Source organism: Sturnus vulgaris, chromosome 24 (genome assembly GCF_052056855.1).
Source record: "Sturnus vulgaris isolate bStuVul1 chromosome 24, bStuVul1.hap1, whole genome shotgun sequence".
NCBI lineage: Eukaryota > Metazoa > Chordata > Aves > Passeriformes > Sturnidae > Sturnus > Sturnus vulgaris.
In genome coordinates, this window is record NC_142266.1 from 6555472 (window position 1) to 6612686 (window position 57215).

Below are 57215 nucleotides of genomic sequence, written 5' to 3' on the forward strand. Positions count from 1 at the left end.
CTGGGGGCTGCTAAGTGCTGCGGTGTCACCGCGCTGGGTGACACCTCTGGGAGCTGCCAGCCCCGGAGGGGCAAAGTTTGTCCAGCCCCCGGGGGCTGCTCCGACAAAGAAATGCTTCCCTGGTATTCCCATTTCTCTCCTGGAATCGTCCCTGATATTCCCATTCCTCTCCTGGAATCATTCCTGATATTCCCATTCCCCCCTGGAGCCTCAGGACATCCCAGGACCTGCACACCCCAAAGCTCTGTGGGTTCTCTCCTTTCCCCGAGCTCTTGCTCTGAAATCCAAACCCGCTCTGGCAGCGTTCTAGAATAGAGAATTCTCCCTTTCTGATGGAAAAATCTTGAATATTGGGTTGGAAATGCCCCGGAGCAGCCTGGCCCAGGAACCTCCAGGCTTTTCTCCAAGAGAAAACCCAAGGGCGGCTTTTCCTCTCCACCCCAGAACCTGCCGGGCCACAGATCCAGAGGCTGCTCCGATCCCCAGCACCCCAAATCGCCCCTTTGTGCTGCTTCGCTTTTCCCAGGGATCCGTCACACGAGGATTTGGGGATTTTTGGGGATATTTCAGCATCACAGCAGCTCCGAGGAGCAGCAGCAGTTTCCCCTCCCCGGTGTTTGGCAGCAGCCCGGGAGCGGGGCCAGCCCTTCCAGCTCCTCCGTGCTCCCATCGCCGCTCGCTGCTCTTTTATCTTCTCCCTTTTATTTTTTGTCCTCCAGATCCAGATCCCCCCCATCCCCACCCTCATCCTAATCCTCATCGTCTCCCATCCTCATCCCAATCTCCATTCCCATCCTCATCCTCTCCCGTCCCGCTCGCTCTCTCCCCGTCCTGGTGTTAATTAACGCAAAATTTCCCCCCTAATTATCCCCTTCAAGGACCCTCCGTGGTGCCCAAAGCAGAATTCTCAGCACGGAGCCCCCCATCCCCAGCAGAGATTCCCAAATCCCGTTTGCTCACGGCCCGATCTCTGCCTTTATTTCATGGGAATTTCCGTGGGTAAATGACAGCTCAGCCCAAAATGCCCAAAAAACCCCAAATCCAGGGACCAGGACCCCCCCACACACATCAGGGACCCTTAAACCCCCAGCCTGGATCGTCTTTAATCCCATTTTCATCCCTGCAGCCCCGAATCCAGGTGGCACCAGCGCGTTCCACAGGTGACAAAACCCGGCCCTGCTGCGGGCCCGGGGCTGGAGGACACAGAGGGACACAGAGGGACACAGAGGGACACAGAGGGACACAGAGGGACACACTCTGGCAGAGCCACCGAGCTGAGCTGACACCTCCCTGCTTGCTGGAATAACTCTGGAAGAACTCCGGAATAACAACATTGGAATAACCCTGGAAGAACTCCGGAATATCTCTGGAATAACCCGGTAATAACCCTGAAATAACTTTGGAATATCTCTGGAATAACAACTCTGGAATAACCCTGGAATAATTCTGGGATAACTCTGGAATAAGCGCCCCGCGGGGCAGGATTGGGGACAGGGACAGGCGGCTCCTCCCTTTGTGACCCCCGGCATGGGAAAACGGAGCCACATTTTTGGGGAGGGGGAACAGGCGGGGAAATGTCGCAGCCAGGGGTGAGGACACAAAGAACAAATCCTTGAGCTGGGTTTGGGAAGGGAAGAGGCAAAACGAGCCGGGCTGAGCATCCCGAGGGGTAAAAAATCCCAAACCCAGCAGCATCCAGGATGAGCATCCAGGGCCATCTGGGCTGCGGAGGCTCCAGGATGGAGCCGCTTCCCCCTCTCCGCCCCCCGGGCTAATTTTACCCGGCCTGGCCGGTTCTCGTTACCCCCCCGCCGTGCTCCAGGCACGCAGCATTTTTGCAAAGTTAACAGGGTAGCAGAAATATCCTTGTTTTGTTGGTTTTTTTTTTTTTTTTTTTTTTTTTTTTTGCCTTTGGCCACTCCAAAGTTGCGCTTCCAAAGTTGGGAAAAAATTACGAAGTAGCAAGAGGCGAGGAGATGGCGGGGGGGAGGTGGGGAAATAAAATAAAATAAAGTAAAAAAAAGAACGGCCCTACCCAAAGCCAAGTAATAGCGATTAGACAAAAGCATAAATAAACTCTGGGCTCTGGGGGGGGAGTTGATCGTGCTCCAGAGTGGAAGAAGGGAAAAAAAAATTCAAAATGTGAAAAACTGGAGTTTGTGTATTAAAAGAAAAAAAAAAAAAAAAAAAGAAAAAGAAAAATAAATAAACCCAACCAAAACAAGGGAAATGTGCCCAGGCAGTGACGCCAGCCCAGCCCCGGCCGGGGGTCCTGTCCCACAGCAGGGGCCTGGTTTGGGGCAAAAATCCACAATTCACAATTTCCTTCTTCTTGGCATTGCTGGGGTGGGAGCACGGCCCCAGCCCGGGCACGATGAGCTCAGGGGGGGTCAGGGTGACATCTGGGAGAGATGGAAAGGGACAGAAGGGAGGGCAGGGCAAGGGGAGGTGCTGGCCCGGCAAGGGGCCAAGGGCCCGGGGGCTCGAGGGCTCCAGGAGCTGCCCCAGCCCTGCTCGAGGGGTGAATAAAAACATCCAGGAGCGCCTGAGCTCGCAGCATCCTTCCCGAATTTCTGCGTTTTTCACACCGAGCTCGCAGCATCCTTCCCGAATTTCCGCATTTTTCACATCCCGAGGGCCCAGCGGGAACCTGGAACCGCAGCAGAAGGAACCGGGACCAGCGAGGTTTTTACCCCGAGGGACAAAGGGCGAGGGATGGGAGCCCAAAACACGAATCCCTGGAGCCATCCCAGCCCCGGGGACAGCCCAAGGTGGGAGCGGGGAGGAAACGGCCCCAGGCGAGGGGGAGGAAGCTGCGGGTCCTGGCGAACACATGGCCCCGGAGCGAAAGCCAAATGCAGAAGGAAGCAGAAGGTGACAGCGGAGATACCGTGACTAACGGGATCTTCCAGCGCCGCGGAGGAACTGGCGGGGCCTGGGGGATGTGCTGGGAGCTCGGCGTGGCCCCCGATAGCATCAAATGGCACCCAGGTGGTTCCGAGGGTGACAGATAAAGGAACGCGTTTGCAGAAGTGACACCCGCCAGTTCTCGGCCAGGCCAGCGTGGTTTCTCACCTCAGGTCCCAGAGAACATTCCCCAAACGCATCCTCCAAGATTTCCTAACCCCGGGGCAGGCAGAGCCTTGGTGGTATCCCCACACCTCGAAATTCCCAAAATTTCCCCTCTCAGCCCTGCACTCGGGTGCCTTTTCCCCACACTGAAACACCCAAACCCTTTCCCATTGAGAATGATTTCCTTTGCTATTCCCATGGGGGAATTATTTCCTTTGCTATTCCCATGGGGGAATTATTTCCTTTGCTGCCTTCCCCAGCTCCCACAAACCAGGGGGACAAAGGGGCTCCCAAAACAAATCACGAGCATCCCAAAATTCCCCACCCAGCACCCGGGGGGGGATTCTGGGTGAGGGATACTCGGGCCAGGAGCATCTCCCATGGGACAAGCGGGCTCAGAGCAGCTTTAAACTCCAAATTCCCCCTGGAATTTGAGAGCAGCTCCCGGCTCTGCTCCTCCCCGAGCAGCCCCAGCTTGCTCGCAGCCCTTCTCCGCTCCTTTCACCAAAGTCTCACCATATTAAGCAGCTGAACTGCATCATCCGAGGAGTGTCAAATTGGTTTTAAATGGTTCTAATTATAACCAGGAAGTTTTAAAGCGTGTGGGTGGAAAGGAACGCAGCAGATTAATTTAATAGCAGTTACCACGGCACAATGGTGCTTCAATTAAGAGTTCTTTCTGACTGGGATTTGTTGGGCTCGGGGTTTTTTGTGTTTTTTTCTTTTCCCTGTTAATAATAAATGTCACAAATGAGAATAGACATATTACTTCATCAGATGCTTTGGCATATCTCGTCGCGGAGAGCCTTTTGTGCAGAAATAGTAGCTGAAAGGGTAATTTTATAGGGCTTAGCACTCACTTAACACTTTAGGGGCCAAAACCGGGTCTCAGCAGAAACCCAGGAAGCTGCACCTGCTTCCCTGGCGGCTCAGCCCCTTCTGCAGAGCCCCAGAGAGCCGGGAAATGGTGTTTGAGGCACGAACTCGGCCCGAGCATCCTGCCCGTGCGGCTGGCGAGCGCATGGCGAGAGAGATTCGGGCTCCGGCAGCTCCGAGCGCCGACCCCGCCCGGCCGGGGCTGCCCCGGGGGGCTCGGGGGGAGCGGGACCCGCCCGGGGCTCCCCGCGGCCACGGGAAGGAGGCTCCGAGCCTTTGAACAGCGCGGGGGTTCCGCGGCTCCAGGTGTCCCTGCCAAGACCCCTTTGGGGTCCCCGCAGCCTCCCCGAGGCCGGGATGGCCCCAAAAAAAGGAGCAGCACAACCCCAGAGCTCCCCTTGGAGCTCCCCTCATTAACGCCCGGCGTTAATTGTCCCGTACCTGGAATGCAGCCGGGATCTCCTTTTTCCTTCCCTCTGCTCCTGGAAGTTTTTCTCCGGCTGCCGGTGCTGCGGAGAGAACGCGCCCAAATCGCCTCGGTCGGGGCTTTTTGTCTAGTCGGGGTTGTTTAGTCTGGTTTTTTTTTTTTTAGTCGGGGTTATTTTGTCGGGTTTTTAAAGTCGAGGTTATTCATTTAGTCGGGGTTGTTTAGTCGGGATTCGTTTTTTTAGTCTTTTAGTCGGGGCTAGTTTTTACTCGGGCTTTTTAGTCGGGGCTGGTTTTTTAGTCGGGGTCCTTTTTTCCCTTTAGGACGTTAATTCGGGTGGGTTTCGAGGGGGAGCCCGCTGGGATGGAGCAGCCCCAGGCAGGGAGGATGCAGCGGAGATAAAAACACCGAAATGCCACCAGAAAGAGCTTTAAAAATCAAACCTGTGGCTGGGAGGGGACAGGGGACACAGCCCTGCTGCTGGCACGGACACCCCGAAACCCCCGGCAGGGCACTGGGAGCACTGGGAGAAGCTGGGCCCGTCCCCCTCCAGCCACTGAACCCCAGTTTGGGGGTGCGAGTCCTTTACCAGCACCAGCTTCATTTGAATTATCACTTAATTAATGATTAAATGAAAATAAAGATGATAATGATAATTAAATGATCGTTGATGATAAATTAAAAAAAAAAAATTAATGATTTAATGATGCCTGAAGTGTGTTCCCCGTGCAAGACCCGTCCCAAATTTCCCCTCTGTGGGACAGGGACATCACCCCCTGCCCCAGAGCTTCTCTGCCCGCGGCCGAGTGCTGGAAAGCAGCAAAGCCTGAGCGATATCCCCAAAATCCGGCTCTGTCTCGGTGATTTGTGTCCGCTGCGATATCGAACCGCTGCCTGGAGGGACCCGGCTACTTAAAAACCCCGCGCAGGAGGCGAACAGGGAGATTTATTATTTTACTTTTGTGGTTTTCAGATAGTTTATGATACCGGCCTAATAACTCCCGAACCAAAATCTCCATTGATCCGGGGGAAACGTGACGTTATCCCGCATCCCCGAGCCCCAGCGCCGGCTCCGAGTCCTGCAGGGGTGGCTCCATCCTTGGGGCGCCCCCCAGGGCTGTCCCGAGCGGGGACAGGAGCAAATCCCGAGCGCCCAGGGCTCCCTCCCGGCTCTCTGTGCCCACCGTGATTGTCCCTTGTCCCTCCCTTGTCCCTCCCCCCCAGCAGGACCCCAGGTCGCAGCTCTCCCCCCGCGTTGGGGACAGTTGGTGAATTGTCGCATTCCCAGCTCTGCATCCCGGCACGGGATGGATTTTTGGGAGCTCCAGGATCCAGGACACCCCCATCCCACGGCAGGGGACGTGGCCCGAGGGGACAAAGGCACGGGGAGGTGGCGCAGCCCCGGGGTGTGTGCGATAAAAAATCCGATAATTTCCAATGCGCGGTAACGAGCGAGCTGCTCTCAGGCAGGAAACTCCGCCAGGTTCCGGCTTTTAAAAAGGGAAAAGATGAGAGCGAGCAGGAGCTGCCGGAGCTGCCGCCCTCAGCAGGCTCCGGGAGGAGCAGCCCTGCCCGGGACGGCTGGGATTGAGCAGCTTTTGGGGCTGGGGATCCCAAACCATCTTATTCCCCAGCCCATGGTGATCCCAAACCATCCCATCCCAAACCATCCCATTCCAAACCATCCCCCCAGCCCTTGGTGATCCCAAACCATCCCACTCCATTTCCTGAGCCCACTGTGGATCCCAGTCCAGCCCACCCCATTCCCCCAACCCCTTTTCCCCAATTCCAGCTCTGATCCTGTGCTGGAGCACGAGCAGGGAAGGCCTGGGCAAGGCAGCCCCTCCTGAGGGCACCAGGGACCCTCCCCGTGATTCCAGGGGGAAAATTCCAGAGGATTTCCCATTTTTCCCATCCCAGGACCCTCCCTGTGATTCCAGGGAGGATTTCCCATTTTCCCCCTGGCTGGCTGCTGGCATTAAAGACAAACCACTGGCATCCTTTGAGCTCCACGATCAGGACCTAATTCAATCCCATCGTGCTCATTGTTGGAGGGCTGAGCATTAAACTGAAACCCTAAGCCAGGCCTGCAGTCATTTGGCTGGGGAGGAATTGATTTTGGCCATCAGCACTTTCTCATTTTCGATGGAGTCCCCACGTAACCAGGTTAATTTCTGTTAATCCCATTAGCCAGGTACTTTTGGCTCTGCAGCCCAATGATTTTGTGTCTGATCTGAAAGATTGTAATTGCAACCCAGGAGGACACAAACAGGAGCCTGTGATGGAGAGGAACCAGCCTGACACACAACCAGCTTCTCTTCCACCTAAAAACCAAACCCTCTCCACGTTTCCCTTCCCTCCAAATTTCCCCGTGGTTAATGACCCACACACAAGAAGATCCGTCCCTAATTAATTTCCCAACTGTTTAAATCCCCCATTTTCTGCTGGATTAATGTTATTATTACAAGTTTGCTTGAACCCTGTGCAGGTTTTAGGCCCAGTTTTGTTTTTTTCCTGACCCAGATCAGTGCTGGTGCTTCCAAAGGGATCCCAGTGCCCCACTGGACCCAGTCCCAGCCATGTGGGAACCCTGGCACTGCCCCTTTTCCTCCCCAGCACAAAGCAGATTTTCCCCCAGGTCTGAGATTTCCCCAGGAGGGGGAAATGGGGGCTCAGAAAAGCACAGAGAAGGTGGAACTGCAGCTGCCCCTGCAGCCCTGGCAGTGCCCAGGGCCAGGCTGGCACTGGAAGGTGTGGAATGGGATGAGTTTGAAGGTCCTTCCATCCCAAATCATTCCAGGATTCTCCAATCCCGTGGTGCCATTCCCCTGCAGGCAGCCACATCTCCATGCCTTAAGTTTGGGTTTTTATATTTCCCAGATTCTGCCCTGCATTAGTAAATAACTCTGAACTTCATACAAAGTGTTCCAAGTTCTCCTCCCAGCTCGGGCACACAAAACAATCCTTGTCCAGCCCCAGAGCCAAGGATATCTGCAGCTTCAGCCCCAAAAAAGTGCAAAAAAAAACCAAATTGAGGAGAGAATCTGGGAGGATGGGACTGCAGAGCCTGGAGCTGGGATTGGACAATGAACCCCAGTGTGGAAATGGACCCAAACTGATCCAAGTGTGAAACTCCTGACTCTGGTTCCATCTTGGGTGAACCTCAGCCAGGCTCTTGTGCTGCCCAGGGTGAACCCTTTGAAGGATTTTTAATAAATACTTCTAAATATTTTTAAGAAATCCTTAGTTTATTCCTTTAACTCTGTCTATCCTCTCAAGGCATCACTGCTGCAGGTGCCCAGTGTCCCCTCAGCCATTTTTTCTACCTTTTTCCTGATTTTTTCCCCATTTTTTTGCTTCCCTCCCCTCCTATTTTTAGAGAGATTATTTTGTAATTTTGGGCACAGCAGGGAATTCTCCCAAACTCCCAAATCCCGGTGTCCAGGAGCCTCCTGCAGGGCTGCCAGTGAGCACAGGCAGGGCTGCTCTGGCTGTCAGTGCCATGGGTGTATTTTTAGGTTTTAGAATATTTGTGTTTCTCTGCTCCCCTCGGGTCGGAGCTGCCTCCATTGTCTCCTCCAGCTCTGCCTCCCCCCGCTGAGCCCAAATGAAATGAGAAATTCCACTTCCATGTAGAACAGGGGCTGGAGCTCGGAGGAACTGACTCATCTCGGGTGAATTTGGCCCTCTCGAAGGGGAACATCCTGGCCAGGGCCGGGGGAGCAGAATCCCTTATCCCCCCCAGGGCTCTCGTCAGGGATCTGCACCCTGGGGCTGGGCACGGGGAGGGGAGAGGCTCGGGAGGGTCCCAGAAAAATAAAGGTGGGGACCCCCAGCCCTGGGGACAGGGACGTGGAGGGGTTGGGTGTGCAGGGCTGGGGTTTGGGTGTGCAATTCCATGATTTGGGTGTGTAATTCCAGGTTTTGGGTGTGTAATTCCATGATTTGGGTGTGTAATTCCATGATTTGAGTGTGCAGTGCCACAGCGTGGACACAGCACCACAGAGGGTCACTCCTGTGTCCCTCAGCTCTGTGATGGTCACTCCTGTGTCCCCACAGGTCCCTCCTGTCCCCTGCCCTGCCCAGCCCAGCCCGCTCCGAGCTGTCCTCTCCTGGTGTCCCCTGTGCCACCAGCGCTGGTGCCACGTGTCCCCTCCCGTGTCCCCTGTCTCGTGTGGGGCTGTGTTCAGCTCTCCAGCCCCGCTCGCGTTTCCTGCCCCAGCTCCTCCTCATCCTCATCCTCATCCTCATCCTCATCCTCATCCTCATCCTCATCCTCATCCTCATCCTGCTGTGCTGGGGGCGCGGGGATGCAGGCAGGGATACAGGGATACAGGAATGAGGGGATTTGGGGATTCGGGGATTCAGGAATTTAGGGATGCAGGGATACAGGAATTCGGGGATTCAGGGATTCAGGGATTCGGGGATTCGGGGATTCAGGAATTCAGGTGTCCAGGGATGCTCAGCCCCGCTCCCAGCCCTGGGGATCGGATGTCCCCAGCCAGGTGGGGACCCTGCCACACCTCGGATGTTTTTTTGGGGGGACTCAAAAAATCCAGGGTGGGCACAGGTGGCACTTGTGGGGCTGGTCTGATGTGGGGACACACAGGAGTGAAGATCACAGAGCTGGGGGGACACAGGAGTGACCGTCCCTGTCCCTGTCCCAAACCCCAAACCCCAGCAGGACAATCTCCAATCTCTCCTTTCCCTCACCAGAGCCATCCAAAGCTGCTCCTCCCTGCCCCAGGCCCTGCTGTAAAAAACACACCTTATTCTTTAAATATTTTTTTAAGGTTTAATAAAGGATAAAAGGGATGACAACTCCGTTTTCTGGGGTGCCTTTCGATGTTTTTAACCCCCAGCGGGGCTGGGCAGAAAGCGGAGCTGATGGAGAGGAGCCGAGCAGGGTTTGCCTCATGGCTGGGGCTGCGATTCCCTCTGCTGGAGCCACAGCTCCGGGGAAAACCAGCTCAACATCACAATTCTCCACCTAAAGGGGCTTTGGGAGCTTTTCTTCCCAGGAAACCAAAAATCCCGAGCCCTCCTGCGTCTCCTGTGAGCACACGCAGGTTTTACACGGAGATGGAAATTTGTAAAAAATCTCCATTGAAGGCTGGGAAAAGCCGGTCCCTGCAGCAATGCCACGGAAATTTTGACTTTCTTTGCTCAGAAGTTGCGCCCAAGCTTTGGAAAGCTCTAACTTTGCCCCTGTTTTGGAACACCTGAGGGATTTTTTTTTTTTTTTTATTTTTTTTCCCGGTTTACTGAAGAAGTCCAGGATCCAGCGGGGACGGCGGCACCTCCCGCCCGCTAGGCGGCGCCTGTCAGGCCCCGCCGGAAGCCGGAAGCACCGGAAGCGCCGGAAATGCCGGAACACCGGAAGGCGGAAGCGCGGGCGGGGCGCGATGGCGGCATCGGTGTCGGCCCTCAGCAGTTTGGGGGTACCCGAGGATGATGTTGGGGTGAGGCGGGGACGCGATCGGGCGGGGCGGGGGTTCCGGATCCCTCGCGGGGCTCCTGCTGAGTGCGGGTCTTGCAGAGCGAGGAGGAGGAGGAGGAGGAAGAGGAGGCGGCAGAGCCCGGCCCGGCCGCGGCGGCGGCGGCGGAGCAGAGGAGGGAGGAGCGGCTGCGCCGGTTCCGGGAGCTGCACATGAAGCGGGTACGGGGAACGTGGGTGGGCTGGGAGATCTCCGGAGCTCCCTGATTGCTCTGGGATTGTTCGGTTCGGTTCTGTGTCCCCCCGGGGCCTCGGGGTTGTTCTCTCCCGTTGCTCGAGCGCTGCCGTGTGTGGTTCCAGTACGAGGCCTGCAAGCTCAACAGCCAGGAGGTGGTGGAGGAGGACAAGAGGCTGAAATTGCCCCCGAACTGGGAAGCTAAAAAAGCTCGGCTGGAGTGGGAGCTGCAGGTGCAGGAGAAGAAGAAGGTAAAAAAGTCCCACAGCCAAATGTCACCCCCAAATCCGTGTGTGCCAATTAACTCCTGATTGCTTCAGTCCCTGCCCTGCACGGGGGGGCTGAGCTGGGGACCTGGAACTGGGGTGGCTGCTGAGGCTTTTACTGGGATTGGGGAGTTCTCTGTGCCCTGCAGGAACTGGGATTTTACTGGGATTGGGGAGTTCTCTGTGTCCTGCAGGAATTGGGATTTTGCTGGAATTGGGAGTTGTCTGTGCCCTGCAGGAATGTGCAGCCAGGGGTGAGGACTATGAGAGGGTGAAGCTGCTGGAGATCAGCGCTGAGGATGCTGAGAGGTGGGAGAGGAAGAAGAAGAAGAAAAATCCCGACCTGGGGTTCTCAGGTAACAGCTCAGCTGCTCATCAGGAACACCTCATGCTGGTATTTTGGGTGAAAAGTGAGATCAAAGCTATGGTTTGTCCCAGTTCTGGTGCAGATGTGAAAAACAGGGCTCAGAATTTAATAAGGGATAAAAGTGACAATATCTGCCAAAAGCACACCTTTAGCTTGAAACAATTTCCTTTTACATTTTTATAGTACATGAGTTAAATGTATATTCATGAGAGTTATACCAAGAATAATTCACACCATTATCTGAATTAGTTACACATATAAAATAATTTTAACATGACATAGTTTTAATATTATTCTAAGGCCTAAGATACATTTATCACACTGATATATTTATCACATTGCTATTTATATATATAAGCTGTATGGTGCTGACAGATTTTACTACATCCAAAAGCAGTTAAAAGGAATTACAAACTGTAGAGTCAGAAATCTTTGGGGTGAAGAATCATTTGTAAAAGCCAATGCATAAAGGGAATTAGAGATTGTAAAGGCTCAGAAGTCTTTGGGGCGAGGGATAATTTGTAAAGGATGTGGAAGGCAGCACTGGAACAGGCTCAGAAATGTTTGCTGTCCGTTTTTGGTGCAGATTTCGCGGCGGCGCAGCTGCGCCAGTACCAGAGGCTGACCCGGCAGATCAAACCCGACCTGGAGCACTACGAGAAGCTCAAGGAGCAATAGTGAGTCCTCATTCCACTCCTTGGTACCCTCTGGGGGATCTCTGAGGGATCAGCAAACACTGAACACTGAAATCTTCCCCTCCTGTGCACTGGGATGGTCTTTAGTCTCATTCGGGAGGGGTCCTGGGGTAATTAATTAATTAGTTAATTAATGAGGTTCATTTCAGTGTGGGATCAGTCACTTCATGGCAGTTTGGGTTTTTTAAGCAGCCCAGTTTGCATTCAGACAGATTGAGCAGTTCATGGGGGTTCTGTGTCTTTCAGAGGCACCTGCTGGTCCCTCTCAAAATAATGGAGAGTTTGGGTTTCACATTGACATTTTTGGGTTCCTTATTGCCAATATTGACATTTATCACCTGAATCTGGGGTTTCCACAGCTGAGTGAAGTGTGACAGTGAGACTCAGGGGAAAGCAGTGAAACCACAAGGACATGAGGGCAGGACAAGGGGTGAAGGGTTCAGAGTGAAAGAGGGGAAATTCAGGTTGGATATTGGGAAGAAATTCTCCCCCCCGAGGGTGTTGAGGGCTGTGGCTGCTCCTGGATCCCTGGGAGTGTCCAGGGCCAGGCTGGACATTGGGGTTTGGAGCAGCCTGGGACAGTGGGAGATGTAGGGGTGGCACTGGGTGGGTTTTAACCCCTGTGGGGTTGTCACAAGGCCCTGCTGGGTGTGTGACTGCCCCACTGCTGTGTCCTGCAGTGGGGAAGCTCTGTACCCCACCTCAGACAGCCTCCTGCACGGCACCCACGTGCCCACCAAGGACGGCGTGGACAGGATGGTGGCAGACCTGGAGAAACAGTGAGTACAGGGCAGGGCAGGGCTGGGCTGGGGGTGCTGCAGCCCCAGGGCTCAGCCCCTGCTGCCTCCCAGGATCGAGAAAAGGGAGAAGTACAGCAGGAGGAGGCCCTACAACGACGACGCCGACATCGACTACATCAACGAGAGGAACGCCAAGTTCAACCAGAAAGCTGAGAGGTTCTACGGGAAATACACGGCAGAGATCAAACAGAACCTGGAGAGGGGCACGGCCGTGTGAGCCTGGGGGCAGAGCTCACACCAAACACAACCTGGGGGTTCTGTTCTGTGTGACCCTGGGGGCACAGCTCAAATCAAACAGCCTGGGGAGGGGCAGGGCTGTGGGAATCTGCCTGGCACAGCTCAGCTCACACACAACCAGGGGGTTCTGTTTTCTTTCAGCTCACTCCTTGCAGTTTTCAGACCATTTTTAAGAGTAATTTGTATCAAAAGTAGATTGTAGCTGTTGATGTGTTTATTGTACCAGAGGTAATTTGCATAATTAGGTTGTAAATAGCAGCAGTCAGGCTCTGCCATTCCTGCTCTAAATAAAATCTTTGGTCTAATTTGGGAGTTGGTGTCTGCTCCTCAGGTTGCTTTGCCAGCAGTGACATTCCCATGGAAGGGCAGCTCCCTGCTGTCCCTCAGCAATTCCAAAGGTGGAATTGCCCCCCCAGCCCTGCAGCTGTCCAGCCTCACCCCCAGGGACAGGATAAACTCTGGGATCCTCCTCTCCAGTCCAGGGTTTCTTAAAGAAACTTCCAGACACGGTTAGTCCAGTTGAGTTTATTTTACTAATTATTTATACAAAACTCCATTTTAACCAGTTACTCTTTGTCTTCCTGAACTCCTGGAGCAGAGGGCTGGAAGGCTCCTGCCCCACAGGGAGGCTGATTTCAAGGCAAACCAAACCCACTGAATCCTGCACTAACTCGAGTTCAGCATCCAAGGAACTGTGGCAGGAAAATCTGACACAATGCCAATTGCAGAGGGTGCCCAGGGAAGGAAGAGGCCCTGGAGGAGGCAGGATCCACCCCTGGGGAGTGCAGGGCAAACCCAGCAATGACCACATCAACACAGGCCTAGCACCTGACACAGCCAGTGCAAAACTAAACTTTATTCACTTCAGTAAACAGTTACACAATGTAAATCCAGGTGTTCAAAGAACAGCTACTCAACTATGGTTTAGAAAAAAGTTACCCACCTGCAAGTTCTAGTCCAATAAAGCAATACAAAATATTTACAAATATACACAAGATTCCCATCTGTGGCTTCTGGATCTGTGTGCTCTCTATCTGAAAGAGAAACCTAAGATTCCAAAAATTAAGACCTCAAAATAAATACTCAGTATTAACAAATCTTCAAGCCCATCAGAAATCTCCATCTCTGTGCTGAGGGGTGTGAAGTGCTGCAGGCTGACAGTGACTCCCATCAGCGTGCCCTGAACAGGGAGTTTTTGGGTGAGAAGTTCAGGAATGTTTTCTTCTCCTCCTTCTTGACAGGAACCCACTGCCCATAGGGGCTTCCCTTCCTGTCCTCGTCCCTGGGTGGAGAAACCACAGGGTCCTTAACCACAGCATGGCTCACTGGCTTCTGCAGGGCAGGCTTGGCCATTGTGTTCTGGGGGGAAAAAGAAAAAACATTTCCTGTAAGAAAAGATCCTAAAAACCCTAAGGGTTTATCTGTGCTGATCATATAATCATATAGTAATTAAATATAATTACATTATTATTATGTAATAAAATTAATTCATAATTTAAAAAATGTTTTCTCTCCAGCTCTTGGAATTCATGTTGCTTATACTGAGTATCAATCACATGCACTTAACACAAAGAAATCCCTGAATCCTAAGTTTGCATTACTGAAACATACAACTTGAGATAAGCTGTTCTAAACTAGTTCTGGTTTTAAATCGTTCGGGTTGAGGATAAAGATCATTATTTCCAAGATCTCATTTCATTAATCACAAATCATATTTCAAAGACACTGCTGAGGTGTATTTAGGGTGCTCTAGAGAGGAATCATTATCAAACACCGAATTCCTTTTGTTGTTGTTGCTGAGCTCTGATCTGGAACAGCCAGAGGGGAGGGCTCAGTGCTGGGGTTCCATCACTCACATTAGGGCTGAAGGAAATGCTCCTCTGGATTGTTGCTCTCTCCACTGCTCCCCTGGTCACGTCCTCAGCTGCACTCCCGGGTTGCTAAAGAAGAGCAGACAGAGCTGAAGGGGATCCCTGAGCCAGGGCAGCCACAGCACAGCACAGCTTTGTGTGGAGCCTTTCAATATTTCATCCAAAGTAGCTGTAAAGCTACAGCAGTGCTGAGCCCAGGGCTGCAGGCTGAGCTGTGCCCATCCCGTGGGAATGGAGGCAAGGCCAGGCCCCAGAGAGAGCTCACACAGCACTGAGGGTCACAGCACAGTGCCACAGCACAGCACTGACACCCAGGGTGGCAGCAGCTCTGCACACCCGTCCTGCACAGCTTTGGAGAACAACAATCAACTTATCTGCAAGGGATGCAGGCCTCTTCTTCTGTACTCTCTCAACATCTGCAATATATTGCATATGTTTATGAAAGGGATGCCTGGACCATTTGTGTCAAACCCTCTGCAAATTCACTTCCCTTTCCACCAGCAGCACCTGAGCCACACAGGTTTGTATTTACTGTGACTCAGGGTAACACACCACGACAGAACCAAACTAAAATTCAACTTGAAGCTGCTCGAGTTTCTCCCTCCCTTCAATTCACAGCAGCTACAGCCCACAAAGTCCCTTAATTACCACCAGATTTTCTTCCTCATGTCTGGAACCATAGTCATGATTTCTATAAGACAGAAATAAAGTATGTAAAATGCATTGTGTGCTTGGGTATGGGATTTCTGGGAAACAGTTTGTTGCACATGAAAAGCTTTTAACAGTTAAAAAAGGCAGAAAGATTTAACCTTTTTAAAAAAAAATAATAACCCCACAGTATTCACTAAGTTTGACAAGAGACTCGTGGTTTTATGTCACAAAGTCACAAACGAGTGGAATTCATGGGGAATATCCCCTCAGGAGAACAAGCCAAAGGACCAAGTCTGTCCTTCCCCAGCTGTCCCTACTGGACACTCAGGGGATCAAACATTCAGACAGGGCCTCCCTCTGTGCCTCCAGCTTAAGGCAAAGCCTCCAGGTTTCTGGAGAAGTTTTTGTTCAAAAGTTTCAACTCAAAAACACAACCTGCACAGTCTAACTAGAGCACAGCCATGCAGACACGTGTAAGAGGTGTTTACCTTGCAGGGAGAACACTCCATACTTACCTCAGCTGACTCCCGGGCCTCCTCCCGCTCCTGCTTCTCACTTTTCATCTCTTTGGCAGGAGCAGAGATCCTCAGGCTGGCTGGCAGGACGATGTTGTCTGTTCCCAGAGCTTTGGCAGCATTGGCTTTTGCAATTTCCAGGAGTTCCCTCTTGTCTAGAAGAGGAATGAAAAAAATAAAAGAAGTGCTTTGTGTTTCATTAAAATCCATGTGTACCTACTCAAGCCTAAAACCTGCAGCTGCTGCATCTATGCAAGAACCACCTGGGACTGATCTCATCACAGCCCATCCCCTGTGCCAATGATGTTCTGATAAATAATAATAGACACTAACGCTCTGATAAATAGTAAGAAATACTAATGTTCTAATAATAATAAATTATAATTAAGTACATTTTTCGAACTGCACTGAGCTTTTCTTGCAGTTGTGCTTTACACTGAAGAGAACGTGCCCAGCTCAAACAAAACCCATCCCACACCGAGGGAGCCCCCAAAACAAAACCCATCCCATACCCAGGGAGCCCCAGTACCTTTCTCGCTGAGGTGCAGCGGTGAGCGGCTGCGGGAGCGCGTGCGGGAGCGGCTCCTCCAGCCGCGGTACGCCTCGGGGTACACGGTTCTGCCGAAGCCGTAGTAGCGCCGGCCGCGGGAACGGGAGCGGCTCCGCGAGAACGAGCGGCGGTAACAGCACCGGGAGCGGGACCGGGAGCGGTACCGGGGGTGGTAGCGGTGCCGGTAGTGCCGGGGTCGGTAGCGGCTGCGGTAGCGCCGGTAACCGCGGGAGCGTGAACGGGAGCGGGAATAGGAGCGGGAGCAGCGGCGGGAGCGGCGAGCACGGGAGCGAGAGCGGGAGCGAGAGCGGCTCCAGCTGCGGGAGGAGCGGCTGGAGGAGCTGCTGGAGCTGGAGCTGCGCGAAGAGCGGCTGGAGGAGCGGCTGGACGAGCGGCTGGAGCGGCCCGGGGACTCTCTGTGCTTGGGCGAGCCCAGGCTCAGGTCGTCCATGCAATCTGTCATGTGCGCCGTTCTCCCCGCTGAGCTTCTCCCCGAGTTCTCAGCGCCCGCCTCGCCTTTGGCTGCTGCTCTGCAGTGCCCGGTCTCTGTTCCTGTGGGTGAACACGGCAGGTTCAGCATTTCCTGAGCAGCAACAATCCCAGCCCTCATCCCCCTATGCCTGCTGTAAAAACGGGATCGTATCTCCTCATCCCAAAGGAGTATCGCCCTGGAACTGCTTAGAGCCTGCCCTGGGAACAGTCTGGGATGGAATTGCTCCCCAAACTCAGCTCCTGCAGCACCTTTTCCTTGGGATGCCTTTCCCTAGAGCTCAGCGCAGCCATTCCCAGAATTAAAGACCCAAATCCATCGGATCCCACTGTCCCTTCGTGACACGCGGGCAGCATGGCCAGGGAGAATTAGACAGCCCAAAAACCCCCAGCCATCTTCCAGTAACTATCCCAGTAACAATTCCATCTTCCCGCTCTGCAATTCCCTCTCCTGCAGTCAGTCACAAAACCGGAACACAAGGTTGCATTGAAAAAATAAAGGCTTCAGTTTAAACCGTGAGTGGAATTTTGGAGGCAAGTCTGTCCGAGGTTTAAGGAGGAAAATCTCGGCACTCTTAAAAAGAATTTTCAAGGTATTTTATCTCCCCTGTAGCTTAAATACAGCCCATTGTGTCTACAGTATAAAATAACAATTTTTCTTCCAGCTCAGTACAAATCGAGCAGTTTTCTGCTACAATTCCACAGAGGAAAGGGAAGTATCTTGTAAGCACAAAGCAGCAAAGATCTCGCCTGTATCGTGTCACAGAACTCGTGGCACACAGCTCACCCATCCCAGCAGAGTACTCAACAGGCTGCTGTTAAACACGCTCTGCAGGGACAGCGCAAAGCCCGGCTGGTGATTCAGAGCCGGGACTCGCACAGGACGCAGCGCTCCTTACGGCTCTGTATTAATTATTAAAATGGCTGTCCGGGGAGTGGCAGCCATTTTATGGCTACAAAGGTTACTCGGGGTTAAGGATCTTACCACAAGACTTAAGCCCTGAGTTACGTAACCAGTTTACAATTTAGGGAAGCTCGCTTCGACAGGGAATTTCTATTTAGCGCTCAGTGCAAAGGGAGGTTAGACAATAAATCCACACTGAAATCTGCAATTTAAACTGCGAGACAGTTGCCAGACGCGCCTTCTCTCGCTGCTACTCCACGTAAAGTTTCACTACCTCACCTCTAAGCCAGGCCCAAGGTCAGAGGGCTGGGAGGGGAAGAACAGAGAAGCCCAAGAGCCGCCTGGCACCGCCAGCCCGTGCCCCGTCCATGGGGGCACAGCGGCGCTGCCGAACCCCCCGAGCCCTCAGGATCCCCTCACTCACCGCTGGGCGCTGCCGGGCACGCCCCGCGCTGGTTCCCCTGAGGCACCTGGGCGCTCCTGCAACAAAACCAATAAAAAACATTAAAAACGCACTGCGAGCGATGCACGGCCCTCCCTCCGCAGCGGCCGCCGCGCTCGGCCTCTCCCTCCCTCCCGTCTCACCGGCTCCAGCCCGCCGGGCTGCCCCCACACGGGTCCTGAGGGGAGAGCCCCGCTTCGTGCGTCACCCCCATAGCGCCGGGGACGCTGCGCCGGCCGCGATCGGCGACAGAAGGGCGAGAAAAATCGCTAGAGAATCGCGATAGAAGCGCAGCTCGGAGCCGCGTCCGCCCGCCGCCACCTCCCGCCAGCAACTGAGGGCCGCCCCAGAACCTTCCAGAACGTCCCTCCCGTTACGCAACCGCGCGCTCGCGGCGCACGCGCTGGCCCCGCCCCCTCCCGCCGGGAACGGCGGCCCCGCCCCCGCCCCCTGTGCGCGCGCGCTGCGCCTGCGCGCGGCCGCCGCCGCCACCGCCGCGTCCTGTGACGGTGCGCGGGGGATGCGCGGGGCCGGGAGCGCGCACGGTGCGCGGGGGATGCGCGGGGTGCGGAGACAGGGGGGCGGGGGATGCGCGGGGTGCAGGGATGAGGGTGCGGGAGATGCGCGGGATGCGGGGACAGATGTGCGGAGGAAGCGGGGACAGATGTGCGGAGGACGCGGGGAGAGATGTGCGGAAGATGCGCGGGGTTCCGGGGATGCGCCGGGTTCCGGGATGGGCCGCGGGAGATGCGCGGTGCGCGGATCGGGGGCGCGCCCCGGTGGCAGTGCCCGGTGAGCGGCCCCGGGCTCGGGCGGTCCCCGCGCTCCGGTTTCCTGTGCTCCCTTTCCCCGATTTCCCTTTCCCCATCTCCCTTTCCTGATCTCTCTGATCTCCCTTTCCCCCGCAGTTGTTGAACCATGTCCGGTTTCCTGGAGAGCCTGCGCTGCTCCGAGTGCGTGGACTGGGGCGAGAAGCGCAACACCATCGCCTCAGTGGCCGCGGGGGTGCTGGTACGGCCCCGCCCTGCTCGGGATTTTGGGATTCTTTTGGCTTTTCTGTCGTCAAACGAGAATTAGGGGCAGTTTGGGAGTCTCTTCTCCCGCGTTACAAGTGGAAGGATGAGAGGAAACGGCCTCAAGTTGTGCCTTAGGTTGGATGAAAGGGGGAATTTCTCCTCTGGCAGTGCTGGAGTCGCTGTGCCTGGGAATGTTTTAAAAATACGTGGATGTGGCATTTCGGGACACGGTTTAGTGGTTGGAATCGATGATTTTAGAAGGCTGCTCCAGCCTTAGCGATTCCAGGGAAAGGAAGAACAAGGATACGTTGTCCCTGTGTGTAGCAGCGGAGCTACTGACAAAATCCTGTTTCAACATCCACTTTATGTTTAAATTTCACAGTTTTACCCAGGAAGTGGGCAAATCCCAGCTCGATCCCAAATCCACAGCAGAACTAATGATGTTCCCACTCCAGTCTGGGTTGGAGGCTGTGAGGGTATTTAAATATTGGTGATATTTTTTCTCACAGGCTGTGTCTGTATTTTAAACTCTTTTTTTCCCTCCCAGTTTTTCACAGGCTGGTGGATCATCATCGATGCTGCTGTGAAATACCCTCAAGTGGAAGACTTCAACCATTCCTACCACGCCTGTGGGGTCATAGCCACCATTGCATTCCTGATGTAAGGCCCCAGCAGCTCCCCTGTGCAGTCAGGAATGGGAAGGAGAGTTTTCCATGCCACTTTGATCCTGTTTTTCCCCATTTTTTTTCCCCAGGATCAACGCTGTGTCCAACGGGCAGGTGCGAGGGGACAGCTACAGTGAGGGCTGCCTGGGCCAGACAGGTACCAGGGCTCTGAGCCACGGGGCCAGCGAGCCTGCAGGGGGGCTTGGGGGGTCCCACATCCCCCCCAGAGCCTGCACAGGGATTTTGGGGGGTCCCACATCCCCCATCCCATTGCAGGGGCTCGGATCTGGCTCTTCATTGGTTTCATGATGGCTTTTGGATCCCTCATTGCTTCCATGTGGATCCTTTTTGGGGGATACGTGGTTAAAGGTAAGACCTGACCCTATTTTTTGAAGAGTTTAAGGTGTTTTAATTTACTCCTGGATTTTAGAACCGGTATTTAGAGGGTTTCTAGGCAGGCCCAGTTTGAATATTTTGCCCTACACACCACTGTCCCTTGTTATTACTGATACTGGGATGGATTTGATCTCTCTCTAAGTACAAACTTCTACAAACCCAACTGGGAACTCCATGGATATAATTAAACTGCTGCAGTTTTAAGGGAATAATTCCCTGGGTGAATATTAATTATTCTCAGAATACAAATTACTGAGTTCCTGCAGATTGCTCCCAAAGCCTCTCTGCTAAATTAGCACAAGGGAAAATGACATGTCAGGAATGGGACATGCTTGAAAATTACTTCCAAAAAAACGTATGGGGAATTTTTTTTCTCTTAGAAAAACCAGTGGTGTACCCAGGAATAGCTGTGTTCTTCCAGAATGCATTCATCTTTTTTGGGTAAGACTGCCCTCTTTTATTTGTTTCCTATTTAATTGGCTTTTAATGATAAAAAACTGGAAACTTGCTTTGATCTGGTTGGTCCTAAAGTCCCGTTTTGTAACCAGGCCTCGTGTAAATAAACTGGGATGTGCCTGCACAGGAATTGGGTTGACAGACACCCCTTGAAATGCTGTGTTTGAAACCAGAGGGGTTTGATTTGTGGTGTTCCCACAGGGGCCTGGTGTTCAAGTTTGGTCGCACAGAGGATTTGTGGCAGTGAACCCCCCTGGAGTGCCCTGGGCTTTACCTGCAACCCCCAAAGTTTTGTAAAACCATTTTGTAAAACCTTCCATTGTGTCTGAAGAGAAATCGAGGAAAGCTGAATGCACTAAATCCAGCTCTATTCTGGTTATTTTTTTTTACTCTTGTACGTCCACTTCAGTGTTGTGGTGTTTTTGAGAAATGTAAAATTGCTGCAAACAACGGTGGAGTCACTTTTCTAAAATGATGTTTGTTACAAATAAAAGGACAGTGGGATATGGATGTATTTAACCAGCTGTTTCTATGATGTTATTTACAATCCAAGACTTACTAAAACTGCATTAAAACAACCTTTTAACAGATATTTATTAACTATTTCCTATATCTGGGCAATATAACCATTTCTTCAATTTCAAAACTTGGTGTGTGACTTTTTTTGTATAATTCAGAACTGTGGTGGTTTGGGATTCTTTTTCCCCCCCCCCCCCCCATCCCTTGAACATTTCATTTATCCTGTGGTGACGAAGAGGAAGGAACAACTCACAGTTGTGTGCAGAAGCTTTGGGCAGCTGCTGAGCTCCTGCTGGCATTTTGAGAGCTGGGAACAAGGCAAACTGGCCCTTCCTTGCAAGGCTGCATTCCTTCCCTCTGTAGCTGCAGGGATCAGCTCATCCCAGGCAGTGAATGAGGCCAGTGAGCCTCATCAAAGCACTCGGCCTTGTCATGAGCTCCCTCATTCATTCATTCCTCACAAGGGTGCTGAAGGGAAAAAAAAAAAAAAACAGCCAGGTTTTCACTCCTTTATTAGGTAAGCACTGCTGGAAGATTTTCTGTGTCAACTATTTTTGAAAGTGAGAAACACTGAGGATGACAATCCAATTAAAAACCAGCGTTCACTGGCAGAGAATCCAAGTCCCTGCACTTCCAAAATTGGGTGCTGGCTCAAGATTGGAGCACTGAGGATCATTCCCCCTGTGCTGGGCCAGGCTGTCCCCTCCCAGACACTGAGCTCTGGTTGTGTTTTACAGCTGGCAGCCCCCAGGGGTTTCAGGAGCACCATCCACTACTGAACTTTTTGGTTTTTTTTTTTTTGCCATCAGAACCTCCCAACACATCCAGCCCAAGCCAAGTAATGCCAGATTTGTTTCAGTCTGGCAGGATGCAGAGTTCTGGCCCTGCTCCAGATTCATTCATCAAATCCTGGCTTGTCAAGGCCTTCAGCAGAATCAATTCAGCTTAAAAACTTGAGTGCTTTGCTGGATGAGAAGTGCTCCTTGAGAAATGACTCTTTCCAAATCCATCCTTTTGCCTTGTAAACTCGGGAGCTAAAAATAGTTGAATGTTTCCAAGCACTGGGATTGATAAGCCATGAATGCAGCCGACTTCTTTTGTACATATTTTACAGAAAATATTTAAGGTAAGGGCAACAAAGCAGAAAAGCTGAGTGCATGTGAAGTTTGCATTTGTGAATTCACACTCTGGATCTTTCAGGAATAACTGGAACAGTTTCATTTTTGAGTGTCCATTGGGGTGGCTTTTGTGGGCCTGGGAATTGGTGTTTCAGTGCTGTCTGAACCCACCAGAGCTGTTCAGTTTTTCTGGTGATAAAGAGGAAAATCTTATCTGGTTCCTGTGTGTCAGCTGGGATCCTCCACTCAGAATCCAACAGACAAGTGAGGAAACTGTGAACACAAACATTCTTCTATCAGAACATATGAAATTATAGGAAAAAAAAAAAACCCAAATCAATGGAAAAGCTGATTAAAAGCTTATTTACCCATTTGTTATTCCTGTGATTCAGACACAGCCTCACATCAGCACCTAAGGGTGCCCAAGGACTGTTTGTGCATCACAATATGCTGGGAAAAGCAATAGCCCTTTTTTCCCCCATAAATTTAATTCAAATACCTGGAGTTCTTCATCAAGGTGCTAATTGAACTCCCCCACAGGGAGTGTGAAATCATTTGGAAACTCACCTCCCAATAAAACTGATCATCAAAGTACTTGGAGACATGCACAGCTTTAAGCAGTTTGATGTTTAAGATTAAACCTGTTGGTAAAAAGAGAGAGATCCAAAATAAACACCAGGGCAAGGGGAGGAGTTTCTTGGCAACATTTATGCAAAAATACAAAAATACAAATTCAGATCTAAATCCTCCAGCAGAGTTCCCTGACTCGAGCTGGCCTTAAATACAAAAAGAGACTTGCCAGGATCAAAGCTTGGGATACTAAAAATGAATTACTTTAGGTAAAAGCCCATTTAACAGCTGCTAGATGATGAAAATACCTCAAAATGATGAATTTCTTGCATGAGAAGTGCCTGTGTATTTAAAACAATCTGGTTTATCAGCACTGTTAGTTTGGGATCTCTGATGGGAATCTCTGGAGTTTTAAACAATTGGTTAAACTCTGAATGTTTGGTTATTTCAGCTGGATGTTTTCCAAAAATCTATTCCTTCTTCATTACACTGAAAGTAATGCAAAGGTTTAAATCAATGAAAACCCTCCAAAAATCCCCATAGGAGCAATTTTCATTGGCCATTTCTCTGTTACTCCAGACAGAATTTGGGGCTGGGGAAAAGCAGCAGCTGCCACAAACCAGAGCATCCCATGGGAGCCACGTGAGTGCTGCTGCTCCCAAAGCAGCAAAAAAAGTCCTAAAAATCCCAAAATCTCTTGATCAAAGGTCTGCAGCTGGGCTGAGGCAGCTCCTGATGTTATTGAAACTTTGCTCCAAATGGCCTAAAAAGTGACAAGCCCCAGATTGGGGCATCTTCTGTCACTAAGACAAAAGTGGAAATGTTTCCCAAAAGTGGAAATATTTTCATCTTCACACCTCTCCTGTCTGCAGGTTGAAGGCAGCTGTTCAACCTTGGTTAAAATAAAATGTCAGCACTGAAAGAATGGTGCTGCTGGGTTATTTCTGTTTCTTCTTCTAAAGCCTGGCTGGGGAGAGGCCCTGGCATTGGTTGTTTCCATTTATTCCACCAGTGATTTACCCACAGAATCTTGCTCCAATGAAATAAAAGAATTCCTGGGATGTTTCAGTACTGACCTGTAATCAAACCTGTTATAAAGGCAGTGCTGATGGTCTGGCAGAAGGCACCAACTTCAATAAAGATCAAATAACCCAGACTGAAAAGCAAAAAAAAAAAAAAGTGTTTCACCTTTTATTTAACATCAACACTGTGAATGAATCTGCATCTATCAAAATCTCTCATAGAAGCTGTAATTCTCAAATCTGCAGTGAGATGTTTTAGGAACATACCAGAAGCCTAATGCAGAATTCAGAGGATTTATTTTGTCCATCCTTTTGCTGTTAAGACTTCATTAAATTTGTTGAGAAGTCAGGCCCTCATGCTGCACTCTGATTTCTCCCCCCCACCCCGATTATTTCTCTTCATTATTTAATACAAGAATTTATGTACCTGGGTAAATCACTCCATTGTTCAATAATCCCTTTTTCTACCACACGGAGAACAACGGCGGCCACAGCTCCAAGCACAGCAGGCAAACCAAAAGTGAAATGAACTCCAGAAGTATCCTGAAGCTTCAAAGGAGGATTAAAGCACCTCTGGGAAGAGGAAAAGGTTTAATTGACACCCAGAAACACAAGCTGGTAATTGCAGATCAGCTGTTGCACGCCCAGAGGATGGATTTGCTCTCGTGAGCTGCAATCCTGCACTTTCCTCAAAACACCTCAGGTATCCTGCATTGGAAAAGAAATTTCTAGAGCTCAGCCAAGAAGCATTGTGGGCTTTGAGCATTACCTGCAGACAGTGAGATCCCAGGATGGAGATGACACTGCCTAGCAGCCCCAAAATCATGGCAATCCAAGGGTGCTTGATGATGATTGCTGTGAAACTCATGGTGACCCCTCCAGCCAGGACTGCACTGTGGATGTGAGCCTGTACAACAACAACAACAACAACAACAGGGAGTTAAGGGGCTTTTTGTAAGGGTTTGTAGGGATAGAACAAGAGGCAATGGCTTTAAACTGAAGGAGGGAAGGTGCAGGTTCAATATTAGGAAGGAATTGCTCCCTGTGAGGGTGGGAGGGCCTGGCACAGGGTGCCCAGAGAAGCTGAGGCTGCCCTTGGCAGTGTCCCAGGCCAGGCTGGACAGGGCTTGGGGCAGCCTGGGACAGTGGAAGATGTCCCTGCCCATGGCAGGGGTGGAATGAGGTGATCTTTGATGCCCCCTCCCATCCAAACCCCTCTGTGAGTCTGTGACTGTCAGACCCTGGCCTTGGCTTCAGTTCCCAGCTCTTTTATTTCCAGTGTAGTCCTGAGGGTACAGAAAATCTGTTTGAACAGAAGAAGGGCAGGCAGGGTGTTCCCTGCTCCTTACCATTCTGAATTTGCCATCCTTGGAGGTCAGAGCAGACAACATGAAGGCAGCCACAGCACTCACTGCGAGGGCCAAGTACGTGCTGAGCATTGCTTGGAACTGGAGCTCAGCCAGGATGGAATTGAAGCTTGGCCAGAACATCCAGACAAACACAGTGCCTTGGGGACAAGGACAAGAGACCCTCAGGAGCTGCTCTGAAGGACAGGAACCATCACTGCCTGTCTGGAGCAGTGTGCACTCACTGGGATTCCCAAAGCTCCTCTAGGAGCTCTCCCAGAGAGGAGCTGGCAGTGTCACAGCCCCACGAGCACACGGGCTTCTCTAACAGAATGAAAACAGAAAAGAGGTTCTGCTCTTCTGTGGCCCTCGTGGTCAGCATTTGGGCAGTGCCCTGCCTGGCAGGATGCAGTACTCACGTGCACAGGTGGAATTCCAGCCAGCAGAGGGACGTGGTGGCCTCAGAGCAGCCCGGGCTGATGGCCCAGGGCCCTGTGGGCTGTGCTCAGACACCAACCCCAAGCAGCAGTGTTTGGCTCCTTTGGCACTGCCCAGCTGCTGTGTTTTGTTTCCAGCCCTCTCCCATCCCTGATGTTGTGTTCCCCACCCCAGACCCTGTGCAATCCACCTGACAGGGACATTGATGTGTTCTTGTCCAAGAGCTCTAACAAGTGACACAGGCATTGTCACTGTGAGGCACAAATCCAGTTCCCAGCAGCCCTGGCAGGCACTGATTTTGTACCAGCTTGTCTTGGCTCTGTGGAATCCAGTTTGCATTGCTAATATCCATGATTTCAGTGCTCCAAGGCAGAGATAACCCTGCCTCAGACAGGACAGGCCATTTCTAAAATTATGGTGGCACTGAGGACTTGGGAGATGATCCATCCTATTCCCATTGATTAGGCAGTTAGTCTATATAAATATGGATATAAAATCTACTGAAGCATTCTTATGAGTATCTGCTCAGCTCTGGAAATAAACAGCAAACAACAATTCCAGGGACACAAAAGAGCAGCATTTAAATTTTGTATTCCCTAAACTGGGCAAAGACTGAGTGAAAATGAGTCTCTGTGGACTCCTGCAGGAAGCTCTGGGCTCAGCTGGTGGCAGTTGCACTACAGAAGTTAATGAAGGTAATAAAGCCACCAAATTGCTTCCATAAGAAAAGGAATTAAAGTCCCAGACACTGAGCCTGTCCTCCCCCAGCTCCTGTCTCATGGGCCTGCCTGTATGACACTCCCCACCCTCCACCAGGCTTTATCTTTTTATTTGTGTTAGCAGCAGGGACTGCCCCTTTCTATCTCTGTGCACCACCTGCAGAAGCAGCCTGGGCTCTGCTGAAATACAAGTTATGAGCTCAGCTCTGGCACTCAGCCTGGGCAAGCCAAGGGGGGGCAACCTGGCCAGGAAAGGGAGTGGTGACCCTGGAGAAAGAGCTGTGAGCCTGGAGTAGCCTTCATGCTGAGGTGACAGAGCAAACTGAGCCCCACGTGTGGCAGCAGTGGCCTCTGGGCCAGGTAGGAAGTGGCCATTGTCACAAACCAGCAAGCAGAGCTGCAGTTGCTGTGCTTGGCTGCACTCAGAGCTGCATCCTGCATTTAAAGCCCCAGGCATGCTCCTCCTGCAGGCCCTGCTGCAGCTGAGCCATTCCAGCCCAGGACTCACCCAGCACTGAGAACAGCTCTGACTTGGGGCTGCTCCTGTTCTTGTCCAGCCCCGGGGGGGGCTCAGGGAAGCGGGAGGTCACTGCCAGACCAAAGTAGGCTCCAAAGAGGTGCACGTGCATCAGGGTGAGGTTCTCTGGGACCTGCAGCAACACAACATTCCCCTCTGGGGGCTGCTCCAGGCCACACTGCTGCAGCTCCTGCCAGAGCTGCTCCAAAGCTCCAGCGACATTTCCCCCCAGGTATCTGAAAATCCCACCAGGGTACCTTCAGGTATTTGCTGTTGATGCATCTGCTCACATGGAAAAGGATTAATTCCACCAGGCTCATCACAATTAACTGCACAGGATTGGCCTTCCCCAGCACAGCCCCAGCAGAGATGACCACAGCAGTCATGCTCATCACAGCCCTTGCTAGACTGCAAGAAAGAAAGGAAAGGAAAACAACTCAGTCTCAGGGTGACAGCAGGGCCAATGAAAAGGAACAACACAGAACCATGCGGTTAAAAACCTACAGCCCTCCAAAATGCCTCCAGAAGTGCCTCTGCTCAGCCCTAGCAGGGCCCTGGAAGGAGCAATCAGCAGCTCTGGGTTAGCCCAGCTCTGACATGAGCTCATTACCTTTCCACACCAAATGCACTGTACTGGATCCTAAGGAGAAGTAATAAATCTTCTACCAGCACGGAGAACTGGACACCAAGAACAATGAGCAAGAAGTTGAATCCAGTGCTGCTATAGCCATATCTTCTCAGAACCATCAGGAAGAAGCCAAATCCAAAAATCACCATGTGGTTGACATCTTGAAATACTGCAGGACAGAAAAGAACAAGTCAGCCGTGAACTTATTAATGCAGATTTCTGGTTTAGAAAATCAATTAAAAAATTACAATTAACTAAGAAGCCTTCAGATACAAATTTAAGTGCCACTATTGTTTAGAGCCTGCCAAGAACTCCAGAGCTTTCTTTCCAGTCTATAATCAGAGAAAAAACACCCTTAATGCTGAATTAAGAATGCACAGTGATCTGAATGGATGCCACAGGATGGGGGCTGAGAGGTCAAAAAACCCAACAGAAAACTGACCAAAAATACAATTTAGTCTTGGATCCCCATCACACCTACGAAGAAACTCCCACCACTCCTGGCAAGTCCAAAGAGCAAGGAAACCATTCTGCTTCTCACCAACAGAGCCCCCAGCAGGAGCAGGGACCAGCCCTCCTTTCCCAGCACCGTGCAAGGCTTACCTGGGTAGACGCTGGATGAGAAGTTGATGTCATCAGCACTTGGGAAGGCAAAGAAAGCACGGCTGAGGAACAGAGCCTGCAGCAGGAGGAGGAGCCAGGGCACGCTGCAGCGGAAGCTCAGGTAACGGGAAGGCATCGTGGCCTGCCTGCATGGAGCAGCAGCACAGCAATGGCTCCTTTTCCCTCTCAGAATGTCCCTGCGCCCTCACACCAACAGCACGGGAGGTGTGGGGGCCAGCACTGAGATAAAAAGGCCAAGAGGCGTGAGCAGGGAGCAGCAGCTCCTTATCTGTGGTGTGGCAGGAGCCCAAACTCAGAGCAGCTCCTGTGGGCTGAGCTCAGAGAGTGCCCGTGGGCACGGGACAGCCACTGTCACTGCCACTGTCACTGTCACTGCTCCTGGCACTGCCACTGCGTGGACACACACATTCACAGAGCTGGGGAATTACAGCTTGGAAATTCTTTTCCAGGCCTGGATTTCTCCTGACTCTCAGCTCCATTCCCAGGCTGACAAGCTGACTGCAGCTTCAGTTAGGGAGGAGTCTCCCAGGGTGACAACACGGTGACAAACAGAGTGGAATTCATCACCAACATTAACCCCTGGTGTCTTTGCCGTGGGACACATCCTGAGGTGCTGTCCCAAGGATGTTTTTCCCAATTGTCCAATGAGCTCCTGTCCTGTCCTGGCTGCACTAACACACTTTAAATACAAACTGTATGTACAATAAATTGGCCTTTTTTCCCCAAAAAAAGTCCGTGTGTGTTGCTGTCCTTTCTCTCTCAGGGATTTGGGAGATGCAGCATCTCCTGTGCTGCTGTAGGATCAGCTCCAGGGACACTTTATGGATCCATAGCACAAATCATGGGGTGCTTTGGGTGGGAAGGGACCCTAAAGCCCCTCCAGTGCCACCCCTGCCATGGCAGGGACACCTCCCACTGTCCAGGTTGCTCCAAGCCCCATCCAACCTGGCCTTGGGCACTGCCAGGGATCCAGGGGCAGCCACAGCTGCTCTGGGCACCCTGTGCCAGGGCCTCAGCCCCTGTGAATAAAGAATTTCTTATTAATATCCACTCCAACCCTGCCCTCTGCTAGTTCAAAGCCATTCCCCCTTGTCCTGCCATATAAAATCCCTCTCCTCCCTTTATAAGCCCCTTTAGGCACTGGAGGAACCTCCTCAGTATTCACTGTGCCTCAGTGAACTGAGCCCTCTTTGTCCAGGCAGCTCAGATTAAATTAAAATTAAAATGACAGCTCAGGCTCTGCTCTGAGGCTGTCACAAACCCAGAGCCGAGCTGGCACAGCACAGCCTGAGGAGAGCCCAAAAATGGGGAGGAACTGCTCAGAAATGGGGATAAAGCCACCTGCTGGTGACAGGGACATTTATCAAGCAAAAATACACACACAAAACTCACAGGTCACTCAAATTTGAGTCTGTCCCAGGCTGTAGGGCACAAAAACAGCGTGCAAAGCATGTGTGCAAGGTCTGGATTTGTGGTGATGGCCTGAACCTTCCACATACCCAACATCAAACTGCTTTAATATCAAATCACTTTAATATCAAAGCCTTTTCCCAGCCTAACAAACACCCATTTCAAAAATTTCTAAACATTAAAAAAATATTCCCAGGCATGCAAAGCACTGCCCTGGCTTCAGGAAAATCCTGATGCAGAAAGATCCACATTCAGGTGCATTTTCTGGGAATTCTATGTCTGAGGAATTCAGACAGAGACAGAACTTGGTGAACTTTTTCTAGACATGGTAATAGCTCAAGCAGCAATTTAGGAATTAATTCAATGAGCCATTGTGTATTTGTTACTAAATCCCATCAGTGTTAACATCCAGGAAAACACCCCAAAGGTGAAGAATTCACCCATTTCCCCTCAGGATGACACACTGTAAATGTAATGCTCGGATTTGCAGCTTACACTGCCAGAGACCAAAGACAGTGATCTCTGACAGGGTAAAGCACAAAGTAACTTTTATATTAGGAAATAATTATTTCTCAGAGAGTGGTAAGGCCCTGGCACAGCTGTGGTTGCCCCTGGATCCCTGGCAGTGCCCAAGGCCAGGCTGGATGGGGTTTGGAGCAGCCTGGGACAGCAGGAGGCGTCCCTGCCATGGCAGGGGTGGAACCAGATGATCTTCAAGGTCTCTTCCAGCCCAAACAAATCCACGATAGTCCATTCTAAGTTATAACTCCCCTCATGACTCAGCCCAGCCCCTTTCTGGGACAGCTCTAAGGCTTTTTTGGGCCCTGCGCTCCTCACGCTCAGCCCATCACTGCCCGCCCTTTGTTGTGGGAGATCCCTCAGCCCCCGGCAGGCCCAGCCCAGGCCGCGGGCACCGCCACCTCCACCCAGCCAGAGCCGGGCCCTGCCCGCGCTCCGGCCTCCCTCAGGAGCGGCGCCGCCATTGTTCCCCTCACGGCTCCCTCACACCACAGGGGCCGCGGGCCTCGGGGCGGGGGCTCCACAGAGACCCCAACCGCGGGCCCTGCGGTGGGGGCTCAGCCGGGCGGCGCTGGAGCCGGGCCCACAGCGCTGCTGGTGTCGGTGTCGGTGTCGGTATCGGTGCCGGGTCGTGACTCGGCAGCCCCCGGTGGCGGCGGCGGCGGCGGCGGGACCCGCCCGGCCCCGCCTCTCACTGAACGCCCGCCTCCTCCCCACAGGCCGCCCTTAGGGACTGCGCTCCCATTGGCCGAGAGCAGGCCCTTCTGGCTTCTGATTGGTCCATCGCCAGCACAGGTCGTCTGTGGGCCGCGCGTCCTGCACTGCCATTGGTCCGGTCGTTTGTCACTCAGCTACGCGCGCTATTCATTGGCTGGCGCGGCCCGTCGGTCACCCCGAGGGTTATTTTGCCCTCGGGTGAGCCGGCAGTGCAGGCCGCGCTGTGGGGGCGGCAGCCGCTGTCACAAGCTGTCATTGCCTGGCTTCGCACCTGAGACATTGCGCCCCCTTCCCCAACTGCCCATTTGCCAGCGAGGCTGTCAATCAAGCGGGAGAGGTGGCACCTCGGTGCTACGGTGACAGAGGAAATTGAGCCCTCCTTCTTCCGTTTCCGAGTGGATGGTTGAGCTGTCCTTTTATTTTTCTGTTTCGCTTCCATTGGGCAGTTTTTCTGTCGGTCACCGCAAGGGGCGGGAACCAGGCTGCAGCACAGTAGGCAGGAGGAGACGGAAATGCGCATGGTGATTAGTTGACAGGCCATCAGTCACAGATTCTCCTCTCTGATTGGGTCACAGGGCCGTCACTCACGGTGGTGGGCGTGCCGCGTCACGGCACGAGGAGGGCTCCACTTTCTGGCACCGCCATTGGCCCACTCGACCGTCTGTCCGCCTTTCCCCGTTACCGATTGGTCAGAGGTGCTGTCACTCAGGCGGAGCCAGCCGTTTGATTGGTCAGCGCCGGGGGGGCGGGGCGCTGCGCGGCGGCTGCGCAGGGGGACACGGCGGGGAGGGACGGACCAGGAATTATTTTTATTTCTTTGTTTCCCGGGGAAAAAAAAAAGGAAAAAAAAAGGAAAAAAAGAAAAATAAACCAAAAAAAAAAGCCCCGCGCTCGGGAATCCCCCGCGGGGGCGGATGGTGCTGCCGTGAGCGGGGCGGGCCGGGCCGGGCCGGGCCGGCGGGATGAAGCGGCGGAGCGCGGACTGCAGCAAACTGCGGCGGCCGCTCAAGCGGAACCGCATCACCGAGGGCATCTACGGCAGGTACCGAGCGGCCGCCGCGGCGCCGGGAGCGGGCGGAACGCGGTCCCGGGGCCCCCCGGCCGCCCCCCGGCCCTGGCACCGTCATGGCGCCCCGGCTCCCCTCAGGCGCTGCCCCGCCCCGGGCCCTCCGCGCCCCGGGGCTCCGCGGAGCCGGGCGAGCTGCTGGCCGAGCTGCTGGCCAAGGTGCTGCCGGGGCCGGCGGGAGGGAGCGGCCAGAGCCGGCCCTGGGCTGGGGCCTGCGCCCGGTGGCGGCCCCGCTGCGGGGGCTCGGAGGTGGCAGCGCTCCGAGCCTCGCCGGTGTTTCCTCGGGGAGGTTTTTCCCCGTTTTTATTCGTTCCCAGAGGCTCAGGCCGGCACTGAGCAGCGGTTCAGCAGCAGGACAGCTGGGCTGCTGGCTCGGCTCCTCAGGCACGGTGTTACAAAGTTGTTTTTTCCGTGCGGTGGAAGGTGTGAGAGCCGTGGGAGCAAGGAGGGGTTTTTTTTGGGAATTCCCGCAGCAGGGATGGATGGGTTGGGGTGGTGGGGACACAGCAGGTGCCCGAGTCACCCCTGCCCTGGGGAATGAGGAAGGAAACAGTGCTGGAGTGAGGCGCACGTGGGATGTGCCTCATCCTGGCAATCGGGATGTGTTTTCTTGGTGTTCGCAGGCAGAACGCACCAAAACCGCCTTTGTGTCCCGACACCGTCGTTGTGAGTCTGTTTAAAGAGTATTTACATGTCAGACTTTGCGTGAAACGCAATAATTCTGCATTTCTCCATCAGCAGGGGTTTGGGGCAGGGGAGGCTTTGAAGCTTGTGAGAGCTGTAGTAAATGTGCTGCTGTCCCATTTCTGTTTCTAGTTCAGTGGGGTTGATGAATGCAGTGCCTGGAAACCTGAGCGAGCTCATACAATTCAGATGTTAACTTTGCATGAGGGAAGCAGCTGCTGGGGAGCTGTGACAGGAATAAAATTGTCCCAGTGTGCTGCTTATCCCACTTGTAGTGAATCTGTGAGAGTAGAGAGCTTTTGTGCTTTAGACTTTCAGGTTTTGGGAAAACGCTGCCTGGGAATGGCAAAGACAAACATCCCTCGTATAGAAATTATTATTCAAGGTGGAGAATGATTCAGATATACCGGGAATTGCTTATAACTGGGTTTCAAAAAGTCACTTTGAGATGACTGGCATGGAAGGTGGGGTGAGAGAAGGAGGGGGAATCAGGAATCAGAGGAGCTCCAGGAGCTGGGGGTGTGCAGCAGGAAGAGCTGCTGGAATCCTGGGGGACTTGGCCTCTCCTGGGATGCTTTGGCTCAGGAATGGGATTTTCAGCCTTTGTTTCACGTGGTGTTTTTGCTAAACAGAAACAATCAGTGTCCTCAGAGTGCTGTCCCACGGAAAGGAAAGAGAAATAGTGGGAAGGGTTTTCCCTTTGGAAATCTAAGCAGAGGGAGGTTCTCCTACGTGGATTTGGGATTTTCTCTTTTTTTTGGTTTCAATATTTTTTCACTCTCCACTCCATAACTCGGTGATCACATACAGATAGCTTCTCACAGAGCTACAGTTGTCTAAATTCTTGTAATTACTGCAGTTATTTATTCAGCTTATCTTAATTGTCCCCATCAGCTTACACAGGCCCAGTAAATGCATTTATCAGGAGGAAGCATCCTGGGTTTATGGGCAAAGCAGCCAGGCTGAGCAAACAGCACGATTGGGATGCCTAACTCTTTGTTTTGTTTGCTCTTTAAATTAAGTCTGATCTTAAATTAAGCCTGGTTCCCTGTCCAGCCTGGGAGTGTGAGCAAGGCCCAGCTGTCACTGAGACATGTGGGGTGGGAAAAGGAGGAGTTTTGGAGCAGGTGGAGCAAGGAAGGAATTGTCCTGCAGGGAAGCTCTGGTGGCAGAGTTCACTGCATGTGTAAAACTGAAGCTGATTATAAGAGGTGATAGAAAACCAGAACAGAGTTAGAAATATAAAACCCTGGGCTTCTGAAAGGTGTGGATGATCTGTCTTTCTGAATGGTGATTTTTGCAGTGACTTGTGCTCTTTGGAAGTATTGCAGGATCTGTGGAAAGAACTTTATTATCATTTAAAATAACTGCTTTCAACAGATCTCCAAACTCACCCTGCTCACAGCAGGAATTGGAGGAGCTCTTATTTCCACAGCTTATATTCCCAATTTTGCCTTCTCCCATGTAAAACAATGGCAACAATTTAAAAGTGCTGAAGTGATTTAACATCTACCTTTGGCAGCATGCATGCGTTAAACCCTTAATTGTTAATTAAAGTATTCATTGCAGCTTGTCACCAGTTAAACAATTAAAGTTTGGTTATTCCTGAGTCTTCCCAGTCCTCATCTTTGATCTGGTTCAAATCTGGTTCAAATCCTTCAGCTGCATTTGCTGATATTGCTTGCTGGGGCTCAGCTTGGTCCCACTGTGGTAGCTGGGCAAGTTTTCAATTTGAATTCCAAGATGAATTCCACACATCCCAGCTTGAACTGGTGCTGTCACATCAGCTGCTGGCTGCTGTCTCATGGGTTCCCTGACAATAGTCCTGAAATACTCCGTGTTCCTTCAGAGCCAGGATTTTTTTTAGCTGGGGATGTAAATTGCCCTTTATTCCCAGGCACTCCGTGGGCTGGCAGCCAAGTGGGTGCCTGCCAGGGGAGGCTGTCTCATCTCCAAGTGGCCCTGGTGGCACACGACAAGGATTTTGGGGTGTCACCACCCCTAAAACACTCCTGGGTCCCTCTGCCACTCAAAGCCTGAATGCCAAGGGCTGGATTTTTGGACAGCCAAATAAACTGAAAAGAAAACATCAGCACTACCTCCAGGAATGTGGCCTTTTTTAGGCTTTTCTTGAAAATCCATAATGATTCCTCCTGCTCATTTATCCTGGCTCTTTTTTTTTTTTTTTTTTTTTAACCAGCTTCCTGTAGAGGAGAAATAATTTTGTGCTGGAGCTGCCCTGGAGGTCTGGAACAAAGCAGCAGAGCTGCCTTTTCTGACTTGAACCTCAGTGCAGGGCTCCAGTGTAACTGAGCCCACATTTATTGTGGTGGCCCAGGGAATATCAGCCCCTGTGCCCTGGCTCTCACTCCCTGCAGATAAAGGGATTTTGGGGTTTTGTGTTGGATTTTTGGGGTTTGCAGGTGAATCCCCAGAGCTGGCAGGGGCTCCTGTGCTGGATTTTGGGGTTTTGTGCTGGATTTTTGGGGTTTGCAGGTGAGTCCCCAGAGCTGGCACAGCCCTTCCATCACTGCCAGGTTTTCCCTCGTGGCTCCTCCCTGTCCTCACCTGCCCCAGCTCAGGGATGGACACGTTCAGTGCCCTGACAAGCCCCAGAATCAGGAGGCAGGAACTTTCCTGGGATTTTAACGAGTCCCAGTAGCTTTCCTGGGATTTTTTTTTTTTTTTTGCATTTCTTCTCCTTCTCAAACCTGTAGCTGGCAAGAGTTTCACGTGGCCGGTGCCAGCAGTGATGTTTTGTGCCTTTCAGACTCGCTGTGCTCGCTGTGTTCTGCTTCTTCTGCCCACTAAGAATAATCTTAGATATCTCTAAGTGTGTTTATTTCTATAAAGCTTTTATATTTGCTAATCTCCACTCAACATCCCCGCTGTTGTGGCTGCTGGGTAACCCTGAAGTGAGAGGAAATGTTGATTATTTGGTAACTTCACCCAAATGCTCAAATTCACCTTTTTTTTGAAGCTCACCTGTGGCCTTGGCAGCCTGCCAGCCTCGGGATTCATTGTCTTGGATGAGTCAAATGCTGCCAAATGGAACCTGCCAGGATTCCCTCTCCAGCCTTTGGGCTTTGCTGATAATAGAGGGAGAGAATTAAAGCTTAATCGACCCCCAGCTTGGGTTTGGGGTGCAGAATTGGACCATTTTCTAGGGATTTTTGGCAGTATTTTTACCTTACAGCCAGCAGAGGATCTGCTTCTGCAGGGCAGTAAAAGGAGAACAAAGAACAAGAGAGGAAAAAAAAAAAAAAGGGGGGAGGAAAAAAAAAAAAAAAGGAAATGGCATCTGGCACTTGCAGGGGGAGGAAGAATAAGGAGGAAAATTATTTGTTTGTAAATTCAAAAGGGGAGCACAGGCACTGCAGGGTTATGAATAAATCTTTCTGTTCAGGGTACATTAGGCATTAATTGACCTTTCAGAGGAATTGCAGCAGTGTGATCACTGCTCCTCCCTGCCCTGTGCCCTGCACCCTCAGGATTAGGTGCTGCTCCCTGGGGAAAGCCCCATCCTTAAAACTCTGCCACGGCACATTTTTTTTATTTTTTTTTTTTAACATGTGCCAGGAAATTGGATAACCCAGATTTTAGGTGTTTTATCTGCAAGAATCTTCCCCTGGATTGGGATGCACCTCAGAATTGCAGTTGGCCTCGTGGAATATATTTGTAATAAAAAGGTTTTTTGTGGGTTTTTTTGGTTTTTTTTACCAAGGGATTTAATTCCTGGGGATGTTTCAGCTCTCTCTGCTGGGCTGGGGGCTTGCCTGAACACAAACCTGGCTGTGCAGCACCTCAGGGATTTGGGAGCAGGGATTTGGGATTTGGGAGCAGGGATTTGGGAGCAGGGGGTTGGGATTTGGGTTCCTTCCCTGCTGCTATCAACACAAGGATTGAGGATTTTAAATTTCCCTGTCCCTCTGGAATTCTGAATGGCTTTGGAGCCCCAGACAATGAGAAATGGTCTCTTTAATAGTGGTGGCAAAACCCTACACGTGTTGCATTGTTCCAATTCCACTTTGGAAGGTGCAAAGTGTCAGCAGGGCCCTTGGATTGATATGAATTTAATATCAGAAATCATTTTAATGCCTGGGGGACACAACTCTTGTTCAGCAAATGCTTTCACTTGGGAGTGGCACCTCAGAGCTGAGCAGGGTCAGTCCTGCCAGCCTTCATTTACTGGCAAAAATGGGATTCCAGAGGCAGGAAAATAAAAAATAACCACGAATGGCACCTGGGAAAAAGCTCCACAACACAAGCAGGAATTCCTGCCTGGGATGGTTTTATGGAATCCCTCACACCTGAGGAGTTTTGCACAGGTACAATTGAAGAGTCTGGACCCAAATGTCATTTTTAGTGTCAAATATTCTCTGAAGGCAGCTGCTTTTTACAGATTTTTTATGAGGATCTAAATAAATTTATAATTAATTTAAATAAACAGGGAAAGGCAGCCTGTGGAAACATCATCCACCAGGATAATGGGACCATGGAAAGGTTTTGGTGGGTTTGAGGGGTTTTGGTGTGGGATATTTTATTGATTTCAGGGTTTTGGTGTGGGATATTTTGATGCATTTCAGGGTTTTGGTGTGGGATATTTTATTGATTTCAGGGTTTTGGTGTGGGATATTTTATTGATTTCAGGGTTTTGGTGTGGGATATTTTATTTGGTTTGGGGGGTTTTGGTGTGGGATATTTTGATGCATTTCAGGGTTTTTAAATACTCCCATTGTAGTTTCATTCCTCCAAGCAGTAATTAGTGCCTGGGGTGGGTCCAGCAGAACTGAAAACTTCACTTCCTTCACTTTTCCAAGAGTTTGCCAGGAATTTGATTTCATTCCATTAAATGTGGAATTTGTTCTTCCTGGAGCCTTTTCCTTTCTTTTTTTCCCACCCCACTCTGTTGATAAGGGCACTCTCAGGCACCTCTGATCCCAACAAATCCAAATATTTTCCCAGCCCTGTGATTTGCACCTGACCTTGGCTGACAAGTGGCTGAGAATCTCACAGGTTCAGTTGTTTTCAGACCAGAATTTCTTGGGAATTTTTTGTGTTTTGTCTCTTTCTTCACCAGTTCCTAAAACAGAAATTCTGCCCTGCCTGGCCCTGGGTGCTTGGCACCTCCCAGCAAACATTGCAGGGCAAAGTTCTGCTGGCAGGGGTGGGAGAGGAGGGAAAACAAGGCACCAAAAGGGAAATTTGGGATTTGATTTAAAAGAGAAAAATATCTTTTAACCCCCTTTTTTTGTTGTTTTTTGTTTGTTTGTTTGGTTTGGTTTTTGTTTGGTTGGTTTGGGGGTTTTATTTATTTATTTATTTTAAAATTTTATTTTATTTTATTTTTTGTTATAACCCAATAGAGTGCAGCAAGGTATTGGGCAGCTGCAGTGCCAGATTTGGGGTGGTGGATTTTGGATGGGAAAAAGGGATTTTGTTTCTTTTTTTGGGACAATGGGTTGGGCTGATGCCCCAAGTGTCACTTGGGGATGAAGTCAAAATATTTTGGAGCTCTGGTTCCATGCAGGGCTCAGAGGATGGGAATGAAATCAGGAAAATCTCCAAGTTATGCTGCTCCCAAGCCTCGTTTAATTCTGATTTTTGGGTTTGTTTGTTTGTATTTAAGGGATCCCCTTTGCCTTCACAGAAATGTTTTAATATCCCTCACTGATAACTCAGAACCAAAACAATCTTTACCTTGCTCTAGGCTTCAAATGCATCTCAGATTCTTGGTGTTGTGTTACAGTCGTCCTTAGTTTTAATTCTGAATATTTTAATTAAAAAAAAAAAAAAAAAAATCAGTGAATGTGTTGGAAATGCTGACCTGAAATTTGCTTTTTGTGTGTCCCCAGCACGTTCCTGTACCTGAAGTTCCTGGTGGTGTGGGCCCTGGTGCTGCTGGCAGATTTTGTGCTGGAGTTCAGGTTTGAGTACCTGTGGCCGTTCTGGCTTTTCATCAGGAGCGTCTACGACTCCTTCCGCTACCAGGGCCTGGTGAGTGTGCAGTGCTCAGGGCATGGCACACTCACACAATCCCATCATCCTATCATCCCATAATCCCATAATCCCACACTCACACAATCCCATCATCCCATAATCCCACACTCACACAATCCCATCATCCCATAATCCCATCATCCCACACTCACACAATCCCATCATCCCATCATCCCATCATCCCACACTCACACAATCCCATCATCACATAATCCCATCATCCCATCATCCCACAATCCCATCATCCCATCATCCCACACTCACACAATCCCATCATCCTATAATCCCATCATCCCACACTCACACAATCCCATCATCCCATAATCCCACACTCACACAATCCCATAATTCCATAATCCCATAATCCCACACTCACACAATCCCATAATCCCACAATTCCACAGTTACACACTCACACAACACCACAATCCCACAGTCACACAATCCCACAGTCACACAATCCCATAATTCCACAATCCCACAGTTCCACAATTCCACAGTTCCTGACCCTCCTGGGGCACAGGGGATCCTGCTCCAGGATCTTGGAATGTTCTGGAAATATTCCACAATTCCTGACCCTACTCTGCTCCTGCATCCTGGAATATTCTGGAAATGTCCCACAATTCCTGAGCCCATCCTGCTCCAGAGTCCTGGAATATTCTGGAAATATTCCACAATTCTGCAATCCCTGAACCCCTCTGGAGCACAGGGATCCTGCTCCAGGATCTTGGAATGTTCTGGAAATATTCCACAATTCCTGACCCCACTCTGCCCCAGGATCTTGGAATGTTCTGGAAATATTCCATAATTTCAGAATTCCACAATTCCTGACTCGCCCCAGGGCACGGAGATCCAGGGAATCCTGCTCCAGAGTCCTGGAATGTTCTGGAAATATTCCACAATTCCACAATTCCTGATTCCTCTCTGCTCTCTCATGGATGTTTTATCCATGGGAATTGGAAATGAAATAAATGAAATGAAATAGAAATTGATCCAAACCACAGAAAAATATTCTTTAAATTCCTGAGCTGGCTTGGAATTAATCAGAATTCTGTCAAACCTTATATAAATGGAAACAAGCTTTCTGTATTGTTTAAAGACTGTATTATTAAAAATTATTTTTTTATTATATTATTACTATTATTACCATTATATTATTATTAAAAAGAATTTCTGTATTATTTGAAAGAAAACCCTGTTATATAGAGGTATTTTTATATTAATATATGTATATACATACACATATACTGTCTGTCTATATATAGGGTGTTGTATATAAGATTATATATATTATATATTTATAAAATAAGTAAAATTGAATAAACAGGTAAGTAGAAATATTGGTATAAAATTATAGCTACTAGATATTTGATATAAATGTGTTATTTGAATTAATTAGAATTATATATAACCTTATATATAAAAACAGGCAAGACTTTTTGTATAGTTTTAAAGAAAACCCTTTTATATAGATTTTTTTTATTTTTATGTATATATATACACACATGCTGTGTATATGTAGGGGTTTATATATATAAAAATATATTTTAACATGTTAAAATATATTAAAATTAAATAATCATGCAATATTATTATTATAGCTGTTTGATATTTGAAATAAACGAATTCTTTTAATTAATCAGAATTAGATATAACTTTATATTTATGTAACCAGGCAAGACTTTCTGTATTGTTTTAAAGAAAACCTTGATATATAGAATTTTTTATATTTTTATATATGTGTGTATATATATTTATATATGTGTATATATATACATATGCTATCTCTATATCTCTAGAGTCTTTTTAATATAAAATATCTTTTAATATATATTTTAACATATTAAAATACATTAAAATTAAACACGTAATACTAGAAATATTGGTGTGCTACACAACAACAGCTACTAAATATTTTCCATAAAATGTATTTTAATATCAATATAAAGGTTTGCAATAACCAAAATCTGTTTTTTATCCCCTCCCTCTTTTCTTCCAGGCCTTCTCAGTATTTTTTGTGTGTGTAGCATTCACCTCCAACATCATCTGTCTGCTCTTCATCCCAATCCAGTGGCTGTTCTTTGCTGCCAGCACCTATGTGTGGGTACAGTATGTGTGGCACACAGGTGGGGCTTTATTCTTCATTTATTAACTCATTAATAACTTCTTTATTGACAATTTCTTGACAATTTTTCTTCATTGACAGCTCCCAGGGCTCCAGGGATAGCTCACATTTTTTTAGGGATAAAACACTGGTACCTCACTTAATGCAGGTTTTTGGTTTTTTGTTGTAGAGTTAAAAATTTTTAGTTTTTTGTTTTGCACTCACATCTCCAGTAAACAGGAGCTAGAGGGGAATAAAAAGGAATTCCAGAGCAGTTAAAAAGAAAATTCAATTCCTGACTTTAAAACTCTCCTGATTCAACAAACAGAGCACACAGAGAATTTGTGACAACCTTCTGTTCTTCCCCACTCCATTGGTGTGCTGCTAATTTAATTGATAATATTAATTAATAATATCAGGTATCTCAGTGCTCAGTTTAATTCGGTTTTAGCCAAGCTGGGTTCAGGTGCTGAGCTGGTGACACCTGAGGCTGCCCTGGCCCTTGGGGACTCAGGTGGGGAATTCCTGTCCCTGTCCTCCCTCTGCTCTTCTGGGTTTGTTCTCAGAAATCCCTGGGCTGGGATGAGGTTTTAGCTCCTTCCCTTCAACCCAAACATTTTTAGGGATAAAATCCAATTCAGTGTTCATTTTAGAGGTGACTTTTCAGTGCCCAGACCCTGGGCATTGGGGTTTTGTTTTTATTCAGTGTGAGCCCCTGGGGCTCGTCCCTCTCTCAGCTCTGTCACAGTTTAGTGGCTGTTGGTGACAGTGGCAGCTGCTGGGAGCCACCTGGGGCCCAGTTCCACAAACCTGCAGCTCTGGGCTCCTTTTCAGAGCTCTGTCCATGTCTGGAAGCCTCATCTGAAGCTGTCCAGGGCTGATGTTTGGAAGGAAGAACCTGATGGGCCAGTTTGAGCTGATTTAATATTTTAATTCATGGCAACCTCAGGAATTACTCATTTTCATGATGAGAACTTGCTTTTTATTCCCCTCCTTTTTATTTTTTTTTTTCAAGTTACGATCTTCCTAGTTGAAATCTTGTTTCCTTAGACTCCTGAAATATTTTAAAAATCACTTTCAAATCCTTGCTGCCTGTGCTCTGTCCCTGAGGTGCCTCTGTTCCATTTCTCTCCACAGAAAGAGGGGTGTGCTTACCAACAGTATCACTGTGGATACTCTTTGTTTATATTGAAGCAGCCATTAGATTTAAAGATTTAAAAAACTTCCACGTGGACCTTTGTCGTCCATTTGCAGCACACTGGTAAGTGCTTCCTTTTCCTCTTCAACAGCAAAATGAACAATCAGGGTTTTTATTTGAACTTCAGGGCTTGGCTGTTCAGTTTTCCCTTTTCAAATTCTGCCAGGAAATATTCCATGAGAAATGTGTGGACACGAGGACCCAGTGCCACATTTGTGTTGTTCGAGGAATTCGTAATGTGAATATCCCAAAAATGTCTTGAAAACAAAACCCACTTTATAGATAATTTTCTATAGAAGTTGTTCCATTAATTAGCAATAATTTAATTAATAACATGGCTTTTTTTGTTGGTTTTTTTTTTCCTCCTCTTTAGCATTGGCTACCCCGTTGTGACTTTGGGCTTTGGCTTTAAAAGTTACGTCAGCTACAAGATGCGTTTGAGGAAGCAGAAGGAGGTGCAGAAGGAGAACGAGTTCTACATGCAGCTCCTGCAGCAGGCCCTGCCCCCAGAGCAGCAGATGCTGCAAAGGCAAGAGAGGGAGGCAGAGGAAGGCAAGTTATCCCTTCGTGTCTTCTCTGAGAATTTAAAAAAAAAAAAAATCAACAAAAAAACCAACCCCAGACGTGCTGAGGAGAAAAGGGTTGGTGTGCTGAGCTCAGGGGGTGGCAGTGAAATGGTTAATGGGACAGGGAAATGGAATTCTGGCCCCTCTGCTCACCCAGTGCTGGGTGAAGCTTGAGTGTTTATTATTAAATCCCACTTTCCTGCCTGGAATGAGGCAAAAAGCCTTAAAATCAAACTTTGGGTTCTCTTTTGTAGAGAGCCTCCAATGCTGATTGTTTCCTGCAGGATTGATGCATGTGTCCATAATGATTTTTTTTTTCTTTCTGTGGCAAGGTATTGATGGATTTAATGAACTAAATTGAGGTTTTGTTGGTTTTTTTTTTTCACTTTGGTGTTGCAGCAGCCAAAGGATTATCTGATATGGATTCCTCAATACTCCTGCAGCACAATGGAGGCATTCCAGCCAATAAAAAAATCTCTGCAACGTTGCCAGAGCTGGAATATCGAGAAAAAGGGAAAGAAAAGGACAAGGATGCAAAGAAACACAACCTTGGAATAAACAACAACATTTTGCAACCTGTAGACTCTAAAATACAAGAAATTGAATATATGGAAAACCATATCAATAGTAAAAGATTAAATAATGATCTTGTAGGAAGTACAGAAAACCTCTTAAAAGAGGACTCATGCACTGCCTCGTCCAAAAATTACAAAAATGTCAGCGGGGTTGTGAACTCCTCACCCCGCAGCCACAGTGCAACCAACGGGAGCATCCCCTCCTCATCCTCCAAAAATGAGAAAAAACAGAAATGTGCCAGCAAGAGCCCCAGCACACATAAGGACTTAATGGAAAATTGTATTCCTAATAACCAGCTAAGCAAACCAGATGCACTGCTCAGGTAAGTGGGGCCTGAGCCTTGTCTCATCCTCCTTGCTCCATCAGGGCTTTTTTTATTGGGAAAATGTCATTTATGGTAAAAAAGACAGAGCTGTGTGGTGGTGCTGGGGTGAGATCTCCAGGAGATGTGTAGAGCTGTGTTCCTGCTTTTTGTTGGAGCTGCAGCCTGGAGCAGATGGTTTCATTTCTGGCTCAGGATCTGCTCCCCTACCTCTGTTGTGAGGCACCACAAATACTCTGGTAGAAAGAAAAACGTGGAGAAAATCAGCTCATGTGTCCTTGGCAGCTCCTCTGTGGAGCCACCCCTGCCTCTCCAGGGAGCTCTCTGGGGTTTCTTGGTACCTGAACAGGTGTTTGGTTTGGGTTTGGTTTTGGTTTGGTTTTGGTTTTGGTTTTGGTTTGGTTTTGGTTTGGTTTGGTTTGGGTTTGGTTTTGCCCTGCTGCAGGCACAGCTCTCAGGGATTCCCTGGGGACCTGGCAGCCTGGAGAATCCCCAGCTGTGCCCCTGCTCCTGGCACTTTGGGGGGAGATGGATTTGGGAGGTGCAGGGGCTCACCCTGGCACAGATGGTGCTGTCATGTGGTGCCAGGAAAAGCAGCAGTGAGAGAATGCATGGAGAGATGTCTGCAACAAAACCCATTTCACTTCTGCCTTGCTCCAGCATTTTCCACCTGGCTCCTGCCTCTCCTGTTCCTTATTCCACCAAGTCAGTGTTGGCCAAGTTAATTGGCAGATCAGGCTTGTTTTCCCTGCAGGTACCTTTGATAATTGGGCTTTTGTCTCTGAGGATTTCTGCTGTGGGAACACAATTATTTCAATGGAAATATTATTTTCTCCTCTGCCCCTGATTGACATACCCTTGCCAATTAAACACCCAGACTAATTGCTACCTAATGCCTGTAGAGAACTTGGTGAGGCAAATCAGAGAGCAGCCAATCAATCTGATCTGGGAATGCCAGGATTGATGGAATAAAATCCTGCTCCAGCCCCTGGCCAGGGTGTTCCCATTCTCAGCTTCTTTATAAAGTTTTTAAAACTCTTTTTAAGGTTTGTTTGCTCCCCGAGGCACAGAAGGCTCAGCTCAGTTTGCTGCAGTTCCAAACATTCCTAAGTCTTGAGAAGAGGGAAGGGAATTCCTTTGGGAATGACCTGAGAGTTGAGTGGCTGTGACAGGGACTGGGATTTCAACCTGATGTGTTTAAAGTTTCAATTCCGTGTTGAAATCTTTAGGTGGGAGCTTAGGGCAGGTGGTCACTGCTTGCCCAAGGTGAGTTTTGATGACAGAAATGAGTTCACCATAAAACCAGATCCTGTCCTTAGGGAATTGCAGCTCCTGGAAGTCTCTGGGGAAGGGCAGAGAGCAGAGCTCTACTCTGAAAGTGCCTTACTGTGCCCTGAGAGGGGACAGCTTCTTCTTCTGCTTTTGGGGTGTGTGGGGGTGCAGTTGAGTTAAAAATCCCTGCAGCTGTTTCTGGTCCCTGTGCAGGCAGCCCAGGAGCACCAAACCAGCATCCTGCTCCCTGAAATCCTGGATGAAATCTCATTTCTGCTCGGCCTGGCTCTGTAACTCCCACACCAGTGAGAGCACAAACTCACCTGACAAATTGGATGGAATGGATGCACTTAAATTTAAAAATTAATGGTGCTTTTTTTATTTTAGCCTTGTCAATTATCCCATCCCTGGAGTGCCAGGCATTTGTTCCATCATCTTTTCCACTTCCAGCAGCGTTACTCATTCCTGTTATTAAACTTCCAGCGTGCACTGGAGCCTGAAAAGGGCTGAGTGAAGTCCTGCATTTGTTCACACTCAGCTCACATCTGCTCAGCTTCCAAATAAAGCTGCTTTTCCTGCCTCAGTGTCCAGCAGGGTGGCAGACCCGAGCTGCTTTCCTTTTGTGTCCACAGAGCGTGGCCCTGAGCTGAGTAACCAGGAGCAAATGGAAAATATTCCTTCTGCTGCTGGGGATTATTCAGGAGTTTTACAGGGTTGTTACCTTTGACACACTTGGCCTGACCCATCTGGAAGGGTCCTGCTAGTTTAGGTTTATTTATCTATTTTATATGTACAGCTCTGCTCTTACTTGAAGCTAAGTTTTTATTTTTTTGCTCTGTCTGGTGGAATGTCAGGGTTTGGTTTTTAGTGCTTGGTTTTGTAGGGAGGAACTTCCTGATGCCCATCCCTGGGAATTGTTCTGTTCCTGCTGGCCAGAGCTGAGGGATCCCAGAGGAACCTCTGGCCTTTTCTGAGACATTTCCTGAGGGTGCTGAAATCTGCAGCTGCTGGTCCAGCCCTGGATCTCTGGGATCTCTGGGATGTCAGTGCCTCTTTCCCAGCTCTGGTAACTTGATTGCTCCATCTGGGACCAGCCTGGTGTCCCTTTGCACTCACTGTTTGTCAGGAGGCACAGAGCAAATCCATTTTTTACCACTTCACTCATTTCTGAAGTGAAACAGATTTAGAGCCTCAATATATGGAACAAATCCAAGCTGTAATTGCTGCAGAATTCTATTTTTTGTTGTTGTTTATTGCCCATTACTTTACCCATGGCCTGGCCCTGCCTTTTTAGCACCCTTAAAAATCCCTGCACTAAAAGCACACAGAAAGCTGGCAGGGCAGAGCTGTCTGTACCCACAGAGCTCCTGCCTTTGGCACACGAGGTGATGAACGAGCTGTCTCATTTACTAATTATTCCCACAGATAACGAGGACATCTTGTGACAGTTGGGCTGGGAAAATCTTTGGGTGAAGCAAAAGCTGCTCTGCCCCAGCTTATTTCACTTCCCTGAAATGCTCTGACCTGCAGAGGCACAACCTGAAATTTTTAATGTGAATTTCTGGCCGTTTGGTGCTAATATTGTAAAGTTTTTTGGCAGGAGGTGCCTCTTGCTCACCCCCAGTGCCTGCAGTGCCATTAAATCAGCTGCAGGATTCCAGGGGATGGCCAAGCTTTGCCTGGGAAGGCAACAAAATCAGGAAGGTTGGGAATAAATGAGGGATGTGGGAGGCAATTCCTGCTGCCAGACCCTTCCCAGGGCAGGAGGGTGCTCAGAAACAGAGCAGCCTTTGGGAATGGGAGCAGCCTGCAGCAGGGAAAGGAGAATTTCTGTGAATTCCTGAATTTTTTGGGGAATGAGAGCTGCTCCCAGGGAGAGCCTCTTAATTCCAGCAGGGAAAGGAGAATTTCTGTGAATTCCTGAATTTTTTTGGGGAATGAGAGCTGCTCCTAAGAGCAGTTCAGCAGGGAAAGGAGGATTTCTGTGCATTCCTGAATTTTCTTGGGATTGAGAGCTGCTCCTCAGATCCTGTTAATTCCAGCAGGGAAAGGAGAATTTCTGTGAATTCCTGGGGTTTTTTTGGGAATGAGAGCTGCTCCTCAGCAGGGAAAGGAGCATCCAGGCTCTGTGGCAGAACTGGGGCTTTTGGAGAGCATCTCAGGGCCTGGTGGGCACTTTAAAATAATCATTTTTATATAAACTGTGTTTCATTCGAGTGCAATCACCGGGTGATTATGGGATGGAGCAAACTGAGCAGCCAGGCATCAATACTGGGGAACATAAAATCCGAATGGAGCCGCCTTTAACAATCCATCAATTTGGGGAAAAACCTCCCTCTGCGAGGTGATCCTGATGAATTCTCCTCACCAGGAATGAGGGGAGGTGCTGCCCAGCACAGGAAATGGGGAAATCTGCAGTTGGGAATGCCAGAATGGAGGGATTGACCTCCCTTGTATAAACAGCCCAGCAGAATCTGCAGCTAAAACCTCATTTCCAGAGCAGTTCTGTGTGCAGAGCAGGGAGGAACATCTTCCAGAACTCAGCTTTTTTTCTTTGCTCCCCCTCCTCTCTAAATCATTTCCTCCTGGAAATGAGAGACTTAAACAGCAAATGGAATCAGAGTAAGAATAGCAATAAAGTGAAAAATGTTGGTTTGGGTCATTTATCAATGTCCAGCAGTGCAGCAGGGATTTTTTTTTTTTTTTTTTTTTTTTTTTGGTGTTGTTTTACCTTGCTGGGCTTTTTCTTTTGGAGTGGTGTGAATGTCCTTGTGGGAGCTGTGACCCCTGTGACAGTGCTGAACTCTCTTCTTGTTTTCTCCTTAATGAAGTTGTGTCTGTGCCTAATTGGGGCAGGTCTGGCAGAGGAATCCTCTGCATGGTGATGGATTATCCATTATTATGATTATTATAAAGTCACATTATGATTTTCCTGGTTTTAGGGAGACAGGAGCCTGCATTTGCTCTGTAATTGGCAGAAAACAGATATTCCCTGCTCTGGTGTTTAAAGCTGCAGCAAAACCTTCAATGTAATGAAAAGGGATAATTAAAACCTGCTAAAATCTCACTGTGGGACCTCATTCCAAACAAGTGGAGAAAGCAATTTCCAGTGGTTTTGTGTGGCATTGAGTGGAAAGAGGAATTTGTGTTAATTTTTTACAAGTGATGTATTGTGGCTGTTCCACCCTCCCTGACCCAGAAATTCAGTGTATTTAGAAGGAAAAGCTGTGCCTGTGGCCTCATCTCTGCAGGTTTTTTGCTGGAGCAGCCCTGGGAACTCTCAGGTGCAGGAATGGCTCCAGAGCTCTGAACTCAGGGCACTTCTCCTGTGCCAAAAATACAAATTCAGCCTTTCCTGTGGCAGCACCTCTGAGCTCTTCAGGTTTTATCTGCTCAAGGCTTCTTTTTCTGCAATACTCAATACCCAAAATAAATCCTGGGCTGTCTTAGTTTGGCATGGTCTGAGCTATAGGTAAAAGCTATTTTATCTTCAGTTATCTCTTCAGTGTAGCCATGGATATTGAAATTATTTCTGGGTAAAATGGGATTAAGGTGTGTTCCTCTATTGAAACAGCATTTTTCCACCTATTTATGAAAACCTGGATTAAAACCAGTCAGCTGTTGGCACACCCCAGCCTGGTGGGGGCTCCTACAGCCTCTCACTGTCTTTAATGAAAACTTTGCTCTCAGGGCTGCAGCTTTTTTGGCAGATGAGATGAAACTCTGATTTCTGTGCCCCACAACTGCCCTGTCCATGATTTAACACAGCTCAGGGTGGCCCCACTCACCTGAAAGCAGCTGCTGCTGTTCCCATTGTGGGGCTGAGGTTGCAAATCCTTTCCCTCAGCAGAGCAGCAGCGTTGAAGGGATTTGGGCACTTCCTTTGAGGTGAGGATTTGCTTTGTGCTGTTGCTCTTTGCCTGTGAGTTGATTTTTTATTTTTTTTTTTCTGTTTAAGGGTGCTTTTGGTCATTTCTAGTGCACTGAAGGAATTGATTTTTCCCAGGGGGGATCTTCCACAGAGCTGCTGGGCTTGGATTTGTCTGGGGTGTCCCAGCCCAGCCAGGCTCCTCCTGCCTCTTCATTCAGCCTCTCCCAAATCTGGGTTCTTGTTAAAACCAATTACAAACTGTTCCAAACCCATTTCTGTGTTCCCACAGCTTTGGTGACTCCCCACTTCCCCCCTGCATTTATTGGATCTTCTCCCTGCTCATCTCTCAGTGCTTTTTACCTGAGATTTCCCTGCACTGAAGCCCAAAAATGTTTCCTTAAATCAAAAAGCTGCAGTGCTGAGTGTCACCGAGGGCAGCTCTTTTTGCCTTTTTTTGTGATTGTTCTCCTCATCTTAAGGCCCCACTGCCACTAATTCCGAATGGAACCAAGGAAATAAAACCATTTTCATCTTCCTTGTGGCCATTTCAAAACTCTCCAGTCAATAGCTGGCACAGCAAAGCAGGATTGTGGGAGAATGGCTGGGGTGTATTTTTTTAAATAAGTGTTTAAAAAGGTTGATTATTCACCTGTGATGGGTTTTTATTCTAAGAATCAATAATCTTATTTGTGGGGGGAAAAAAATCAAAGTGAGCCGAGTGCCTCCATTGCAAAACGTGTGTTTTATTTAACAATATTTTAATTAATAAGATTACATGAATCTTCAAGAACTTTCCAAAGCTACAATTTCGAGTGTAGAGCAGATGGTCTCTGTTCAAGAGCAATTAAAACTAAATTTACTGACTCCTGAGCTGGGCATGACTGAACACATCATGTGCTGCAAGAAAACAGCGACACATTGAGGTGACAATCCAGCTCTGGGAGCAAACCAAACCCAGCATTTGTGGACAGAATGAAATCTGTTCATGTGTGGCTGTGTCCTGGTTTAGAACTTCTCGGATTTGAGAGAAAATGGAATTCCTGCAGGGAGGCTCTGAGGCGTGTGTGGCTCTACATGGAGTTATATAAAATTTTATATAGAATTTTGATTTCATTAAAAAAAATTATATCAAATTTTAATTTAATTTTTAACAACCATATATAAAATTTTGATTTAAAATTTGTATTTTATAGAAAATATTTGTTTAAAATTTTGATTTTCTATAAAATTTTATATAAAATCTGATTATTTAGCAAGGACACAATCAGAGAATTTTGAGAGTCCATTGGTTGGGAGGCTGAAGCTTTGAGGGTTTGGTGTGAGCTTTATTCTGCTTTTTTTATAGAGCACACCTGAACCTTGGGGCTTGAGGGATGTCTTGGTTTGAAGGACAGGCGTCTGCTAAGAAAGGCAGGAGCCTCTCTTGGAAATGGCAATGCAAACATCCTCCCTCCAAATTATGATCATTTTGAAATTAAGGAGCTCTCAGGCAAAGAAATGGGAATGGGAATAACAGTTCTTTACTGGGAGAATTCCAATAGCAATGCAGTATTGCAGAGAACAAACCCAGAGCAGGGGCAGAGGGAGAATCCAACCTGACACCCCATCAGTCAGTCAGGGTTGGTGCAGTCCCATTCCATGGTGGCTGCATCCTCCTGCAGTGACAGATGTGGTTCTGCTGGAGCAGGGCTCCTGCACAAGGTGCAGTTTTCCTCCAAAGCTGCAGGGATGATGTGCAAGGCTCTGGTTTTCCTCTGGGATCCAGTGGGAAAAGGCTGCTCTGCTGTTCCAAATCTCCCCTTTGATCTGGGTAGGAAATGCTCGGCTCCTGCCCTGGCTGGAGCATCTCCCAATGGGATGATGGAATTTGATCAGCCCTGCCCTGGGACTGCATGGCCATGGACAGGAGAGATCTCCTGGAGGGAGGATGGGCTGTGGGCAAGATAAAGATAAAAACCCCAGCTGGTTTTTAACAGCTGGCCCATGAACAGGAGATCTCTCCCACAGAGGGAACATTGTCCCACCGGGTTTTTAACATGACCCATTAACAGAAGGGATCTCCTGGAGGAGGGATGGGCTGTGGAGAAGATGAAGAACTCTGCCCCAGGTTTAACACACGACCCATTAACAGCAGATGTCCCCTCTGGAGATAAGGGATCCCTGCCTTTTTAACAGCTGCTGGTAGAACCCACACCTTTGGTCACATCCTGTGTTACAACCTAAGTCATTGCAGGGGTGGGGGTGGGGGTGCAAGGAAGCTGAAAAATCCTTTTGGAATTCTTTTGGCAGGTTGGAACAGGACATCAAGAAGCTAAAGGCCGACCTGCAGGCCAGCAGGCAGGTGGAGCAGGAGCTGCGCAGCCAGGTGAGCTCGCTGAGCTCGGCCGAGCGCGGCACCCGCGCCGAGATGGGGCAGCTGCGCCAGGAGAACGAACTGCTGCAGAGCAAGTAGGTGCTGCAACCAGGGCAGCTGCACACACACAGCACTGCCAGGGCTGGGCCTGGGAGAGGGAACCAGGCTGGGAACAAACACTGAGCTTTGTCACCCCTGTGTAAATCATAGCGGGATAAAGGATTGGTGAATGTCAGGGTCGTTTGGTGATTGAATGTGGTTATTGTTTAATTGTAACAAGAATGGTGAGAAATGATGGAATCACAGCAAGAATCATGGAAAACAATGGAATCACAACAAGAATCATGAGAAACAATGGAATCACAACAAGAATCATGAGAAACGATGGAATCATAACAAGAATCATGAGAGGATATTTGGGGGGTCTAATCAGGATATTTGGGGGGGTCTAATCAGGATATTTGGGGGGCCTAATCAATGTATACAATACAATAGAACAATGTGTATACAATAGAATAGTGTATGCAGTAGAATAATATGGGTTTAATAATTGATATATGGTTATATAATGAAAAGGGTATAAAAACGTGTCCATCTCAGATCAAAGCCTGGTTTGGGTTGGGAGCAGAACCCTGAGCTGAGCCCTGCCCTGTCCCTGCAGGTTGCACAACACTGTACAGATGAAACAAAAGGACAAACAAACCATCAGCCAGCTGGAGAAGAAGCTCAAGGCAGAGCAGGAGGCACGGACCTTTGTAGAGAAACAATTAATGGAGGAGAAGAAGAGGAAGAAGTTGGAAGAAGCAACTGCAGCAAGAGCTGTGGCCTTTGCTGCTGCAACGAGGTGCTGTGCCCTGGGGGGCCTGTGCTGGGCCTTTGGTTTGAAATGGCTTTTATTTTAAAAAAGTTTTATTTTAAAAAACCTTTTATTTAAAAAAACCCTTTTATTTTAAAAAAGTTTTATTTAAAATTGCTGGCCCAGCAATTCCTTTATATCAAAACTTGCTTTCATTTTTTATAGAACCTTCTGTACATCTGGGCAAAATCCTGGGATTTGGGGACTCTCCCACTCAGCTCTGACAGGGAATTGGGCGAATCCTGGGATTTTGGGTTCCCCACTCATCTCTCACAGGGAATTGTGCAATTCCTGGGATTTGGGGTTCCCTCACTCATCTCTCACAGGGAATTGGATAAATCCTGGGAATTTGGAGCTCCATTCCAGTCATCTCTGACAGGGAATTGTGCATTTCCCGGGATTTTGGGTTCTCCCCTCATCCCTGACAGGGATCTCCCGGGATTTTGGGGTTCCCCCTCATCCCTGACAGGGATCCCCCGGGATTTTGGGGTTCCCCCTCATCCCTGACAGGGATCCCCCGGGATTTTGGGGTTCCCTGCCCTGTGTGTCTCCTGCTGACGGGGTTGTTCCCTGCAGGGGGGAGTGCACCGAGACCCTGCGCGGCCGCATCCGCGAGCTCGAGACCGAGTGCAAGAAACTGAGCCTGGACATCAAAGTGAAGGAGGAGCAGATCCGGGAGCTGGACATGAAAGTTCAGGTGCAGCCACAGCACCTGGGGCTCGGGGCAGCTCCCAAACCCCAAATCCCTGCAGCTGCAATCCCCAAATCCCTGCAGCTGCATGGGGACAAGGCTGGGGAGTGCAGGTTCCTGCTCTGCCCAGGTTCGAATTCTCCCTCCTAGGCTCCAATTTTTCCCTCCCACGCTGACACTTTTTACCTTCAGGCTGACATTTTAACCCCCAGATAATATTTCCCCCCCCCCAGACTGACATTTTTGTGTCCCAGGCTGACATTTTTTCACCCCTGGGATGACACTTTTATCCCCAGACTGACATTTCCCCCACCCAAGCTGACACTTTTTACCTCCAGGCTGACATTTTTTTGCCCCTCAGATGACATTTTTACCCCCAAATGACATTTTTTCCCCTAGGATGGCACTTTAACCCCCCAGGACAACATTTTTCTCCCCCAGATGACATTTTTTGGTCCCTAAGTTGACATTTTCCTCCCTTAGGATAACATTTTTGCCCCTCAGATGACATTTTTTATTCCCAGGCTCACATTTTTCCCATTCCCATTGTCCCTGCAGGAGCTGAGGAAGTACAAGGAGAACGAGAAGGACACGGAGGTGTTGATGTCTGCACTGTCAGCCATGCAGGACAAGACCCAGCACCTGGAGAACAGCCTGAGTGCAGAGACCAGGATCAAGCTGGACCTGTTCTCTGCCCTGGGAGATGCCAAGAGGCAGCTGGAGATTGCCCAAGGTACCTGGCAATTCCATTGCACACAGGCTGGGCAAAATCCTGGGGTTTGGGGGTTCTGTTCCACAAAAATTGGGCAAAATCCTGGGGTTTGGGGGCTCAAATTTACACAGATTGGGCAAAATCCTGGGGTTTGGGGGTTCTGTTCCACAAAAATTGGGCAAAATTCTGGGAATTGGGGGCTTCATTCCACAAAAATTGGGCAAAATCTTGGGATTTGGGGGCTCAAATTCACACAGATTGGGCAAAATCCTGGGGTTTGGGGGCTCCATTCCACAAAAATTGGGCAAATCGTGGGATTTGGGGATTCTATTCCACAAAAATTGGGAAAAATCCTGGGATTTTAGGGCTCCATTTCACACAGACTGGGGCAAATTCCTGGGATCTGGGGATTCTATTCCAGGAAAATTGGGCATTTCCTGGGATTTTGGGCTCCCCCACTCAGCTCTCACAGGGATTTGGGCAAATCCTGGGATTTTTGGGAATGTGGAGTTTGAACCATCTGAGCTCAGCCTGGCAGCCCAAAAATGGTGATGGGCATTAAAATCGGTGTATCAATAAATAATGGCTATAATTGGTATTATTTCAATAAATAATAGTTATAATAATAGTTCAAATAGGTGTTAAAATTATTTGTGGTTGTTTTCTGCATTTTGTAAATCATCACAAAGCTCTTTTAAAGCTCTGAAAGAAGTCTCTCTTTAAAAGAGATAAATTAATTAAATTAAGGTTGTTATTAAGCTGCTGTCCTTTCATCCTAATAATAATATTTTATGATTATAAAATAATTATTTATTATTATATTTAAAATTATTACAACAAAATTCATTTATTTATTTTAAATGATTTATTACGAAAATATTTATTTAATTATTGCTATTTACTCCTCAAGTAAATAAAACCTAAATTTGGGGAAAATCCAACCTGTGATGCCACCAGAGGGAGCAGAAATCCAAGATAAAACCCAGGCCAGGCTTTGTGCAAACCAAAATTGAGCCAAATTCATGAACTTTGCATTTAGCACCAGTTTAATTTCATTAAACACCAGATTAATTTCCCTGCAGGAGGTTGTTTGATTGCAGGAATATTTAATTGGAGGGAGAAATTGTTTTGTTTTGTTTCAGCAATGGAATTTTTTGGTCACCTGGTTTCAGGAATTGCTGTGAGTGGTGAAAGCTCAGAGAGAAATGCTGGGAATGGGAGAGTTTGGAAAATTAACAGGTTTTAACCTGGCCAAATTTAATTTTATTGCTTATAGTTATTAATTATATATATTATTATTATTTTTTATTTTAACATGGCCAAATACTTGGGCTTTTGTGAAAAGTTTGGAGAAGGGGAATGGAAAAAGGCAGAAAAAATGAGATTAAATAGAAATAATCTCAGGGGGTGGTGCAGCAGTGAATGCAAAAAATGCAAAATTCTGATGGGGGTGTCGAGTTTGGGTCTGTGAGAATTCCAGATAATTAAAAGCAGATAATTAAAAACAGATAATTCAAAACAGGTAATTGACCAGAAATGAGGAGATGATTCCAGGATATCAGGAGATGATTCCAGGAGTTTCACATGGTGATTTCAGGGCTGACTCAGGAATATCAGAGGAGGATTTCAGGATTTTCAGGGGATGATTTCATCAATACCAGGAGATGATTTCAGCATTTTCAGGTTATAATTTCAGGATTTTCAGGTGCCCATTTCAGCATTCTCAGGAGATGATTTCAGGAATATCAGGGGATGATTTCAGCATTTTCAGGTGCTGATTTCAGCATTCTCAGGAGATTATTTCAGGATTTTCAGGGGATGAATTAGGGAATATCAGGGGATGATTTCAGCATTCTCAGGGGATGATTTCAGCATTCTCAGGAGATGATTTCAGCATTCTCAGGCTGCAGAAGGGACCATCAGGAGGTGCAGGCTGTGAGTGCTGTGCTTTGGTGTCTTTGCAGGGCAGATCCTGCAGAAGGATCAGGAGATCAAGGAGCTGAAGCAGAAGATTGCAGAGGTGATGGCAGTGATGCCCAGCATCAGCTACACGGCAGCCACCAGCACCCTGAGCCCCGTGTCCCCACATTATTCCTCCAAATTCGTGGAGCCCAACCCCTCTGGACTCGACCCCAACGCCTCTGTCTACCAACCCCTGAAAAAATGAAACCAATGCCAAGGTTCTCTGGGCCCCCAGGGCTCTCTTGCAGTCAAGATGAAAAATTATTTCGTGTGGGAACTGTGTTTGTTGTCATTTCCAGCAGGAGAAAAGAGCATTGAACTAGAACTGCCCATCCGGTTTTGGTTTTTTGGTTTTTTTGGTTTTTTTTTTTTTTTTTCTTGTAAATTTTTAGAAAACCTCACAGAACTTTGAGATTTGTTTTCCTTGGCCAACGCATTAAAAAACAATTCTTGGTTTTCAAGTAGCCAATTTTGCCTTTTTATGTATTCTTGCATGGTTTCCTCTTGAAAAACCAAAAAAAAAAAAAAAAAACTACAGGGCTTTGCTTGGTTTTGAACCCTTTCTCCTCAGTTTTTTATTTAATGGTCAAATTGGATTTGCAGATTCACCCAGTGAGGAAAACCCTTCAGTTTTCCCAGTGAAAGGGGTAAAACAATCCAACAAAGCTTTGATTTATAAATGTATTAAATACAAACACGTGGATGTTGCAGAAGATAATTTGATTTTTTTTTTTCCCCCCCTCAAAGGACCAAACAAATTCCAGGGGCGTTGTTTAAGGGAAGGAATAAAGAATAGCTGATGATGTGCTGGTGGTTGTTGTGTGAAATATTTATATTTATATCCCCATTGGTGTTTTTTAGTCATTGAGAATTGCTAAACAGTCTTGTTCACAGTGCCTTGGGAAAAAAAAAAAAAAAAGAAAAAAAAAAAAAAGACATTTCAAGAGGAAACTTGATGGTTTAAAGTATTTTTTTTTCCCCCTCTCTTTTCACTGTCATCCAGTTTCTGTATCCAAGCTCATTCCAGAGCCTGCTGTGAGCTGCTCCTGGGAATTTGGGTGTTCCAGGTTTGTTTTGGGGCAGAGAAAAGCTCAGAGTTGTTCTGTAGCCACAGGTTCTGCTCTGGGAGCCCCAGATCCCCCCAGGACAGGGAAGGAGGAGCTGTGAAATCTTCTGTACACGAGACACTGGAAAGCTGCTTAATAAAAGCTGCAGTTCTGGGGGTTTCTTTTATTTGGATTTTTGATTTGATTCTGATTTTACACTTTTATCTCCCCTTCTGTCTCGATGGTTTCCAGCCCAGCTGCCAAAGGGGTTTTTGGTTAAGGGGTTTTCAATGGAAGTCACAAATTGAACAAAGTTAAAAAAAATGTGTATTTGTACCCACAAAAAAAAAAGTGTTTATGCCCTAAAAAAGGAGGGTTTATACCCACAGAAAGGGGGAGTTATACCCACAAAAATGTGTATTTATACCCACTAAAAGGGCGGTTTGGACCCACAGAAAGGGGAGTTTATACTCATAAAAAGAGGGGTTTCTACCCACAAGAAGGGGGTTTGTACCCACAAAAAATATCTGTCTATACCCACAAAAAGGGGTGCTTATACCCAGAAAAAGGGGTGTTTATACCCACAAAAATGTGTATTTATATCCACTAAAAGGGGGGTTTGTACCCACAAAAAGGGGGGTTTGTACCCATAAAAATGTGTGTTTATAAAAAGGGGTTTTTGCACTGGTACCTTCTGCAGTGGGTCAGAGTTTGGGAGGGTTTGGGGGATGCCAAGTGAAAACCTTCCCATAACACCAAATGGGTGTTGATAGAAAATCCAAGGAAAATTCCTCGGTGTCCTGTCCCCAGCAGCCACGAGAGGGCTCAGGATTCCCTGGGTGAGCCTGGAGATCAAACCCTGAACTTTCCCCACCCCACGGGCTGGAAAAAATTCATTTTTCCCTCAATATAACATTTGAGTGTAAACTTCAAACCTTGTTGTTTTGTGGAGGAAGAGGAAATTCATCTGGGGAGCCCCAAGAGCTCAGAAATTCTTTTTGCCCACAGCAGCCAAACTTCAGAAATAAGAACAAAAAAATTTAAATTACACCAATTTTCAATCAAATGCTCAGGTATCTCCTGATCTAGCATTGATTTCTGATATGATATCAAACATTTCCTCCTGGTTTTTTTCCAGCATTGACATTTCCCAGTCACAGAAAGCAGAATTATTGATTCTCCCCTTGGGGCTCTCTGTGTTTCAGTGCCCTGACCCCACTGAGGAAGCAGAATTTTAGGGTGACTCCCCCAATCCAGGGAGAATTTTGGGATGATCCCCCCAAGCCAGGGAGAGTTTTAGGGTGACACCCCCAGGCAGAATTTTGGGGTGAGTTTCCCCCGGGCTGGGGCTCCTTGGGGCACACCCAGGAGCCCAGGAAGGGCTGAAATTCTGGAATTCCTGAAATTCCTGGAATTCCTGAA

The 57215-nt window shown here is 48.7% G+C and overlaps 5 protein-coding genes across 12 annotated transcripts; 3 read left to right on the forward strand and 2 right to left on the reverse strand.

The window, feature by feature from the left end:
- The first annotated feature begins 9734 nt into the window (after nt 1-9734).
- Nucleotides 9735-12724, forward strand: SYF2 (SYF2 pre-mRNA splicing factor). The gene is made up of 7 exons (XM_014885552.2): nt 9735-9837; nt 9915-10034; nt 10173-10298; nt 10552-10669; nt 11267-11357; nt 12056-12154; nt 12227-12724. Exons 1-7 carry the CDS (start codon nt 9781-9783, stop codon nt 12390-12392), a joined length of 777 nt encoding a protein of 258 aa, XP_014741038.2. The 5' UTR covers nt 9735-9780; the 3' UTR covers nt 12393-12724.
- Nucleotides 12725-13248: 524 nt separating this feature from the next.
- Nucleotides 13249-18170, reverse strand: RSRP1 (arginine and serine rich protein 1). Its single transcript, XM_014885661.2, has 6 exons — nt 17978-18170; nt 17817-17872; nt 15979-16551; nt 15450-15604; nt 14269-14352; nt 13249-13771 (listed from the first exon to the last, which is right to left on the reverse strand). Exons 1-6 carry the CDS (start codon nt 18046-18048, stop codon nt 13583-13585), a joined length of 1128 nt encoding a protein of 375 aa, XP_014741147.2. The 5' UTR covers nt 18049-18170; the 3' UTR covers nt 13249-13582.
- Nucleotides 17504-21013, forward strand: TMEM50A (transmembrane protein 50A). Of its 5 annotated transcripts, none has more exons than XM_088178222.1 (7): nt 17504-17651; nt 18743-18845; nt 19398-19510; nt 19605-19672; nt 19792-19884; nt 20292-20352; nt 20569-21013. In XM_088178222.1, exons 2-7 carry the CDS (start codon nt 18753-18755, stop codon nt 20612-20614), a joined length of 474 nt encoding a protein of 157 aa, XP_088034348.1. In that variant the 5' UTR covers nt 17504-17651; nt 18743-18752; the 3' UTR covers nt 20615-21013. The 5 variants fall into 5 exon arrangements, with proteins under 5 accessions (XP_088034348.1, XP_014741162.1, XP_014741164.1 ...); XM_014885676.2 differs by lacking the exon at nt 17504-17651 and adding an exon at nt 18237-18343; XM_014885678.2 differs by lacking the exon at nt 17504-17651 and adding an exon at nt 18285-18379.
- Nucleotides 21014-21381: 368 nt separating this feature from the next.
- Nucleotides 21382-28140, reverse strand: RHCE (Rh blood group CcEe antigens). The gene is made up of 10 exons (XM_014885640.2): nt 27848-28140; nt 27227-27413; nt 26874-27024; nt 26608-26749; nt 24946-25103; nt 24366-24503; nt 24024-24169; nt 23651-23730; nt 22572-22645; nt 21382-22277 (listed from the first exon to the last, which is right to left on the reverse strand). Exons 1-10 carry the CDS (start codon nt 27981-27983, stop codon nt 22251-22253), a joined length of 1239 nt encoding a protein of 412 aa, XP_014741126.2. The 5' UTR covers nt 27984-28140; the 3' UTR covers nt 21382-22250.
- Nucleotides 28141-31271: 3131 nt separating this feature from the next.
- On the forward strand, nt 31272-55980 carry MACO1 (macoilin 1). Of its 4 annotated transcripts, none has more exons than XM_014885639.2 (11): nt 31272-31556; nt 38120-38261; nt 40264-40390; nt 41506-41629; nt 41940-42118; nt 42532-43030; nt 50463-50621; nt 51188-51370; nt 51959-52079; nt 52632-52806; nt 54750-55980. In XM_014885639.2, exons 1-11 carry the CDS (start codon nt 31477-31479, stop codon nt 54950-54952), a joined length of 1992 nt encoding a protein of 663 aa, XP_014741125.1. In that variant the 5' UTR covers nt 31272-31476; the 3' UTR covers nt 54953-55980. The 4 variants fall into 4 exon arrangements, with proteins under 4 accessions (XP_014741125.1, XP_088034344.1, XP_088034347.1 ...); XM_088178218.1 differs by having other exon boundaries at nt 50463-50538; XM_088178221.1 differs by having other exon boundaries at nt 31277-31556; nt 42535-43030.
- The last annotated feature ends 1235 nt before the right edge of the window (nt 55981-57215 follow it).

Bases quoted from the DNA above. Each gene is read 5' to 3' on its own strand.
- SYF2 (XM_014885552.2), top strand. From the start codon at position 9,781: ATGGCGGCATCGGTGTCGGCCCTCAGCAGTTTGGGGGTACCCGAGGAT. The intron at 10,299-10,551 runs GTAAAAAAGTCC...TGTGCCCTGCAG, and splicing joins AGGTGCAGGAGAAGAAGAAG to GAATGTGCAGCCAGGGGTGA. The intron at 12,155-12,226 runs GTGAGTACAGGG...GCTGCCTCCCAG, and splicing joins GTGGCAGACCTGGAGAAACA to GATCGAGAAAAGGGAGAAGT.
- RSRP1 (XM_014885661.2), bottom strand. From the start codon at position 18,048: ATGGGGGTGACGCACGAAGCGGGGCTCTCCCCTCAGGACCCGTGTGGG. The intron at 17,873-17,977 runs GTGAGACGGGAG...GTTTTGTTGCAG, and splicing joins AGCCCGGCGGGCTGGAGCCG to GAGCGCCCAGGTGCCTCAGG. The intron at 15,605-15,978 runs GTACTGGGGCTC...TTCCTCTTCTAG, and splicing joins GCTGCACCTCAGCGAGAAAG to ACAAGAGGGAACTCCTGGAA.
- TMEM50A (XM_088178222.1), top strand. From the start codon at position 18,753: ATGTCCGGTTTCCTGGAGAGCCTGCGCTGCTCCGAGTGCGTGGACTGG. The intron at 19,673-19,791 runs GTACCAGGGCTC...ATCCCATTGCAG, and splicing joins GGGCTGCCTGGGCCAGACAG to GGGCTCGGATCTGGCTCTTC. The intron at 19,885-20,291 runs GTAAGACCTGAC...TTTTTCTCTTAG, and splicing joins TGGGGGATACGTGGTTAAAG to AAAAACCAGTGGTGTACCCA.
- RHCE (XM_014885640.2), bottom strand. From the start codon at position 27,983: ATGCCTTCCCGTTACCTGAGCTTCCGCTGCAGCGTGCCCTGGCTCCTC. The intron at 25,104-26,607 runs GTGAGTCCTGGG...CTTGTCCCCAAG, and splicing joins AGAGCTGTTCTCAGTGCTGG to GCACTGTGTTTGTCTGGATG. The intron at 22,278-22,571 runs GTGAGTTTCCAA...TTGTGTTCACAG, and splicing joins ATGATCAGTTTTATTGGGAG to TTTCCTCACTTGTCTGTTGG.
- MACO1 (XM_088178218.1), top strand. From the start codon at position 31,477: ATGAAGCGGCGGAGCGCGGACTGCAGCAAACTGCGGCGGCCGCTCAAG. The intron at 31,557-38,119 runs GTACCGAGCGGC...GTGTGTCCCCAG, and splicing joins ACCGAGGGCATCTACGGCAG to CACGTTCCTGTACCTGAAGT. The intron at 52,080-52,631 runs GTGCAGCCACAG...TTGTCCCTGCAG, and splicing joins AGCTGGACATGAAAGTTCAG to GAGCTGAGGAAGTACAAGGA.